Here is a 72,089-nt window from a genome sequence, read left to right as displayed (position 1 = left end):
AAACAATAAGTGAATAACAAATAGATTAATTAATCAATTGTCAGATTAGTAGTTGAGAGGCAAGATTTGCAGGTCCATATATGTGAAGGGTATGCCAGCGTGCACGGACGTACGCTCACTCTCACGAGCGGTGACATAAGCTGAGTTTTCCATTGAAAACAATAGGGACCCGTCCGTGCAAACTGGCGTACGCTCAGATCTCCGCAAGAAGGCGGTGGTGAGACGGAGGAAAGACGGCCGTAGACGGCGCCGTACGCTCAGTTGTACGCCTGTTGTAGGAGTGCAAGGGCTGGGCCGTCCGCGTACGTTGCCGTACGCTCATTTGTACGGCACTCCCCTTCTACGGTATTTCTGGCCGTACGTAAGCGGCTGATTTGTGGGTGGACTTAACCCTAACGGCCGCGTACGGCTAGCGTGCGGTAATGGCGAACGTACGCACGTTTGGCCGCTCCGATCAGAATAAGGCCCATAATGTGTGCCTGGTGCCCAGCAGCAGGCTTCATCTCACATCAGCACTGCAGGAGGGGTCCTGTCCCAGTTCAGTGCTGCTCATACAGTTTAAAACATGTCAAGTGCCCTTGTTCTGAATGATGGCAAAGCACGGAGAGTTAACCCCTTCAGTGCTGTGGCCGCCATTAACCCTGTGTGCCGGGCTCTCCAGCCACAAGGGTCAAAAGGGATAGAATCAGGCTGATTGGGGCGGAGCTAATGTCACATGACTTCCCACACACACACCTGGCCACGCATGCATTATCCCTGACACTCCCATATAACAGCCGCTCACCATGTAATGATTCCCCAGTGTGTGCAGTCTGTGCGTAGCCCAGGACATACTCAGCGGCTACCAAAGAATCAAGCTGGTCGGGGGCAGAGCTGACGTCACATGACTTCCACTATAACACCTGGGCACTCTGTACATTCCCTGACACTCCCAGATAACAGTTTCTCATCATAGAATGATCCACACTTGCCTACTTTGGAACACAAGTTTCAGGGAGATTATAGTTGGTAACAGAATTTTGGGTACTTGTGTATTTTGGCAGCGCCCCCGATGGCAGCCGATGGCATACGATGCGATGAGACGCGATTTTGACCCCCTATACGATCAAAAATCGTATAAGCACCCTAAAAGGTGCTTTTAAACACCCTAATGGGTGCTTACAATGTTAAATGCACCCCCACGCCTACCCCCCCACTATAAACGTGAACTATAAACGTGAATAAGCGTGGCGAGCGCACGCGGATACCTTCACAGCTATACGCGTCCCCTTGCGGGCTTCACAGGTATCCGCGTCCCCTCGTGGGGCTTGCTGCGCTCGCCACGCTTCGGGCTCGGTGGCTCGCTGCGCTCGCCACACTATTCTATTCTCAACTCCACGCCGAGGTGAATAGTGGGGGTATGAAAAGGTCGTAGGACGCGTACCGCCGCCCCTCGCGGGCTCGCTGCGCTCGCCTCGCTGCGCTCGCCTCGCTTCGGGTTCACGTTTATAGTGGGGGGGTGGCGTGGGGGTGCATTTAACATTGTAAGCACCCATTAGGGTGCTTATACAATGTTTAATCGCATCGCATCGTATGGCATCGTATGCCATGTACAATGGCATACAATTTTAAAATTGAATGCCATCCTGCACCGTCGTACGATATCGCGTCGCATCGCATACCATCGTATGCGTTATGGTATGCGATGTGATGGGCGCCGCCAAAATACACAAGTACCAAATTTTGCACAGTGCCCCATTGAAGGGGCGTGTCATGCTCCATTTAAAGGGCGTGGCTAGTTCCATATATGGAGATATTGGGAAAAGAGATTGTGAACGTTGCACCTAGAAGCGTGGGTGTGTACTGCTACATCTGAGAGGAATCTTGTAAAATGACTTAGATCCAAATGTAGATCAGACCAAAGCAGTTAGTAAGAGCTACTATACTTGGTAATGTGCTGGGAAATGGTGCTGATGATTCAATGTAACTGTATCTGTCTCTCATTCCTTTTTCCCCAAAAAATGTAACAGTGTAATGTGGGCTAGGTGACATGAGGGAGATTGCTAGACTAATGAGGGAGAGAGGGAGCTTGCTGATATGTCAGGGAGTCCCCTGCAGAAAGCAGGAGGGGAGGTTACTATAATGTAACAGTGTAATGTGGGCTAGGTGACATGAGGGAGATTGCTAGACTAATGAGGGAGAGAGGGAGATTGCTGCTATGTCAGGGAGTCTCCTGCAGAATGCAGGAGGGGAGGTAACTATGATGTAACAGTGTAATGTGGGCTAGGTGACATGAGGGAGATTGCTAGACTAATGAGGGAGAGAGGGAGATTGCTGCTATGTCAGGGAGTCTCCTGCAGAATGCAGGAGGGGAGGTAACTATGATGTAACAGTGTAATGTGGGCTAGGTGACATGACGGAGATTGCTAGACTAATGAGGGAGAGAGGGAGATTGCTGCTATGTCAGGGAGTCTCCTGCAGAATGCAGGAGGGGAGGCAACTATGATGTAACAGTGTGATGTGGGCTAGGTGACATGAGGGAGATTGCTAGACTAATGAGGGAGAGAGGGAGATTGCTGCTATGTCAGGGAGTCTCCTGCAGAATGCAGGAGGGGAGGTAACTATGATGTAACAGTGTAATGTGGGCTAGGTGACATGAGGGAGATTGCTAGACTAATGAGGGAGAGAGGGAGTTTGCTGCTATGTCAGGGAGTCTCCTGCATAATGCAGGAGGGGAGGTAACTATGATGTAACAGTGTAATGAGGGCTAGGTGACATGAGGGAGATTGCTAGACTAATGAAGGAGAAAAGGGAGATTGCTGCTATGTCAGGAAGTCTCCTGCAGAACGCAGGAGGGAAGGTAACTATGACGTAACAGTGTAATGTGGGCTAGGTAACATGAGGGAGATTGCTAGACTAATGAGGGAGCGAGGGAGATTGCTGCTATGTCAGGTAGTCTCCTGCAGAATGCAGGAGGGTAGGTAACTATGGTGTAACAGTGTAATGTGGGCTAGGTGACATGAGGGAGATTGCTAGACTAATGAGGGAGAGAGGGAGATTGCTGCTATATCACGGAGTCTCCTGCAAAATGCAGGAGGGTAGGTAACTATGGTGTAAGAGTGTAATGTGGGCTAGGTGACATGAGGGAGATTGCTAGACTAATGAAGGAGAGAGGGAGATTGCTGCTATGTCAGGGAGTCTCCTGCAGAATGCAGAAGGGTAGGTAACTATGGTGTAACAGTGTAATGTGGGCTAAGTGACATGAGGGAGATTGCTAGACTAATGAGGGAGGGAGGGAGATTGCTGCTATTTCAGGGAGTCTCCTGCAGAATGCAGGAGGGGAGGTAACTATGATGTAACAGTGTAATATGGGCTAGGTGACATGAGGGAGATTGCTAGACTAATGAAGGAGAAAAGGGAGATTGCTGCTATGTCAGGGAGTCTCCTGCAGAATGCAGGAGGGGAGGTAACTATGATGTAACAGTGTAATATGGGCTAGGTGACATGAGGGAGATTGCTAGACTAATGAAGGGAAGGAGAAAAGGGAGATTGCTGCTATGTCAGGTAGTCTCCAGCAGAATGCAGGAGGGTAGGTAACTATGGTGTAACAGTGTAATGTGGGCTAGGTGGCATGAGGGAGATTGATAGACTAATGAGAGAGAGAGGGAGATTGCTGCTATATCACGGAGTCTCCTGCAGAATGCAGGAGGGTAGGTAACTATGGTGTAACAGTGTAATGTGGGCTAGGTGACATGAGGGAGATTGCTAGACTAATGAGGGAGGGAGGGAGATTGCTGCTATTTCAGGGAGTCTCCTGCAGGAGGGGAGGTAACTATGATGTAACAGTGTAATATGGGCTAGGTGACATGAGGGAGATTGCTAGACTAATGAAGGAGAGAGGGAGATTGCTGCTATGTCAGGGAGTCTCCTGCAGAATGCAGAAGGGTAGGTAACTATGGTGTAACAGTGTAATGTGGGCTAGGTGACATGAGGGAGATTGCTAGACTAATGAGGGAGGGAGGGAGATTGCTGCTATTTCAGGGAGTCTCCTGCAGGAGGGGAGGTAACTATGATGTAACAGTGTAATATGGGCTAGGTGACATGAGGGAGATTGCTAGACTAATGAAGGAGAGAGGGAGATTGCTGCTATGTCAGGGAGTCTCCTGCAGAATGCAGAAGGGTAGGTAACTATGATGTAACAGTGTAATATGGGCTAGGTGACATGAGGGAGATTGCTAGACTAATGAAGGAGAGAGGGAGATTGCTGCTATGTCAGGGAGTCTCCTGCAGAATGCAGAAGGGTAGGTAACTATGGTGTAACAGTGTAATGTGGGCTAGGTGACATGAGGGAGATTGCTAGACTAATGAGGGAGAGAGGGAGATTGCTGCTATGTCAGGGAGTCTCCTGCAGAATGCAGGAGGGGAGGTAACTATGATGTAACAGTGTAATATGGGCTAGGTGACATGAGGGAGATTGCTAAACTAATGAAGGAGAAAAGGGAGATTGCTGCTATGTCAGGGAGTCTCCTGCAGAACGCAGGAGGGAAGGTAACTATGACGTAACAGTGTAATGTGGGCTAGGTAACATGAGGGAGATTGCTAGACTAATGAGGGAGAGAGGGAGATTGCTGCTATGTCAGGTAGTCTCCTGCAGAATGCAGGAGGGTAGGTAACTATGGTGTAACAGTGTAATGTGGGCTAGGTGACATGAGGGAGATTGCTAGACTAATGAGAGAGAGAGGGAGATTGCTGCTATGTCAGGGAGTCTCCTGCAGAATGCAGGAGGGTAGGTAACTATGGTGTAACAGTGTAACGTGGGCTAGGTGACATGAGGGAGATTGCTAGACTAATGAAGGAGAGAGGGAGATTGCTGCTATGTCAGGGAGTCTCCTGCAGAATGCAGAAGGGTAGGTAACTATAGTGTAACAGTGTAATGTGGGCTAGGTGACATGAGGGAGATTGCTAGACTAATGAGGGAGAGAGGGAGATTGCTGCTATGTCAGGGAGTCTCCTGCAGAATGCAGGAGGGGAGGTAACTATGATGTAACAGTGTAATATGGGCTAGGTGACATGAGGGAGATTGCTAGACTAATGAGGGAGGGAGATTGCTGCTATTTCAGGGAGTCTCCTGCAGAATGCAGGAGGGGAGGTAACTATGATGTAACAGTGTAATATGGGCTAGGTGACATAAGGGAGATTGCTAGACTAATGAGGGAGGGAGGGAGATTGCTGCTATTTCAGGGAGTCTCCTGCAGAATGCAGGAGGGAAGGTAACTATGATGTAACAGTGTAATGTGGGCTAGGTGACATGATGGAGATTGCTAGACTAATGAAGGAGAAAAGGGAGATTGCTGCTATGTCAGGGAGTCTCCTGCAGAACGCAGGAGGGAAGGTAACTATGATGTAACAGTGTAATGTGGGCTAGGTGACATGAGGGAGATTGCTAGACTAATGAGGGAGGGAGGGAGATTGCTGCTATTTCAGGGAGTCTCCTGCAGAATGCAGGAGGGGAGGTAACTATGATGTAACAGTGTAATATGGGCTAGGTGACATGAGGGAGATTGCTAGACTAATGAGGGAGGGAGGGAGATTGCTGCTATTTCAGGGAGTCTCCTGCAGAATGCAGGAGGGAAGGTAACTATGATGTAACAGTGTAATGTGGGCTAGGTGACATGAGGGAGATTGCTAGACTAATGAAGGAGAGAGGGAGATTTCTGCTATGTCAGGGAGTCTCCTGCAGAATGCAGAAGGGTAGGTAACTATGGTGTAACAGTATAATGTGGGCTAGGTGACATGAGGGAGATTGCTAGACTAATGAGGGAGGGAGGGAGATTGCTGCTATTTCAGGGAGTCTCCTGCAGGAGGGGAGGTAACTATGATGTAACAGTGTAATATGGGCTAGGTGACATGAGGGAGATTGCTAGACTAATGAAGGAGAAAAGGGAGATTGCTGCTATGTCAGGGAGTCTCCCGCAGAACGCAGGAGGGAAGGTAACTATGACGTAACAGTGTAATGTGGGCTAGGTAACATGAGGGAGATTGCTAGACTAATGAGGGAGAGAGGGAGATTGCTGCTATGTCAGGTAGTCTCCTGCAGAATGCAGGAGGGAAGGTAACTATGATGTAACAGTGTAATGTGGGCTAGGTGACATGAGGGAGATTGCTAGACTAATGAAGGAGAGAGGGAGATTGCTGCTATGTCAGGGAGTCTCCTGCAGAATGCAGAAGGGTAGGTAACTATGGTGTAACAGTATAATGTGGGCTAGGTGACATAAGGGAGATTGCTAGACTAATGAGGGAGGGAGGGAGGGAGATTGCTGCTATTTCAGGGAGTCTCCTGCAGGAGGGGAGGTAACTATGATGTAACAGTGTAATATGGGCTAGGTGACATGAGGGAGATTGCTAGACTAATGAAGGAGAAAAGGGAGATTGCTGCTATGTCAGGGAGTCTCCTGCAGAACGCAGGAGGGAAGGTAACTATGACGTAACAGTGTAATGTGGGCTAGGTAACATGAGGGAGATTGCTAGACTAATGAGGGAGAGAGGGAGATTGCTGCTATGTCAGGTAGTCTCCTGCAGAATGCAGGAGGGTAGGTAACTATGGTGTAACAGTGTAATGTGGGCTAGGTGACATGAGGGAGATTGCTAGACTAATGAGAGAGAGAGGGAGATTGCTGCTATGTCAGGGAGTCTCCTGCAGAATGCAGGAGGGTAGGTAACTATGGTGTAACAGTGTAATGTGGGCTAGGTGACATGAGGGAGATTGCTAGACTAATGAGGGAGGGAGATTGCTGCTATTTCAGGGAGTCTCCTGCAGAATGCAGGAGGGGAGGTAACTATGATGTAACAGTGTAATATGGGCTAGGTGACATGAGGGAGATTGCTAGACTAATGAGAGAGGGAGGTAGATTGCTGCTATTTCAGGGTGTCTCCTGCAGAATGCAGGAGGGGAGGTAACTATGATGTAAAAGTGTAATATGGGCTAGGTGACATGAGGGAGATTGCTAGACTAATGAGGGAGGGAGATTGCTGCTATTTAAGGGAGTCTCCTGCAGAATGCAGGAGGGAAGGTAACTATGATGTAACAGTGTAATGTGGGCTAGGTGACATGATGGAGATTGCTAGACTAATGAAGTAGAAAAGGGAGATTGCTGCTATGTCAGGGAGTCTCCTGCAGAACGCAGGAGGGAAGGTAACTATGATGTACAGTAACAGTGTAATGTGGGCTAGGTGACATGAGGGAGATTGCTAGACTAATGAGGGAGGGAGGGAGATTGCTGCTATTTCAGGGAGTCTCCTGCAGAATGCAGGAGGGGAGGTAACTATGAAGTAACAGTGTAATGTGGGCTAGGTGACATGAGGGAGATTCATAGCCTAATGAGGGAGAGAGGGAGATTGCTGCTATGTCAGGGAGTCTCCTGCAGAATGCAGGAGGGGAGGTCACTATGATGTAACAGTGTAATGTGGGCTAGGTGACATGAGGGAGATTGCTAGAGTAATGAGGGAGAGAGGGAGATTGCTGCTATGTCAGGGAGTCTCCTGCAGAATGCAGGAGGGGAGGTAACTATGATGTAACAGTGTAATGTGGGCTAGGTGACATGAGGGAGATTGCTAGAGTAATGAGGGAGAGAGGGAGATTGCTGTTATTTCAGGGAGTATCCTGCAGAATGCAGGAGGGGAGGTGACTGTGATGTAACAGTGTAATGTGGGCTAGGTGACATGAGGGAGATTGCTAGACTAATGAGGGAGAAAGGGAGTTTGCTGCTATGTCAGGGAGTCTCCTGCAGAATGCAGGAGGGGAGGTAACTATGATGTAACAGTGTAATGTGGGGTAGGTGACATGAGGGAGATTCGAAGACTAATGAGGGAGAGAGGGAGATTGCTGCTATGTCAGGGAGTCTCCTGCAGAATGCAGGAGGGGAGGTACCTATTATGTAACAGTGTACGGTGGGCTAGGTGACATGAGGGAGATTGCTAGACTAATGAGGGAGATAGGGAGATTGCTGCTATGTCAGGGAGTCTCCTGCAGAGTGCAGGAGGGGAGGTAACTATGATGTAACAGTGTAATGTGGGCTAAGTGACATGAGGGAGATTGCTGGACTAATGTAGGAGAGAGGGAGATTGCTGCTATGTCAGGGAGTCTCCTGCAGAACGCAGGAGGGAAGGTAGGCAACTATGGAATGATCCCCTAGTGTGTGCAGTCTGTGCGTAGCCCAGGACTTACTCAGCGGCTGTGATAGAATCAGGCTGATCGGGGGCAGAGCTGACGTCACATGACTTGTCCTCAAACGCTTGGGAACACCTGACTTTTCCCTGTCACTCCCAGAACAAAATGGCCGGTTGCCACCACAAAACGCCTTCCTGTCGATAACATTGCAGACAGCCAGCAGTAAAAAAAAAATTAGCCAGATTTTATCGCAGGATGGCTGTAGACATGCGCATTCTATCGATAATCACTCGGCCTGTGATTTCACAGCTGTGCGATCAGGACTGAATATCTCCCGATGTTCTGAGTTGTGCATGCTTTTTGTCCGGAACGTTGGGATAGTCGACATGGACAACATCTAAGTGTACCGCTGCACTCGGCACACACCGTAGTGGATGGTAGAGTATGAAATACCGTCTGTCAGCATATGTCGACCTAAAAAAAACGTGAAAAACTCATGTCGACCTTTTGACTGTTGACCTTCCCATTGTCAACCTAATGCTTGTGTCAACCTTCCAAACCTGACGACCTTAGCCATGTCGATCTTCATAGGGTCAACCCAATGACCTTCAACCATTCCAAACTTGTACAAACGCTCGTTGCTGTTGATCACTTATAGCAAATCTTTGCTGCAAACACTGAACCCTGCAGCATTTGGCTGCCACCTAGTGGCCATGGTGTGTATTGCGTAGATTGTCATCATTTTATAATAATTGCTATCAACTTTTATTTAGACAAAATCAAAAGTGGTCTCTAGCGCCAGACATAGAGGATAATAATAATAATAATAATAATAATAATAATAATAATAATAATAATAATAATAATAATAGCAATAAGGCTCATGCATGGCTGTACATAGATGGACATATTGTTTGTATAATATGCAAAAGAGAATATCCCACATTTGTGGGTGTGGCCTGGCAACTAGGTGGTGTGGCCATTATCACAGCACTTCCTACAAGGCTACGCATCCATTTTTGCTGCTGAGGGACAGACACCATTTACCATTGGTGGGGACCCTCCTGCCTGCTGTCACTTTAAGTGCGCTATTGGGGTATCCAGGCCACACATGTGCACGGTACGCTGTGCGCATGCTCCAGCCGCCTATAAGAAGACAGCCAGCGACCATGTGGGAGCGGTAAGCCAGCATTTTCTGGGAGTGCCCCAGAAAATACAGGCATTCCGTGGCCGTTTGGGGGAGAGGGCGGCTGACGTCATTATTATTATTTTTTTTTAGTGTTTTTTTAATGCATTTTTGAAAAAATATTTAAAAATACAGATCCAAAAATAAAATCAAAACCACAGGGTTGTCTTACACCTCTAGCTTCAGGCAGCTGCAGGGTTTGCCAAGGGACACTTCTGGTCGCACCTTTCCAGGTACCCTACGAACAGTATGCAGTTCAGTTGACATTGGGCCTCAACAGTGCTGCTCCCAAGGGCCCAGCACCCTGTGTGATGTCACTTCCCTCTGCTGTGGGCTCCTGCTGTGATTCAGCACCTGACTGACCAGCACAGGGCTAAATAAAATGGTCCCCAGGTAAAGGTAAAAATTTGCCCCGCGCTGCAAGCTAAGAGCACCCATCCTTTCATTACCTGGCGCTAATGTGGTCATGTATGCAAACCTGCTGATAGATTTGGCCATGCGCATGATCTGTGCTGTGCGTATATACCTACGTCGCTCGCAGCACCCTCTAAGCCAGGCATGTCCAAACTGTGGCCCTACAGCTGTGGTCAAACTACACATCACAGCATGCCTTGCCTAAGGTTTAGCATTGCCTGGTAGCAAAACTGTGGCAAGGCATGATGGGACTTGAAGTTTTACAACAGCTGGAGGGCCATAGTTTGGACATGCCTGCGCTAAGCCATTTGTGGGTGGGGAAGTGGTGGTGATTACACGATACAGAAAATGGGGGTTTATTTGATGTGCTGAAGCAGTAGCATCACAATGGGGGTGCAAGCTGCATCCGGGCATCTCCCTTCCAGAGATAGTGACAAAAAAGAGGATTTGGCCATAAGGCCGCACCCCCATTGTGACGCCACTGATCATCCAATGTGACCTATAGAGGACATAGTTACCTCCCCTCCTGCATTCTGCAGGGGACTCCCTGACATAGCAGCAATCTCCCTCTCTCCCTCATTAGTCTAGCAATCTCCCTCATGTCACCTAGCCCACATTACACTGTTACATCATAGTTACTCTCCCTCCTGCATTCTGCAGGAGACTCCTTGACAGCAGCAATCTCCCTCTCTCCCTCATTAGTCTAGCAATCTCCCTCATGTCACCTAGCCCACATTACACTGTTACATCATAGTTACCTCCCCTCCTGCATTCTGCAGGAGACTCCTTGACAGCAGCAATCTCCCTCTCTCCCTCATTAGTCTAGCAATCTCCCTCATGTCACCTAGCCCACATTACACTGTTACATCATAGTTACCTCCCCTCCTGCATTCTGCAGGAGACTCCCTGACAGAGCAGCAATCTCCCTTTCTCCTTCGTTAGTCTAGCAATCTCCTCATGTCACCTAGCCCACATTACACTGTTACATCATAGTTCCCTCCCCTCCTGTATTCTGCAGGAGACTTCCTGACATAGCAGCAATCTCCCTCTCTCCCTCATTAGTCTAGCAATCTCCCTCATGTCACCTAGCCCACATTACACTGTTACATCATATTTACCTCCCCTCCTGCATTCTGCAGGAGACTCCCTGACATATCAGCAATCTCCCTCTCTCCCTCATTAGTCTAGCAATCTCCCTCATGTCACCTAGCCCACATTACACTGCTACATCATATTTACCTCCCCTCCTGCATTCTGTAGGAGGCTCCCTGACATATCAGCAAGCTCCCTCTCTCCCTCATTAGTCTAGCAATCTCCCTCATGTCACCTAGCCCACATTACACTGTTACATCATAGTTACCGCCCCTCCTGCATTCTGCAGGAGACTCCCTGACATAGCAGCAATCTCCCTCTCTCCCTCATTAGTCTAGCAATCTCCCTCATGTCACCTAGCTCACATTACACTGTTACATCATAGTTACCTCCCCTCCTGCATTCTGCAGGAGACTCCTTGACAGCAACAATCTCCCTCTCTCCCTCATTAGTCTAGCAATCTCCCTCATGTCACCTAGCCCACATTACACTGTTACATCATAGTTACCTCCCTTCCTGCATTCTGCAGGAGACTCCCTGACATAGCAGCAATCTCCCTCTCTCCCTCATTAGTCTAGCAATCTCCCTCATGTCACCTAGCCCACATTACACTGTTACATCATAGTTACCTCCCCTCCTGCATTCTGCAGGAGACTTCCTGACATAGCAGAAATCTCCCTCTCTCCCTCATTAGTCTAGCAATCTCCCTCATATCACCTAGCCCACATTACACTGTTACATCATAGTTACCTCCCCTCCTGCATTCTGCAGGAGACTCCCTGACATAGCAGCAATCTCCCTCTCTCCCTCATTAGTCTAGCAATCTCCCTCATGTCACCTAGTCCACATTACACTGTTACACGATAGTTACCTCCCCTCCTGCATTCTGCAGGAGACTTCCTGACATAGCAGCAATCTCCCTCTCTCCCTCATTAGTCTAGCAATCTCCCTTATATCACCTAGCCCACATTACACTGTTACATCATAGTTACCTCCTCTCCTGCATTCTGCAGGAGACTCCTTGACAGCAACAATCTCCCTCTCTCCCTCATTAGTCTAGCAATCTCCCTCATGTCACCTAGCCCACATTACACTGTTACATTTTTTTGGGGAAAAGGAATGAGAGACAGATACATTTACATTGAACCATTTCCCAGCACTTTACCAAGTATAGTGGCTCTTACTAACTGCTTTGGGGCTCATCTACATTTGGTTATTTTAAAGGATTCCTCTCAGATGTAGCAGTGCACACCCACGCTTCTAGGTGCCACGTTCATGATCTCTTTACACAATCAATCCATATGTGGAACTAGACACGCCCTTTGGGTGGAGCATGACACAGACACACCCCCTGTGCAAAATTGTACTACCAACTATAATCTCCCTGAAACTAGTTTTCAAAAGTAGGCAAGTATGATCTGCACAGACACTTGTTAACTTCAATTGGCGCGTCTGTACTTGTTTTATACAAAGCACTGGGGGGAGGGGGTAATTCAGACCTGATTGCTGCTCTGCTAAATTGCAGAGCCCTGGGATCAGGTATACGCAGTCCCGCCAGAGTGTTATCCCGCCCCTTGCAAGCTGCTCACCATCGAATGCTGTCCCCCGTGTAGGCAGCCTGCGCATAGCCCGGGACTTACTCGGTGGCTGTGATAGAAACAGTCTGATCTGGGCCAGAACTTCCCCTCACACACCTGGCCACGCCTGCGTTTCCCCTGACACTCCCAGAAATCTGCTGGTTCCCACCCTCAGATGCCGGCTTCATGTCAATCCACTTGCCTATGGCCAGCGGTAAAATATTTTTTAGCAGGATTTAGTCGCAGGACGTCCTCGCACATGTGAACTACGGGCTGTCCACATACACAGTCTATCGATAATCACCCGGCCTGCGGATTCAGGTCTGAATAACTCCCATTGTTTGCGGGATTAAAATCCCTGTGTGCATACCTCCCTACTGTCCCGATTACTGAGGGACAGTCCTGCTATTTGGAGACTGTCCCGCAGTCCCTCGGAGGAGGGGGGGGGGGCAGTTGGGGGGAGACGTAGATCACCTTCTGGTCGGGTCGGTGAAACGTACGTACGGTCCTTCACACCGTATGTTTTGCGTACGCTCAAGGTGAGCGTAAGTCCGCCCACAGAACAGCCGCACACGGACGGTCGCAGACACCGACAATGGGGAGTGGCGTACACTTGAGCGTACGCCACCGTGCACGGACAGATCCCCCTCTTAGCCACCGATACCTGGCGTACATCTGAGCGTACGCCAAAGTGCACGGACGGATCTCGTCCGTTTTCCCACCGATGCCTTCCGTATATCTGAGCGTACGCCACAGTGCACATAGCAGATATGAAAGTGCATAATCTATGTTCTTGGGAAAAAATATACAGATTGTGTGCAAAATAGTGGCCATGGCCTTAGCACATTGCTCCACCATTGCAAGTAGAAATTGAGTCCAAAAACATCCTTGTTGCTCTTAGACGTGGTTTATGTGTCTTTTTAATAATAAAAAACTAGTATGTTTGTGTTATAGTGAAAAAGTTGACACATGTCGACTCCTGTGAATTGAGTGTCCTGCTTTTTAAAGTAGAAAAAAACTCTTTCTGAATGGGTGTAGATGGTTATAAAATAACTACCTGGACATATATAACCAGGTATTAGAATGAATATTAGCTAAAATTAAACCAACGTTTACATGTAGAGAAGTGTAGAAAGATATGGTTCCAATGTGTTTGAGGGCTGTGTGTGGCTTGTAGGTAGTGAAATAATGGTTTTCACTTAATAGGCTGCAGCATTGCTTATTACATTCAGGTGTATGTGTGTGACTAGTAATCTGCATTAATTATCAGACCCAGGCGTCCGCTCTCATGCGGTATCTCTAGGGATGGTCTGGAGCTATCTTTGGCGTCCGCCTGTTTTTGGGATAAAATGTACGGTGCCTTCGTTGATCGAGGCGGTTGTGGCACCGTGCATTTTGTGTGTACACCCCGTGTACGCCCGTGTTTACGCCCAGTTTTCCTCATTATTCCGGCCGCTCCCATAAAAACGCCCCCATGCCGCCCACAATGACCGTGCTCTTGCGGACAGGTTTTTTCGCACGGAGAGACCCGTCCGTGAGCGGTGTGAGGTCGCCGCACATGCGTATTGCGAAAGATACGCATGCGCAGATGAAAAAAAATCCCGATCCGCTCGTATACGGTCCCACCGTACCAAGCAGAATAACCCCCTTTTTGTGTGTGTGTGTGTGTGTGTCTTCTGGTCCTTATTCATTAATAATGTGTTGCTGCCATCTTGTGGACATCTGCAATATTACAATCAGCCGCTTTATATCAGAGTTTTTAAAGTATTTTCCATTTTTACACTTGTTACACATACTTAACAATATTTATTTGCAGCATTGTGTCGACCATTGCCCTGTCAACCTATTGCTTCTGTCGACCTTTTGTCAATGTCACCCAGTGCATGTCGACCTTTTGCCCGCGTAGACCAATAGCAGACAATCTATTGTCTGTTTACCTGGAGCCAAATAGATAACACTAGGGAGGCAATATAACCTCTATTGACACAAAACAAAGCCTGGTAATGCTCAGCCTGCGCTGTAGCCAGCTGCGGCTGGTCTGTGAGATATGGCCATCGGTGACTAGAGATGGGCAAAACGGGTCACAAAGACGAGCCAGGACCCATCGGATCATTCAGTGAAAAGATCCGTATCTTTTACACGGATCATCGACTCATTTAAAAAAGGTGTAATTTGATAATAGCGATGCATAATTTGTTTTACAATCATTTATTGCCATTTTTTTTTAAAACAGTGAGCTGAACAAATAGGAACATACATGACCGAGTAAAAACACTGATCGATGGCTGGGTGCAGAATCGCCATCGATGGCAACCATCGATGGTGTCTGCACCAATGGCCATCCCTAGCAGCAGCAGCCTTATTATTCCTTCTTTCACTTGCAGTAACAGCACTGTACTCAGTCTCTGGAGTCAGTACATCTCAGCTGCCACAGGTGGCAGTGCTGAGATCAGGAAAATGCATTGTAATTGAAAACGAAACTGAAAGTAAAAGAACGACGGATCACTTTTGTGCGATCGGTGGCTCACTCGGTCTTTCATGGGATCCGTTCAAAAGATTCGCTTTGTTCGTAAACGACCCATCTCTATCGGTGACCCCTGATTCTGTATGCTGCGGACGGCTGAATCCCACCATAGCTGAAGCCCATCCAAATTATACCGGGCTTTGGTCCATGCAGACTGGCTGAGAGTGCTATATGAAGTGATGGAAGTCTTGTGTAATGTCATTTTTGGGTTTGTCTGAGAACGGTGGAAGGATCTCGCATGGAGTAGACATGGAGCCGCGCTTTTCCATCTTGAAAGTGTCCCTTCTCAGCGCGCCGTTTGCTGAGGCTCGCTGAGAATTTCACGGCAATGGGATGCGCGAGCGTGTGAGATGCTCGCTTGTCTCCGTCTGCGTACGGTGTGCCGAGGCGGTCGTTTGGCTAGATCAGCGGCTCCCAACCCTTGGTACGCGTACCACCGGGGGTACGCGCTGGTCTTTCAGGGGGTATGCAAACCAGTCACCATTAATGGCGGTTGCGTGACCCGGCACATGTGCAGGGCGCCGGGTCACGCCGCCGCGGCTGGAAGGCAGTAAGACGGGTTGCTGGGGGTATGCGGTGCCGGCTTCTGAGCCTGAGGGGAGGAGAGTGCATTGCGCATCTCTCCTACCCCTCACTGTGCTTCCCTGTGACTGGGCCGCCCGTCAGGCAATCAGAGCTTGCAGGCTGGCTGCCAATCAGGAGCCGGCCCGCGAATTTTGATTGGCGGGCAGCCCAGTCACAGTGAAGGGAAGGAGAGATGCGCAGTGTGCTGTACTCTCCTTCCCGGAGAGAAGAAGGCAGTGGCGGCAGCTACAGTGACTGCAGGGGCACTGGACTGTCCTCTCCCCGGCAGCAGCATCAATGGTGAGTGTGCTGCTGCTGGGAAACACTGTGGGGGGCATTGGCACTGTGGGGGCATATTTATTGCTGGCACTGTGGGGGGCATTGCTGGCACTGTGGGGGCATACCATATTGCTGGCACTATGGGGGCATACCATATTGCTGGCACTGCGGGGGCATACTTGTTGCTGGCACTGTGGGGCATTACTGGCACTGTGGGGGCATATTTATTGCTGGCACTGTGGGGGGCATTGCTGGCACTGTGAGGGCATACCATATTGCTGGCACTGTGGGGGCATACCATATTGCTGGCACTGTGGGGGGCATTGCTGGCACTGTGGGGGCATACCATATTGCTGGCACTGTGGGGGCATACCATATTGCTGGCACTGTGGGGGGCATTGCTGGCACTGTGGGGGCATACCATATTGCTGGCACTGTGGGGGGCATTGCTGGCACTGTGGGGGAATACTTGTTGCTGGCACTGTGGGGCATTGCTGGCACTGTGGGGCATACTTGTTGCTGGCACTATGGGGGCATACTTGTTGCTGGCACTGTAGGGGCATTGTTGGCACTGTGGGCGCATACCCAGTACCATGGGGTCATACCTGGCACCGTGGTGGCATTCCTGTTTCTGGCACTGTGGGGGCATACGTGGCACCATTGGAGCATATGTGTATCCGGCACTTTTGGGGGCATATGTGTATCTGGCACTATTGGAAGGCTAACGTGATCCCTTGGAATGTCTGTTGCTTCAGTAATAGAGATTTGACAGTGTTCTGTTATTTTATATGCTGTCCGCAGAATGGGCTGAGCTTATATTGTGGTCAAGTGGTTGCACTTTTTTTTTTTTCTCGTCATTGCCAGTATGAATGCTATGTTTTATATTTGGTACCAGAATGATTTTTGTAGTATAAACTGGGCACTAGAATCTTTTTGGATATCATACATCAGCATGTTCTTAAATTCATCTGAAGACATGGCACATACCACCACAGTGAAAATGGGGGAGTGACTTGCCCCTGTTAAGCCACACCCTTCAAATGAGAACACACCCCTTTTTAGGCCACGCCCCCCTAAAAATTTTCACGAGGTGGTACTCATAAATGAAAAGCCTAATCAAGGGGTACGGGAGAAAAAAAAGGTTGGGAACCACTGGGCTAGATAATCGCAGCTACATCTATATTACCCCTTTTCCTTCTTTACTTCTCTATTGATTCTGGCACGTCTACCACAACATAATAGCACTTGGAGAACCATAAGTGCCTGCATGCCGTTACATTGGGACTTGCTGGCACCTGTAGTTCATCTCTAAAAAAGAGGGGTACACACCTAATTGTTAATCTAATTTAAATAAAGCTTCCTGACACCCCAGGGGCAGGTCCTCATATTCCATGTAGACTATCCACATGTCGCATTTTGGCACAGCAATCAGCTCCCAACTGTCATGGATCCAGCTCCTAAGTGTCACTTGTTTGAAAGTGTTAGTTTGGAGCTGATGGATTAGAGCACCATTTATCATATGCAGCGAGTTTTATCATTCACAAGTTTTATCACTTGTCCATAAATAGGCCCCTTAGTGTGATCAGGAACCCTTTGGAGTACTCCAATACAAGCATGGGGATAAGAAGGACATTACACCTGCTCAAGATTTATATACTGTACTGTAAGAACAAGTAAAAGTGCAGTGACATTACCTGAATACTCTTCCTAAGACCCCCATGCACTATGCGAATTGGGCACAATTTCACATGATTCGGATGAATCAGGCCTTGAAAGGGGGCAGACTAGATAGGCCAAGTGTTTCTTATCTGCCGTCAAATTGTATGTTTCTAAATCAGCCCAAATCGCATAAGTTGGGAGGTCGGACTAAATCTTATGTGCATGGGAGCCGAGAGAGGGGGGGAGCAGGTACTAATTACCCGGGCCCAGGCTTGCTGAAGGGGCCCCGCAGGGGCCCTGGTTCGACCCCTCCCTCCCTCCCGGGTATCAACAGTAGCACACACTTCTACAGCATGTGCTGTGCTGACAGCAGGCTCAGCATGAGTGTCTCACTGACAGCGTGAGAGGTCATGCTGAGCCTGCTGTCAGCACAGCACATGCTGTAGGTGTGTGCTGCGTCTGAGATCACAGTTTTTAGTGTTTTCTTTTACCCACCTCTAAACATTTTGGGGGTGTGGCCTAAGTGTGGGAGGTGCCCACACCACACACACTTAGGCCACACCCCCAAAATTTTACCGGGGCCCGGCATTCCTCTCGGCTGCCCTGCTTATGTGCAGCTTGGAGCCGGGTGGGGGGGCGGCACCAGGCGGGGGATAGCGGCTACCAGAGAACTGGACGGAGGGAGCAGGAGGGGCGGCGCAGGGAACCAGGGCGGGAGCATAGCACTTTAAAAAAAAAAAAAGCCCATACAAATACATAGAAAGCAATTGATTGGCTGAGACCTCTCTCAGCCAATCAGCGATTGGCTGAGAGAGGTCTCAGCCAATCAGTGCCTGCCCATTCATTTGTATGGGTTTTTTTCTAACTGCTCCCGCTGTGCTGGCATCCCCTGCCTGGCTCCCTACGCCTATCCCTTTGCTCCCTGTGCCTGGCTCTCTGGTCGCAGGCATCCCCCCGCTGCCGTCCCCTGCTCCCTGGACCCCTCGCCGGCATCCGCCGCCCCCCTGCTCTCTTGTCCTGCAGCTCCCTGCACAGCTCACATTCAAAACTTGGTACATTAACTGACTAATCGCATGTGATCCCTCCCGGGGAGCTGCCGGAACAATCAGGTGCGACTTAGGACAAGTAGGACTTAAGGTGCCCATACACTAGTAAGATTTATCTTCAGATCTGGATGGTTGGAACAAAAACATGGCTATGGATGGGTAACAGTTTGTCAATTTTCCAGCATTTCCAAGCAAATGGTCAACTGTCATTTGTTCTCATCCATAAACATGTTTTTGTTCCAACCAGCCAGATCTTAAGATAAATCTGCGTGTGTATTGTCACCTTAATGTAAGGGGGTCTTTACGATACCACTTTAGATACCAGATGCACATAAATGTTATGTAACAGTCCAGCTAATAAGCCCTTTCTGTTAAGATGTACCCATTCTGCCCAGCCCCAGAGTAACTTGTGTGACAGAACGTATGCATGTTTTCACAATTGTTCCTTTTTTTATCCAATAACGTGCGTTTGTGGACCATGGTGGCTCAAACCTTTGCTGCGGCAGGAGAAAGTTCGGGCAAGGGGCTTCCATGCTCAATGAAAGTGGACTTCCTTTTTTTCCCCCTTTTTATTGAAATGTAAATGGTTGATTAATAGCTTGGGCGGGGTTAGGATCATCTGTGTTGGAGATCCCATCTCTAAATAAGCCCATTTGCACCTTCTAACTGCACCTCTGTAGAAAATCCAAGCACACACCATGGAATCTCTTATAAATTTGGCTACATATGTCACTCAAAGTGTAAAAGGGATACGAATATCCACAAAAAGGCGCTAATGTATGAGTGGGTTGGCTAATAGAGCAGCAGTCTGAAAAAAGGGGGAGTCAACCCCAATACAATGGAAAACAGAAAAGGGGTGGTTGACTGTGCTAGATGATATAAGCAAAATGAATAATGCAATGAGTATATCAGAAAAATGTATAGACATATAAATGGTCAGGTGTGTGGTAAAAAAGGTATGACAATTTATTATAACTTTTTAGGCATGAATAAAAAAGAAGCAAGGTAAAACAACAATAAAATTAGTAAAAAATGACACTGATCATGATAGTCACCCTCAGATGAGTATGAACAGTCCAGTCCAAATGGATGGTCTTGGATTTTCGAATCTTATTGTTAGGATTGGATGAATGGGTCCACACCTGGAGATATTGGTTTTTCCTATAGGATTGTAGCAAAGTGAGGGGCCAGTTCACTTTGTGATGAAGAATTTGTAACCGAGGTGGATGGTACCAATAGATGGTGATGTGGTACTTGGGGGAACACTGGACCTCTATGGACCCAGATGGGCTTGTTAAGGGGGTGGCGTGCCTCCAGATGAACCGAAGCCTCGGGTGGGGATATGGGTATCCCAAGTGTTCCACTCGCTGAGATGTAAATGTAGTGGATGAGTTCTCTGGGAGTAAATTCTCCTGGTGGAAAAGTGTGGAATCCAAAGATGAATAAAGGACCATTGGTGTCAAGTCTGAGGGGTGATCAGGTCATCCAAGGGCGCACCTACGCGTTTCGCCGCTCTCAGCAGCTTTTTCAAGGAAAGGAAAAAGCTGCTGAGAGCGGCGAAACGCGTAGGTGCGCCCTTGGATGACCTGATCACCCCTCAGACTTGACACCAACGGTCCTTTATTCATCTTTGGATTCCACACTTTTCCACCAGGAGAATTTACTCCCAGAGAACTCATCCACTACATTTACATCTCAGCGAGTGGAACACTTGGGATACCCATATCCCCACCCGAGGCTTCGGTTCATCTGGAGGCACGCCACCCCCTTAACAAGCCCGGCTGGGTCCATAGAGGTCCAGTGTTCCCCCAAGTACCACATCACCATCTATTGGTACCATCCACCTCGGTTACAAATTCTTCATCACAAAGTGAACTGGCCCCTCACTTTGCTACAATCCTACAGGAAAAACCGATATCTCCAGGTGTGGACCCATTCATCCAATCCTAACAATAAGATTCGAAAATCCAAGACCATCCATTTGGACTGGACTGTTCATACTCATCTGAGGGTGACTATCATGATCAGTGTCATTTTTTACTAATTTTATTGTTGTTTTACCTTGCTTCTTTTTTATTCATGCCTAAAAAGTTATAATAAATTGTCATACCTTTTTTACCACACACCTGACCATTTATATGTCTATACATTTTTCTGATATACTCATTGCATTATTCATTTTGCTTATATCATCTAGCGCAGTCAACCACCCCTTTTCTGTCACTCAAAGTGTGTCTGGAACTGTAACGCTGACTCACATGACTGACTCACATGACAGAGAACCAGCCCAGTGAGCCCACAGACAGTGCCAAACACCCTCTGCCTCTCCATGTTACACAGCAAAGACACAGCTACTCACCAGACACACCAGGTGAGCGCCCCACACCTCCATACCTCCCAACATGACCCTCTCCAGGAGGGACAGAATGCTCTGTTTGTGGACTTCCATCTTAATTTATGATTGTCATCACCTGTTTTAAACAGGGTAATTGATAAGAAAGGTGTTTAAGCACAGGTGATGGTAATCCATAAATTAAGAAGAAAGTCCAGAAACAGAGCAATGTGTCCCTCCTGGAGAGGGTCATGTTGGGTATGCACCTCCCTTCCCCCCCTCCCCCCCATTCATGGCATCCCCACGATTAAATGGCACATGCAAAACACTGACATGGCTATGGTCGACAATGAAAAAGGTTGACAAGATTAATTTTTCACTTTTTCAATGTTTTCATATTCATTCTCATGTGTCGACATGGACACCAATGAAGTGCCACACTTATGTCAACATTTACATGTGTTGACCTTTCTGTGTTGATTTTTTCTTGTGGCGATTTGCGGCACCCCCCGTGACCCCCCCTCCCGCAATTCACGGCATCCACCCACGACCCCTCCTCCCGTGATTCGCGGACACCCCTCACCTCCTCCCCCCCCCCCACCCCCGCGTGCGATTCACGGCAACACCAGGATTAAATGGCACATGCAAAACACTGGCATGGCTATGGTCGACAATGAAAAAGGTTAACATGAGTTTTTGAAGATTTATTTTTCTTTTTTTGAATCTCTTATATATTTGGCTACATCTGTCACTCAAAGTGTGTCTGACCCTCTAACGCTGGGTGGAGCCTCTGACTCACATGACAGAGAACCAGCCCAGTGAGCCCACAGTCATAGGAGGGACACCTTGCTCTGCTCCTGCACTTTCCTTTTAATGTATGATTGCCATCACCTGTGTTGAAGCGCCTTTCCTATCAATTAACCTGTTCAACACAGATGGAGGTAATCATACATTAGGAAGAAAGTCCAGCGGCAGAGCATTGTGTCCCTCCTGGCATAGGTCATGTTGGGAGGTATGCACAGTGCCAGACACCCTCTGCCTCCCCATGTTACCCAGCAAAGACACAGCTACTCATCAGACACACCAGGTGAGCACCCCCCGCCGCCCCCCCTCCCGTGATTCGCGGGGCCTCTCCCACGATTCGCGTGCTCCCCCACCCCCGCAAACCCCTCCTACCGCAATTCGCGGCAACCCCAGCCCCCACGACCCCCCCTCCGGCGATTCGGGGCACCCCACCCCCCGCGTCCCACCCCTCCCGCAATTCGCAGCACCCACCCCTGCGACCCCCCCTCCCCCAATTCATGGCACACACCCCCCCCTGCCACCCCCCCTCCCGTAGACACCCCCCCCCGCCAGTCGCTGTGATTCACAGCAACCCCAGGATCAAATGGCACATGCAAAACACTGACACGGCTATGGTCGACGATGAAAAAGGTTGACATGAGTTTTTGAAGATTTATGTTTCATTTTAAGAATGTTTCTCATGTGTCGACATGGTCACCAATGAAGTACCACACTTATGTCAACATTTACATGTGTTGACCTTTCTGTGTTGATTCTTTCTTGTGGCAATTTGCAGCACCCCAGCGACCCCCTCCCGTGATTCGCGGTACCCCACCACACGACCCCCCTCCCGCAATTCGCGTCACCCACCCTCCACGACCCCCCCTCCCGCAATTCGCGGCACCCCCCGCGACCCCCCCACCCCGCGCAATTCGCAGGCACCCCCCACCTCCCTCCCCCCCCCCCCATTCACGGCAACCCCACGATTAAATGGCACATGCAAAACACTGACATGGCTATGGTCGACAATGAAAAAGGTTGACATGAGTTTTTGAAGATTTATTTTTCACTTTTTGAATGTTTTCATATTCATTCTCATGTGTCGACATGGACACCAATGAAGTGCCACACTTATGTCAACATTTACATGTGTTGACCTTTCTGTGTTGATTTTTTCTTGTGGCAATTTTTTTCCAGTGACAACTATGTGCACGTCAACCTAGACATCATCAACCAATTCTTTGTATAATATATAACACCTGTTCTGTTTTACTGTAGGTGTTTTGTCAGATCTTTTACTGCTACTATTACTGTTTATGTAAATGCATTCTGAATGACAGCAACATCCTTCCATCCTTCTACAAGAATATATAACCAACTAGGTTGATTCATCGCGCCCCGTGCCCCTCCTCCCGCAAATCGCGGACCCCCCGCGCACCTCCCTCCCGCGATTCACGCCCCCCTCCCACGATTCATGTCACCCCCGCGCACCCCCCCTCCCGCAATTCGCAACCCCCCCTCGCGCGATTCACGCCCCCCCCGCGCTTTGCGGACCCCCGCCCTCTACCGCGATTTGCTGACACCTGCGCCCCCTCCCTCCCTTGATTCACGGCACCCCCGTGCTCCTCCCGCAATTCACGGCACCCCTACGCCCCTCTTTAGTCCCCCGTATACTCACACACCCCTATCACTACCCAGCTTCCTGCTCTCCTGAACCGTAACTTCCATCACTGGGGAGTCGCTGACGCTGTTTTTCCCACATGCCCCTATCATGCCTCATAGCCTAGCCTCCTGCTCTCATGCACCCTAACTCCCACCCAGTAGGAGGAGACACTGACTCAGGGCCACCATCCTGTACTGCCACGCTGGACCCTCACCCACTGGCAGAAGCTGCACAGTATCTCCCACCCTCCTCTTTAGTCCCCCTTATTCCCACACACCCCTATCACTACCCAGCCTCCTGTTTTCCTGTGTCGTGACCTCCGCCAGTGGGGAGCCGCTGACTCAAAAACACCCTACTATACTATTGCACACACACACACCTAAACAACATGCACACACAGCCCCCCCACACACCCACAAATGTCACTGTACCATCCACACTATCAATGTACATCTTACTCTGTAACCGCTTTTTAATTAAACAAAACAATGCACACCCCTTCCAAATCATATGCTCTCTATTTAACACATTTCACCTATAACTCAAGTTGCAATACAGGCCATCTGTCATACAAATCTAACCATATTTCTCACAATACAAACGTTCACAAATTAAGGGGGCGCAGCCCCTTACGACGGTGTGAAGAGCACCCGTAGGGCGCGATGAATCACCTAGTGTAATAATAAACATATATAAGCCCATTTATCCGTACAATATCTTCCATAACCGTTTAAACCAATGAAATAAATGGAATCTATCTATGATACAATTGTTGTTTCCACCAACGTATTTCATGGAGATGTTCTTAAAGATGGTGAAATGCGTGTCAAGACCCAAGAAGAAAACCTGCTGATTTAAAGGAGCATTACCGGCCTGAAGTTCATGAACTGCCCTTTAGGGCTTTATACCAGTCGGCAACCACAATGCACCATAAAACGTAGAACACCGCCAATGTTTTAATGTATCTTTATTTCATTTATAGATAAAATAATCATAAAACAGTAAAAGTTCCAATTATTCAAACAGTTCCTGGTGCGATTAAACCTTATCTCTCCCAGTACTTGTGCATAGCTGGACATGACATCATTATGTATCATTTCTCTAGCATTCGGTGTGTGATCAGGGACAGTACCTAAGCATTGGATACCAGCATAATGCATACATTATGGGGGTCATTCTAGTCCGTTTGCACACGGGACCGATCTTTTACGTCTGCGCATGTGCAGACGCATGATGCAAGCATGCACTATGCAAATTGGGCACAATTTCACCCGATTCGGATGAATCAGGCCTTGAAAGGGAGCAGACTAGATAGGCCAAGTGTTTCTTATCTGCCGTCAAATTGTATGTTTCTATGTTTCTAAATCAGGCCAAATCGCATAAGTTGGGAGGTCGGACTAAATCTTATGTGCAGCTTGGAGCCGGGTGGGGGGCGGCACCAGGCGGGGGATAGCGGCTACCAGAGAACTGGACGGAGGGAGCAGGAGGGGCGGCGCAGGGAACCAGGGCGGGAGCAGAGCACTTTAAAAAAAAAAAAAGCCCATACAAATACATAGAAAGCAATTGATTGGCTGAGACCTCTCTCAGCCAATCAGCGATTGGCTAAGAGAGGTCTCAGCCAATCAGTGCCTGCCCATTCATTTGTATGTTTTTTTTTTCTAACTGCTCCCGCTGTGCTGGCATCCCCTGCCTGGCTCCCTACGCCTACCCCTTTGCTCCCTGTGCCTGGCTCTCTGATCGCAGGCATCCCCCCGCTGCCGTCCCCTGCTCCCTGGACCCCTCGCCGGCATCCGCCGCCCCCCTGCTCTCTTGTCCTGCAGCTCCCTGCACAGCTCACATTCAAAACTTGGTACATTAACTGACTAATCGCATGTGATCCCTCCCGGGGAGCTGCCGGAACAATCAGGTGCGACTTAGGACAAGTAGGACTTTGTAAGGGGGTCTTTACAATACCACTTTAGATACCAGATGCACATAAATGTTATGTAACAGTCCAGCTAATAAGCCCTTTCTGTTAAGAAAAGGCCCATTCTGCCCTGCCCCAGAGTAACTTGTGTGACAGAACGTATGCATGTTTTCACAATTGTTCCTTTTTTTATCCAATAACGTGCGTTTGTGGACCATGGTGGCACAAACCTTTGCTGCGGCAGGAGAAAGGTCGGGCAAGGGGCTTCCATGCTCAATGAAAGTGGACTTCCTTTCTTTTTTTCCCTTTTTACTGAAATGTAAATGGTTGATTAATAGCTTGGGCGGGATTAGGATCATCTGTGTTGGAGATCCCATCTCTAAATAAACCCATTTGCACCTTCTAACTTCACCTCTGTAGAAAATCCAAGCACACACCATGGAATGTAATAATAAACAGATATAAGCCCATTTATCCGTACAATATCTTCCATAACCGTTTAAACCAACGAAATAAATGGAATCTATCTATGATACAATTGTTGTTTCCACCAACGCATTTCATGGAGATGTTCTTAAAGATGGTGAAATGCGTTTCAAGACCCAAGAAGAAAACCTGCTGATTTAAAGGAGCGTTACCGGCCTGCAGTTCATGAACTGCCCTCTAGGGCTTTATACCAGTCGGCAACCACAATGCACCATAAAATGTAGAACACCGCCAATGTTTTAATGTATCTTTATTTCATTTATAGATAAAATAATCATAAAACAGTAAAAGTTCCAATTCTTCAAAAAGTTCCTGGTGCGATAAAACCTTATCTCTCCCAGTACTTGTGCATAGCTGATCAGGAACGGTACCTAAGCATTGGATACCAGCATCATGCATACATTATGGGGGTCATTCTAGTCCGTTTGCACACGGGACCGATGTTTTACGTCTGCGCATGTGCAGACGCATGGTGCAAGCATGCATGGAAAACGACATGTTCACCGTCCCGCTTGCACCTTGCAGTGCAGTTTTGTGGCGGCTGCGGGGGGTGGGGGGGAGCCAATAGGATTGCCCAGCAATTCATGGGTGTTCCTATGGTAACCAAACGGCGACATGGGGGCAGGTAGCTGACATCAGCGGTTGGCAGCTGTCCGCCTGCTTCCCACACAGGGCGCTCGCAGATCAGAGACACCATAGGGGTGACTGCCACTGTGGGTGGCGTCTGGCGAAATTCGCAGCCTTGTCAACATGAGTTTTGTCCTTTTTGGTGTTGATGTTTACCCCTGTCAATCTACTGTACCATCCCGATCCTGAAGTGGTGGAGAAAATACCGACTCGCACCTAATTGGACTGACCCCCTTAGTGACATTCCCACAAATCCCACAAACATCAGGAATGCAAGCCAATCAGAATGGCCCCCAGGATGCACAATCTGATGCAGCCACATCAGTACCCTACAGTATCTGCTTTAGATTTGAATTGTAATATTTATTATTATTATTATTATTATTATTATTATTATTACAATAGAAGAATATATGACAGAAGCACAACAGCAAAAACACTGACAATAAAGTACAAAATAAAAATCTGGGCACATGCGGGTTCTCCTGGCACATCTGGGGCATCAATAAACGCATTTATTTTTTATTCATTGCCGGTTATTTACAAAGCGCACAGGATCAGAAGAGATGTGCGGTTCGGCTCTCCAGAAAACGGAATCCTCCCCAAGAAATTTGTGGATCAGAACCAAATCCAAACCGGTAACAGATCTCTTGAGTAGATCCGATCTGAACCAGTTCCATGGCTAGGGCTTCGTATTTTAAATCTAAACTTTGGACAGGGGCACTCAATGCAAATGCAATGCAGTTGAGAAAGCACAGGACGGTACCAACGTTTCAGTATTGCTAGAGCAGTTTCATCAGGGTGAACCAGGTTTATAGATGGTAAAGGACTTAGAATCCATCAAAACAGCAACCATGAGGGCTAGCAGATACATATTTAAATTACAAATGTTATTTTATACCCTACTGTTTGCATATGTGAATATAGGACATTACATTTTCAGGCTGAGTCTGAGTGTGTCATGACACGCGTGTCCTTTACTGTTGAGTGAAGAGGTTTGTCTCTTGTTTGTCCCTGAGGACAGTTAATTAAAACTGTAGGATTTGGGGGGGGGGGGGATATAGATCTTTTTGAGTGTCACCTACTGTATAACCATTGGTCTTGTGTGTGTGTAAATAGGGTGCCCGATGACGTTCCGACAGTGGGGATCCCGACAGTCAGTATCCCGAGGTCGGGATCTCGACTGCCAGTGTTCCGACAGCGGGTGGGGGGCTATTCTCCCTTGTGGGGGTCCACGACTGCCATAGAGGGAGAATATAACCTGTGGCGAGCGTAGCGATCCACTGGACCCGCAAGGGGCTTCTTTGCGCTCGCCCCCGTGCCGTAGCCCTATACCACCCCCGTATAAATATATACCCTTGGTCTTTGTGCTCCCGAAATAAAACCTCAGCCTCGAGCAGTGATGGCTAACCTTGACACTCCAGCTGTTGTTGAACTACACATCCCAGCATGCCCTGCTACAGTTTTATTTGCTACAGTTTTATTTGGCTACAGTTACTATTTGGCCATGCTAAAACTGATGCAGGGCATGCTGGGATGTATAGTTCAACAGCTGGAGTGTCAAGGTCAGCCATCACTGGCCTAGGGTACGCGGGACTGTGAACAGATGAAGACAATGATGTCACCTGTTGTGTTACTAACGTGCAGTAGTAAGGCTACATAACAGCATATTGCAGAGATAATGCAGAGTTTGTCTGCACACAAGATATAAGATAAAGTCTTCATTCTTCTTGGTTAGATCCACCGGCACAGACGTTATATAATCTCATTGTTCTTACAATTGCACGAACCGGAACATCCATCCATTACCTGAGCATATGAAGTGCAATAACTTGTTAAGTCGGGACAGTTGATTAAGTTATTTGCCCATGGGCATGGATTTGCTGAAATGATACCAACGTAAATAATTATTCTCAAGTCTATTGATAGCAAGTTAATAAACTAACATACTGTATGATGTCACTCACATGGATGTACAAACAGAAGACATTAATGAAACTCTGTGTTATCATGCAATGAGGTATACGGTATATGTCAGAGGACCAACCAGTCATCTCCTTACTGCCATGTTACAGGTGGTGTTTGAAAAAAACACTTTTTGGGAAGAGACCTCCCCTTGTGATAGGCGCTAATTAAAAATATTTTATTTGAATTCACTTTCCAATATCCTCATGTAATTTTACAACCAAATACAATCTACTTAGCAGCAGGCTATTCAGGTGTTGGGTACACTTACGTGTAACCCCCACCTGTACTCCCAAAGATTTGTACAGAAAGACTGCGCTTATAACAACCAGGTGCTTGTATGTCTGAATTAACGCTCACCACTTAATTGTACATTTCTGTTTCTAATTGTGTCTTTCTGTACAAATCTTTCGGTGTTTGAAAAAAGACAATAGCTGATTGGTTAATACTTAAACTCTCCCCGCTTTGACACATATGCCCCAATATCCTTATGAAACCAATAAATGGGTATATAAAGTCATTGTTTCATATCACAAGTTCAGTACTACAGGAAACGCATGCTACATTGTCTCAGTTCAAATACCTATGGGCAGATTTATTAAACTTGGAGAAGAGATAAACTGGAGATAAAGCGGAGAAAATGTAAAAGGAGATAAAGCACCAGCCAATCAGCTGTGTTTGAAAAAGACAGTTGGGAGTTGATTGGCTGGTGCTTTATCTCCTTTTACATTTTCTCCGCTTTATCTCCAGTTTATCTCTTCTCCAAGTTTAATAAATCTGCCCCATAGTGTTTTTCGGTAAAGCTATATTTTGCTGGGACAAATGCTATAGACTTTATGGGGGGAAATCTATTAAGAATGCCGATCACGGTGGATCCGCGGTACGAACGTGTATGACCAGGATCGGCTGTGATCAGTCCGAAAATACAAAGTGAGAATACGGCTAATTTACTAAGCGGCCGTGTTCTCAAGATTTGTGTTCTCCGATGGCGAAGTGATTGGTATTTGGCTGCCGAGTTTCCCGGCAGCCAAATACAGATGAGGCTGAATCGCCGTACGGATCAGTCAGATCCGTACGATGCTTCTCTGTGTTGTGTATTTGAGAAACCAGGACTGGCTCAATGAGCCCTAAGCTGGTCATGCTCATGAAAGGGGGAAGGATGGGACGGGACCTTATCTCTCCCAAATTGAAGCGTACAGATAGGGGGCAGTGCAGCCACAAAGATGCACGAGGCTCTTACAGGTGTAAGTAGGCCTAAAGCTCATGATTCAGGTTGGTTTGATTTACTCTGTGCAGGGTAAATACTGGCTGCTTTAGTTTAACACTGCAATTTAGATTTCAGTTTGAACACACCCCACCCAAATCCAACTCCACTCTCAATTTTGTAGCTGTTGGCCAGGGCTTTCCAAGGAGCCAAGCCCCGCATCGCTAGCCCCCCAGGAACCAGAGATACCGCAGAGCAAACCTGAAAGGTTTTACCAATAGGATAACATAGGACACGCTAATTCCGACCTCCACCCGGTTCCAACGGGTGCCAGTTCCCCCTCCGGCATCAGAGAAGCTCGAGGTTGATCTCAATCAAACCCAAAATTACTGGGCCTTCAGTCTGATACGAGGCTCGTCCGTATGGATTAATTGGTTCCAGAGATTTTGTGGGTAAACCGATTTCTTTCATTTCTGAAATTTAATTTCATGGCTGTTCCTGTTGTTTCAGGGCAGATTTCTCTGGAACCAAGCAGCCCAGTTTCGCGGGACCAAAATCATTCGAAGCCCACTCAAAAGTTCAATATGATACGAGTCTCATGTAAATGGGTCAGTTGGTTCTGAAGATATAGCCGGTTGTTTAAAGGAGGGGGGTGGTTTGGTTAATAGGCATTATGGTGTTTGTCATAATAGGTAATGGACATTATGGTGTGTGGCTTACCATGTAATGGACATTATGGTGTACATTTTTAATACGCGCCTTTGGTGAGCAATGCCCCTGTTTATGGAGCATATTGTGAATTTTTGCTCAATCCGTTTGGTATAGTGTGTATTTTGGCTCAATCCTTGTGGCAAAATGTGAATTTTGCCTTAATCTGTGTGGCATAACGTGAATTTTGACTCAATCCGTGTGCCATAGTGTGAGTTTTGGCTCAGTCGGTGTGAATTTTGGCTCATTCCATGTGGCATAATATGTAAGAGGCAAGTACAGTATAAGGGGGTTACTATTGTGTTGCATGATTTGTATAAGGGGTATATGGGGTGGTAAACTTAGGTGACCACATAAAAGGTGCTGAAATGTTGTCTACCAAGTTTCGGCTTTCAGTATATTTTTTATGACTGGAGATCCGCCTCACCCCGCAAGTATCTTAGGACATCGGCGTCCTGCGGGTGCACGCACGCTCGTCCCAGTTTCAGGATGGCGGCGCTGCGGGTCCCTGCTTCAGGGAGATGAGCAGGGATGGGGGGGGGCGGTTTTTGGGCGGTGAGAGGCACCGTCATTGTCATCGGGGGAGGCGGCGGGGACCCGTGGGGAGCTCCGTAGCCACGGGGCACGCATCTGTACCATATAGAGGACTCTACCAAATTTCGGCTTTCAGTATATTTTTTATGACTGGAGATCCGCCTCACCCCGCAAGTATCTTAGGACATCGGCGTCCTGCGGGTGCACGCACGCTCGTCCCAGTTTCAGGACGGCGGCGCTGCGGGTCCCTGCTTCAGTGAGATGGGCAGGGATGGGGGGGGGGGGGGGCGGTTTTTGGGCGGTGAGAGGCACCGTCGTTGTCATTGGGGGAGGCGGCGGGGACCCGTGGGGAGCTCCGTAGCCACGGGGCACGCATCTGTACCATATAGAGGACTCTTTCATGTATCAATGCCAAATACGTACTGCATAAGCCGTTGTCACAATTATTTGGACACATTCCGCATGGAGTCCCGACCGTGTAGGGATTTGGAGACCCGTTGATATTTCCCCTGAAAAAGTCACAAAGAAAACAGAGTTACAGAAATACAATGGTTCGTGGCATTAATAGAAGAACAGACATGTATAACACTGAGCTAAGTAAAGCAGATATTATTGATACAGGTGAAGTTCAGACTCCACCAGAAGAATGTGTGTAATTGCCGACCTCAGGGAGAGCTCAGCCAGCTTGGAGGTGTATTCAATGCGGGCGGTGAGTGGCAGGGGGGTTTGTACAGTGAGGATGATTTATTTTTGACGAGGAAAAGCCATCCTCGCCGTCCAACCCCCTCGAGTCCCCCGCATTTTGTGGCATTTTTAAGGGGCACATTCGCTGTTTCCACCTCGCCGAAAAGAACTAGCCAGGTGGAAAGGGCATGATGTGGCTTGATTAAACATATATACGGCAGCATTGGGGGCATGTCAGTCCCATTCACATCATTTTTGCCACACCCCCTCTATACAATGCTGAGATTAAAGGCATTGTACAATGGGGGCGTGGCTGAATTGATACAAGTCAGTTTGAAATGCATCAACAGCCGCCCGGATGTTGTGGATGAATCTTGGGAGACTTGCGACTAGGTATGTGCTGTCTAATTTTCTAAAGGACTTGACCTGACTAAGGGTTCCATACATAAGTTGTTGCTTCAGGGACAGCAGCAATCCCAGCAGGCACTGCTGCTCCCACAGTGCCCTGGTGAGATCTCATGAGAAGTCAGCACCAACTCCAGCAGCATCAGAAAGTGCTCCCATCCCAGCACAATCTATTGTGCCGACACTGAAGCATCCCCCATTAAAAGTTACTGTACTGGGCCTGCTTTTGTGATTGGCAAGAGGGGATTGCAGCCGATATCTCAGATGCAGTTGTTCCCAGTAGAACATCAAGCAGTGATATATATGCAAATGTGAACCCTGCTTTAGAAGCATTTGCTTTGAGCGGGCTTACACTGCCATCTGTTGGCAGCAAGTGAAACTACATCTACTAGCTTTCGAAGGATTTGCTTCGAGTGGGTGAACTAATAGTAAATATTTAATATGTGTCCACAGTACTGTATGTAATTACTGACACAAATGAGCACATTAGTTTTCCCTGCACAGTGTAAGGAACAAGCAACTACTGATAAATTAAATGACTTTAATAATAAAAGATCTTACGCTGGACATTGGTGGCACACGTAGAAATACTTAAATGCCCCATCGGGACACTCCGCGACAGCGCATCCAGTGTCAAACGAGTTATACCAGACTTGCTGGAAACAGAAATAACAATGTGTTACAATCTTACAACCTGGGCACTGTATACTTTTCATATAAAATCTGCGCATCAAGCTTGAACACAAATAATGAGATAGATGCAGGGCTATTTTTCTGCAGGCTCCAGCAGGAACTGAGGGCCTTATTCTAGTTCACTCTTTCTGACAAAATCCTTCTTAGATGGACAAAACCATGTGCACTGCAAGGGGGCAGATGTAAAATGTGCAGAGAGAATTAGATTTGGGTGAGTTATTTTGTTTCTGTGCAGGGTAAATACTGGCTGCTTTATTTTTACACTGCAATATAGATCTCACTTTGAAGTAAAACCCCACCCAAATCTAACTCTCTCTGCACAAGTAACACCTGCCTCACCTGCAGTGCACATGGTTTTGTCCATCTAAAGATGCGTACACACGGGGGCGATTTTGTACACTATCGCGGGAAATATGGTCGCTAAGCGACCATATTGCCCACGATGGGAGTGTGCACCGGCGATATATCGCCGGGTGTGCGCTCCCGTTTTTACCCCTGAAGTGATCGCTGGTCGCAGGAACATGCTCCTGCGACCAGCTGATTTCCACTGCCGGGCTCCACCCGGCAGTTTCTTTTTCATCAACAACCATCTCTGGTCGCTGATGAAAAGGAGAAACTGAGCAATATATCTCCCCCGTGTGTACGGGGCTTAAGAAGGATTTTGTCAGAAAGAGTGAACTAGAATAAGGGCCTCAGTTCCTGCTGGAGCCTGCTGAAAAATAGCACTGGATAGATGTAACCGTGAAGCGCAATGGGCATATGTTTTTTTTTCCATTAGAGAGTGATTGTGCCTTTCCGAGTGAATCAGAATAACCTCCAGTGTGTACACCCCTTCATTGTTAAAAAGTGATAGTGAGAAACAGCTATGTGTTGGGAATGTTACATGGGTGAGAGCTAATAATGACAGTGTTAAAAAGACTTACATTGATAAAATACAATTAAGATACTATAAAAAGTCTACATTAGAATGTGCACCTGCATTTTCTCTTTCTCTTCCAGGTACTTGTTTCATTGCATCGCATGCATCGCATGTCATATTTAGCGGCATGCGATGCGATGCAAAGCGATTTCACTACGTTTGCGTATGTAGAAAATCTGGGCGCCGTGCTAGGAAACAAGTACCCTCTTCCAGTGTAGAAAGTGTGGAACTACAATTCTCAGCATGGTCGCACCTCTCATTATGTTTACAATTAGGTTGTGCAGTCCCAGCCTCCCCTCTCCATACATGTTTACACAATCTCCCATTAGTTCAAAGGATTCTTCACATCAGCATAAGGAAGTACCCGGTCTCTGTACTAATGCTGCCCATACACTAGGGCGATATTGCATACAATCCTTCGATTTCGACTGCATCGGTGCAATAAATCGAAGGATTGTATGCACATCGAATGTGTCAACCGACGCAATGCACGTGCCCGTCATGTCGATAGATATTATGCTCTGTGCATAATAATAACCGAATTGCATGTGCGATCGCAGGTGGTTTTTAACCACATGTGATTGCTCGTAATACCATATGTGGGTGGCGGTGTAGCGGAACAAGCGACAGGAGGGCTGGTGGTGGGGGCGGCAGTGTAGCGGAGCAGGCGACATTGAGCCCTGGCGACGGGCAATGGTGTAGCGGGGTGGGTGGCAGGAGGGCTGGTGGGCAGTTGGTAGTCAACAGTGGGTGGCAGAATTTGGAAAAAAAATGACATTTCAAAACACTGGGTGACTGAATGGGAGGCCTCTGATTGGCTGTGAGCTTTCTCAGCCAATCAGAGGGCTTCCCAGTGTTTTTAAATGTTTTTTTTAAACTCTGAAATCCGTTGCAGATTACCGTCGTATGCCTGCCCTCATGCCGCACACGCCGCTACAGCGATGCATGCCAGCCCTCTTCCACCACCCGATGGTATGTGACAGGTGGCACGCATTATCGGGTGTTGGAACAAAAGCACTTCCGTGTAGTGGAACGAGCGGCAGGAGGACTGGTGGTGGGCAGCAGTCTAGCAGAGCAGGCGGCAGGAGCCCTGGTGGCAGGCAGTGGTAGTCACTGGTGGGTGTCAGAATTTAAAAAAAAATATACATTTTAAAACACTGGGTGCCTGAATGTGAGGCCTCTGATTGGCTAGGAGCTTCCTCAGCCAATCAGAGAGCCGTCCAGTGTTTTCAAATGTTTTTCAAACTCTGCCTTCCGTTGCTGACTACCGCTGCACACCAGCCCTCCTGCCGCACACGCCGCTACAGCGATGCATGCCAGCCCTATTCCAGCACCCAAAGGCATGCGACAGGTGGCATGCAACATCAGGTGCTGGAAAAAAGCCCTTCAGATGTGATTGGATGCAATGAGAATCGGTACCCGGCGTGTGACCAATGTTTTAAGTTCTGCGCATGTGCATATTCTCATGTGCGCAAGTGCGGGCTTCTGTGTAGGCTTACATAGTCAGCGTGGCGCTTGTATGAGCAGGGCAGGATGGAGGCGGTCTGAGGGGCATACGCATGCAAATGCCCTACGTTTCCAAATACTCTGGGAGCGCCCGGGAAAATGCTGGGCAACCCCATGGTAACGCAGGCGGGCACCTGCCTGCAGGGGGTCAGGCGGCTGACATCACAGGACATCAGCTGCCCACTCAGTTCTCGGACCGGACGCCGCAAGTCCAAGTCAGCCCAGACTGACTTAGATTTTCGAGCTGGGTAAAAAAAAAATCATTCGATGGTCAACCAGAACGACCCCCTTAGTTCATAGGGCCTGTTTCTGACCTGATTCGCTGGGCTGTGAATCTCTGGAGCCTAGCGACCAGTCCCACCTGAGTGGCTGGCCGCCCCTGTACGGGGCTGCGAATAAGTTTGCAGCCATGCACACAAGAGGAAAACCATTTGCAATCACCCACCATCTAATGACTTCCCCAGTCTAGACTTGCTCTGCGCTGCGATGGCTGCTGGGAGATGGAGGCTGCTCCACACAGCCGGGCACAAAAAACGCCTGGGGTGAACCCTACAAACGCCCTCGGCTGTCAATTAACTTGCAAACAGCCATCAATGTCTGTGATCGCACGGTAGGCTCACGCACGCGCACTGCGGACCATGCACATGATAATTGCTCGGACTGAAAATTTGCAGCACAGCAAACCGGGCTGAATTAGCCCCATAGACTCTTAGATCTGTCTCCAGTAGATGAGCATGGCTACTTTGCGTTCCACAAACCCAGCCCCGTTGTGTGACTGGCGAGATGTCTCAGAGGAAGACCATGAATTTACTGTCTATTACTAAGAATTGCAGGTACCTGGGTGTAGTGTCCAGTTTTTTTGCTGGGATCATTAGGTCCTACTCCAAAGGTAAAATCCTTCGATTCATCACAGAATGCATTAATCGCCTCCTTCCACGTGGCTGCGTACGTGGCCATGTATAAGTTTTCCCCACATTGAAATCCTGAAACGCACAATGATATAGGACAGTGTTTATATTTTACACACCGCAATACTCCTCTGCTATAGGAGGGATGGGCTGTTCTACAGGGTAATGTAGGGTACACACCAGGGCGACCCGCTCACGATGCACATTGTGAACGGGTCGTCAGTGTCTCGTCCGACCCGCGGGTCCGATCCGATGGCGACCCGCACCCGGCTGTATGGTCGTCATTCAGATCCTACCTGCAGCAGGTAGGATCTCAATAACGACCGACCGACCCACGGGACCGCGCATCGGATCGGTATCGGTCCACACCAGGACAGAAAAGGGCCCAATCAGCACACAATCTACATCCAATTGGTCGGAATTGGATCTAGATTGAGGGGATCGGGCCCTAGTCGTCCTGGTGTGTACCCAGCATTAGGGCTACATCTACTAAGATGGGAGTTCGGTACTTGTGTATTATCACGGCGCCCAGATTCCTTACGTACGGCACTGTAGGGAAATCGCATTGCATGGGCCATTTTAGTGGCATGCAATGCGATTTTTTTTAGTTAATTTATTCACTGCTTTTATGTCCCCAGGCCATCTCATCGCATGACATCACACCTCCCGCAAAATCGCATGCGATTTTGTGGGGTGCGATGTTATACCATTAGCTAGACACTTGTATGGCATGCAATTAGGTTTGATTGACCCCTCCACTATCCACACCACCCCGAAATGTGGCGAGCGCAGCGAGCCCCGCGAGGGGATGCGGATTACTTTACATGGATTCGCCACACTATATAAAGAGAACTCCACGCCGACGTGGATAGTGGCGGAATGAAAAGGTCAAGCGGATACGTTCCAAGGCTGCTCGCCGCGCTTCGGGGTGGCGTGGATAGGGGGGGGGGGTCATTCAAACCTAATTGCATGCCATATAAGTGTCTAGCTAATGGCATGGCATCGCACCCCACAAAATCGCATGCGATTTTGAGGGAGGCTCGATGCCATGCGATGAGATGGCCTGGGGACATAAAAGCAGTGAATAACTTAACCCAAAAAAATCGCATCACATCGCATGCCACTAAAATGGCCCATGCAATGCGATTTTTTTACGCAGAATAGCCCTCTAAGCATTTTGCGTAGTGGGCGCCGTGATAATACACAAGTACCGGGAGTTCTATTGAAGTAAATAAATAAGAAGTAGATTCTCATTGGTTGCTATAGGCAACTCCCATCTTAGTAACCAAACCCTAAGTCAGTGTTTTTCAACCATTGCGCCGTGGCAAACTAGTGTGCCTTGGGGTGTTCTGAAGTGTGCCCCCAGATCTAGAGATGCCCAAACCAGTTTACAGCCACCACCAGTTCAACAGTTATTTACTGGTCTCTTCTTTTCATGTAAATAACCAATGTATATTATTTTTGTTACCTATGGGGACCAGTGTGATTGTTTTTTTTTTATATGGGGGCCAATAGGTTTTTTTTTTTTTTGTGTGGCGACCAATGTGTTTTGCCCTGTGGGTATCTCATGGTGTGCCTTGGCAATTTTAAAACCGTTTTTAAGGTTAAAAGATTGAAAATCACTGGTAAAAGTGTTATTATGTTTTTTTTTTTTTTTGGGGGGGGGGTAACTTAGGGAACAATTCAATGAAATGCGATATGCCGCTGAACATCAATACTGGCTTGTCCATGCCCCTTGTATTTGTGGTAACTGGTCCTCAAACATAACTAAAACACACCCCTACTTACATACTTACTTAGACTTGGGTGGGACTAAAGTGGGCGGAGATAAAGTACCAGCCAATCAGCTCCTAACTGCCATGTTAGATGTTAGAAAATTGGCATTCTCCGAGGCTGAGTAAATAGACCCCTTAGTTACATTACGATATGAATAATTATAAATTCGTAATTAAAATCATTATTGGAGCCACCAATCGTACAGGGTGTCCAGATGCCACCAACAGTGTTTGATTCCACTTGGGGAAGCAACCAATCAGAACCTGCTTATTTTCTAGGATGCAATTGAGAAATGAATGCTGGAAACTCATTTGTTGCAATGAGCAAAAATCAACGTTTTTTTTTTTGTTTTACTTTTTAGGAGTTACTACCACAGCGGAAGGATTCATTATATCAGATGGGATTATCTCCCAATTTATTATTTAGTAACTCATTAAAAGCCTGTCAATATGATGGCTTCTGCAATGTACTTTCACTTTAAGCTGTGACAGTTTTTAGCCCACAAACATTGCAACCCACCCCCCCAGTCCCTATCAGCCCCTACCTCCAATCTCTGTCTTCACAGCTCCACATCCAGCATTTCCGAAACAGATCAGTGTCCGCACAAAAATGCTTTCACTTTCTGTTATGACATATTAGTCTGTCAAGTGGCCTCTAGTGGTCACTGGTAGTACATCACCTCATAGGGAGAAGTTAGCCTTTTACACACTGGCTATTCAAATGTACACAGTGCCGTCTTTCCCATTGGGCTTAATGGGCAGTTGCCCAGGGGCCCAAGGGTTCTAGGAGCCCACCCCAATAAGGTAGACAGCACTACCCCGGGGAGCTGCTGAGGCTGCGGTGGCGGGTGGGTAGTGGGCAGCGGGGGCTGTAACGCTATTTGCCGGGCGGTGAGGCGGGAAAGAAGTTCTGCTGATTTTGAAAAGACTGGCCAGATGCTGATTGGCTGAGATAATTCAGACAATCAGCGTCCAGCCAGTCTTTTCAATATGTTTTCAAATCCAGCAGCGCTTCTCGCCCCGCCGCCCAGCAAATAGCGATACAAGCTCCCTGCTGTCTGTACGACGCTGCCCGGACCCCGCTGTGGCCAATCAGCATCCAACCAGTCTTTTCAAAATGATCATTGCTTCCTTCCCACAAAGCTCCCAGCCCCTGCTGCCCAGACGCCGCTGCCTGGACACTGCTGAAGGTAGGTTTGTGTGTGTGTGTGTGTGGGGGGGGGGGGTCCAGTGAATTGTTTTGCCCAGGGGCCCGGGCTTACAGTATGTTAAGATGGCCCTGTATGTACAGTACTGTAGGTGTATCAGTCACTACTAGCAATGGGATTAGTATAAATGACTTACTTGATGTCTTTCTGGCAGGCTGAAGACTGTGCTGAAATGTACATCTATTAGCATGCGCTTGAGCATTCATCCGCGCCTCTTCGCTCCATCTCTAGAGGGTAAATATATATCACCGTTATCTGCTATGGCAAATCTTTAAAAGCGCCAATCATTTACAAGGCAAAACCGAGTTGGACATGGCGTTACGGGAGCATCAACTCAGGCAGGCATGTTAGGACCTTTTGCGGGGCCGGCCGTGTCTGCTGTGTGATGTCACACGCAGCAGCTGCGACCCAAAATATGGGCGCCCGACAACTGGCTTTGCAACTTTGTTGTGCAGCCGGGGTGTTACCCTTAATATACAAGCACTTTTGCAAAATAGCGATGCGACCATAAATTCTTGCAGTCGCATCATGGGGAGGGACCTGCAGTGTGGGGCCGCCTTATCCTGTGCAACGCGGAACCCTGCATGCTGCCGCCGGCAGGGTTGTGAATTATCCCAATACTACAACTGAAGCTGAATTAGTCACCACAGTCATGATTTTTGGGGACTGTCCCGTGTCTCACCCAGGACCAGCAGTGTCCGTGGTGGTGTTGGGGGGGGGGGGCAGTTGGGTGTCCCCTCTGCTACCAGCTGCTCTGCTGAGCAAATTTGGGCGTGGCCTCATGAGATCATCGCAATCATAGACCACTTCCCCTGACCATGAGGCTATGCCCTAATTTTCGGGGGTGCATCCGCCTCGCAAGACAACATTTGACCGTTGGGAGGTATGACTGACTAATCTGCAACACCCCCTCCTCCCTCTGCTGTTACTGGATCCACAGAGTGTGCAAGTGACATTGTGAGTTCCCTTCACATGCTGGGCTTCTGAGGTCCCCGTAGTTATCACATTTGTTTTTTGTTAAATTGGCCGCCATCTACTCATGAATACCCCATAAGCTACCAGTAGACCTACCTTTTGGCCAGGTCAGCTTTACAACCAATTAGATTGCAGTATTGCCCAAAAAATTAAACAAGCCAATTATTGCTACAGTAAGTAATACACGGAGTTAATTTTGAAAGGTACGTATTCCTAAGAGTATATTTTTGCCATGGTTCTACATCTACCTCCACATTTCTCAGGTTTTGAAGGTTGTGTTGATAAAAACTTTTAGCCAATCAGATGACTGCAATATACATAGCAGCAGTGTGCTGATTTGGAAGAGGCAGACAACTGTCCACTCATGTGGCTGCGTCAGTTAGTAAAGGGTTGCTTGTGGGAGGGGCTACCGGCATTATGACTGGGGGAGTTATAAGGGAAGAAGGTAGCCACAGACTGAACTGTAGATAGTAGAAAGAGCGGGGTCTCCATTAGCACAGGAGTTCTGTCCGACTCCTGGAACAGTGAGTGGTAAGATTGCGGTGTCAAACATACAGCTTACATTACGCAAATCTCATATATCCAACAAGCTTCTGCTATAGTACTGTCTTACCGCTTTCACCATGTTGCAGGCCGTTGGTTGGACCTTTCTTCTGCACTCATTGATTAGGTCAATAATTTCCCTCTGCACATCCGGATTATCAGTTGACAACGAATCAATGGCCTGAATGAGTAACAAATAACAGGTATTCTGTATAATCACGAGGCTGATATACGTTTGCTCTGTTTTTGAGCCACAGAATCTTATGCTAACGTTTTGCTTTATAGGTTACTGTATTTTACATTGGTTACGTTTTCGCTCACCTTGGTTACATAAGTTCATTGTATTTCAGTCGGCTGTTGTGTGTGCGTGTGAACATGTACTGACTCAGACTTTTGGTACTGTACAGTATGTGTAAAATGAAGTTCCGGGTCAATGGTCCTGCTCTTAACCAGGGTCTGGCTGAGAGTTGGGAATTTGCCGGCTTGATAGACTCTGGCTTCGCTACCTGGATACAGTTCTACCCCTTTAACATTGAGACAATAACCCAGGTGTGAAAGCACCAAACCTAATAACCCGGGTCGGCCAACCTGGCAATTCGACATGGGTTATGAGAAGGGTTAAACACGGATTGCCTGTGTATAATGGGCTACTCAGGTTTAGTGTGAAAGGGTCAGACCCGGGTCGAACCCAGGATCAAAATTCCATGTCCGACACGGCTTTGCGATTTGTAAGCAGTATTAGGGTGTCAACATTGTTGAAATGTCGACATTTAACGTTCTGGCATAAACAGAATGTTGACATGTGAATATTATGCAGGGTAGTGGATTAAACTATGATAAGGGAGGGTTATGGTTAGGCTGCAGGAGGTGAGGGTTAGGCAGTAGGGGAAGGGATAGGGCTATGTTATGGGGGAGGTGGGTGATGGTTAGGCTGCAGGAGGTGAGGGTTAGGCACTAGGGGAAGGGATAGGATTATGTTATGAGGGAGGGTTATGGTTAGGCTGCAGGAGTGAGTGTTAGGATTAGGCACTAGGGGAAGGGATAGGATTATGTTATGGGGAGGGTTATGGTTAGGCTGCAGGTGGTGAGGGTTAGGCACTAGGGGAAGGGATAGGATTATGTTATGGGGGAGGGTTATGGTTAGGCTGCAGGAGGTGAGGGTTAGGATTAGGCACTAGTGGGAGGGATAGGACTATGTTATGGGGGAGGGTTATGGTTAGGCTGCAGGAGGTCAGGGTTAGGATTAGGCACTAGTGGGAGGGATAGGACTATGTTATGGGGGAGGGTTATGGTTAGGCTGCAGGAGGTGAGGGTTAGGCACTAGGGGAAGGGATAGGATTATGTTATGGGGAGGGTTATGGTTAGGCTGCAGGAGGTGAGGGTTAGGCACTAGGGGAAGGGATAGGATTATGTTATGGGGAGGGTTATGGTTAGGCTGCAGGAGGTGAGGGTTAGGGTTAGGCACTATGGGAAGGGATAGGATTATGTTATGGGGAGGGTTATGGTTAGGCTGCAGGAGGTGAGAGTTAGGGTTAGGCACTATGGGAAGGGATAGGATTATGTTATGGGGGAGGGTTATGGTTAGGCTGCAGGAGGTGAGGGTTAGGGTTAGGCACTAGGGGAAGGGATAGGATTATGTTATGGGGGAGGGTTATGGATAGGCTGCAGGAGGTGAGGGTTAGGGTTAGGCACTAGGGGAAGGGATAGGATTATGTTATGGGGGAGGTGGGTGATGGTTAGGCTGCAGGAGGTGAGGGTTAGGGTTAGGCACTAGGGGAAGGGATAGGATTATGTTATGGGGAGGGTTATGGTTAGGCTGCCAGAGGTGTGGGTTAGCGTTAGGCACTAGGGGAAGGGATAGGATTATGTTATGGGGGAGGGTTATGGTTAGGCTGCAGGAGGTGAGGGTTAGCGTTAGGCACTAGGGGAAGGGATAGGATTATGTTATGGGGAGGGTTATGGTTAGGCTGCAGGAGGTGAAGGTTAGGATTAGGCACTAGTGGGAGGGATAGGACTATGTTATGGGGGAGGGTTATGGTTAGGCTGCAGGAGGTGAGGGTTAGGATTAGGCACTAGGGGAAGGGATAGGATTATGTTATGGGGGAGGGTTATGGTTAGGCTGCAGGAGGTGAGGGTTAGGGTTAGGCACTATGGGAAGGGATAGGACTATGTTATGGGGAGGGTTATGGTTAGGCTGCCGGAGGTCAGGGTTAGGGTTAGGTACTATGGGAAGGGATAGGGCTATGTTATGGGGGAGGGTTATGGTTAGGCTGCAGGAGGTGAGGGTTAGAGTTAGGCACTAGTGGGAGGGATAGGATTATGTTATGGGGGAGGGTTATGGTTAGGCTGCAGGAGGTGAGGGTTAGAGTTAGGCACTAGGGGAAGGGATAGGACTATGTTATGGGAGAGGGTTATGGTTAGGCTGCAGGAGGTGATGGTTAGGCACTAGGGGAAGGGACAGGATTATGTTATGGGGGAGGGTTATGGTTAGGCTGCAGGAGGTGATGGTTAGGGTTAGGCACTAGGATTATGTTATCGGGGAGGGTTATGGTTAGGCTGCAGGAGGTGATGGTTAGGGTTAGGCACTAGGGGAAGGGATAGGACTATGTTATGGGGGAGGGTTATGGTTAGGCTGCAAGAGGTGATGGTTAGGGTTAGGCACTAGGGGAAGGGATAGGACTATGTTATGGGGGAGGGTTATGGTTAGGCTGCAGGAGGTGAGGGTTAGGGTTAGGCACTAGGGGAGGGATATGATTATGTTATGGGGAGGGTTATGGTTAGGCTGCAGGTGGTGAGGGTTAGGGTTAGGCACTAGGGGAGGGATAGGACTATGTTATGGGGAGGGATATGGTTAGGCTGCAGGTGGTGAGGGTTAGGCACTATGGGAAGGGATAGGATTATGTTATGGGGGAGGGTTATGGTTAGGTTGCAGCACGTGAGGGTTAGGGTTAGGCACTAGGGGAAGGGATAGGATTACGTTATGGGGGGGCGTTAAGGTTAGGCTGCAGGAGGTCAGGGTTAGGGTTAGGCACTATGGGAAGGGATAGGATTATGTTATGGGGGAGGGTTATGGTTAGGATGCCGGAGGTGATGGTTAGGATTAGGCACTAGGGGAAGGGATAGGACTATGTTATGGGGGAGGGTTATGGTTAGGCTGCAGGAGGTGATGGTTAGGGTTAGGCACTAGGGGAAGGGATAGGACTATGTTATGGGGGAGGGTTATGGTTAGGCTGCAGGAGGTGAGGGTTAGGGTTAGGCACTAGTGGGAGGGATAGGATTATGTTATGGGGGAGGGTTATGGATAGGCTGCAGGAGGTGAGAGTTAGGGTTAGGCACTAGTGGGAGGGATAGGACTATGTTATGGGGGAGGGTTATGGTTAGGATGCAGGAGGTGAGGGTTAGGGTTAGGCACTAGTGGGAGGGATAGGATTATGTTATGGGAGAGGGTTATGGTTAGGATGCAGGAGGTGAGGGTTAGGGTTAGGCACTAGGGGAAGGGATAGGACTATGTTATGGGGGAGGGTGATGGTTAGGCTGCAGGAGGTGAGAGTTAGGGTTAGGCACTAGTGGGAGGGATAGGACTATGTTATGGGGGAGGGTTATGGTTAGGCTGCAGGAGGTGAGGGTTAGGGTTAGGCACTAGGGGAAGGGATAGGATTATGTTATGGGGGAGGGTTATGGTTAGGCTGCAGGAGGTGATGGTTAGGGTTAGGCACTAGGATTATGTTATGGGGGAGGGTTATGGTTAGGCTGCAGGAGGTGATGGTTAGGGTTAGGCACTAGGATTATGTTATGGGGGAGGGTAATGGTTATGCTGCAGGAGAGGGGATTGTGCCTTGGGGAAGAGCTAAGGATTAGATCCAGAAATGATCCAATTGTCACCGCTACTGCCTAAAGTCTCCTCTGGAGCCACCTGACCCTTCCTAGTCAAGTAAATCACCAGTAGAACACCAACAATGTTATGTCTGCATTCTGTTCTAATCACGTCAGCATTTTACCAGTGTCAACATGATGAAAGATGATGAAGTCATTGCCGGCATCCCAAGCATGTAGAGACTTTTATTGTCAACAGGATAATTGTTATACACCCTTTCTGATCTGTTGGGAATAGGGGCACTAGAGTAATAAGATGAGGGCAAGGTATAGGGGCGGTAGCATGGTAAGAAGAGGGCGAGAAGAGAATGTAACCTTCAAGCTCCTATTGATCTCTCACTTGCTTGCAGAACTGACACTTCAGAACATTTATCGTCACGAGATACATTTCTGAATTAACATATGGTCACCGGCGTCAATACATACCTGCACGGAGGCGAGCGCCAGCGCGGCCGATAAACACACCAGGGCAAACATGGTCTTTGTATTCTTCCCTGTAACAATAATATGTGTTTGTCATCAATATTAATCTACAACAAATTCTCAATCTATAAATACAAGATCTTTTGCATGGATCTGATTCAGTAATGGAACCGGGGTGGGAATATGTTTCATCAAAAAGGATTTTTGTGGACATCACCTAATCTTATCACATTAATAGATATTTAATGCGGTTAAGAGTGCCACCCCATGTAATATATATATAATACCCCTTTTACACCAAAAATCCCGGATCCGACCCGGCATTTGGAAGAAGGATCCAAGCCGGGTTGGATCTGGGATTTACTCCATTTACACTGCGGTGCCCACCCGCAGTGTAGACGGAGGCGGTGCTTTGAGATGACATCATCTCCAAGCGCCGGGACCGCGGTGATCCCCGCCGGATACACCGATCGCCGTGCTGGGGGCAGCGCCGGGACCGCGGTGATCCCCGCCGGATACACCGATCGCCGTGCTGGGGGCTACCCCCAGCCCCCGTGCACCCCCCCCCCCCAGCCGTCGTCCGGGAGGTGAGTGGATGCTGCACACAGGCATCCATTCACCTCCTCCGCCGCCGATGCTGTCTGCAGAGTATAGCAGACAGCAGCGCAGGCTGTGTGTGCCCTCCCCGTCCTGCAGATGCTGCGGTCCGCAAGTTGTACGTCCCCCATTGATGTAAATGGGAGCTGGGTCATCCGACTCGGCGTACCCATTTACACCGCCCTCTACCCAGGTCCTAGCTGTGTTCTACCCAGGTCAGGACCTGGGTAGAGGTCCCGTGTAAAGGGACATGGTGTGACACATTTACACTGCCAATGACCCAGGTCTGACCCGCCAAAGGCCCGGGGTTTTGAGGCGGTGTAAAAGGGCTATTAATGAGACCTAAATCTTTCTTGTTGGCTACAATGTCAGTTAAAATAAAGGTAAATAAAATAAATAAATAAACACAACAAATATAATAAATCCTAAAGTCAGATGCAGTATGTTGCATTGTCCTTTTTACTTTCAATAATGCCCTTTCCATGTGACGCTCCAGGTACTTCCAATAGTAACATTCTACGGCTTTATAGTTTATGCTCTTAAGCACTTAAGTCGATCACATATGGAAGACATGCAGTTGGCTGTCTGTGTCAAAAAAAAGTCCACAGGGTCAATGGGTCGACATGAAAAAAGGTAGACGCTACAAAAAGACAACAGGTACAAAAGGTCTACTTGAAAAATGCCGACATACGAAAAGGTCACACAATTTTCACAGTTTTGGTGTCAATGTCGACATGGGCCCCCATTAGTGTATGGTGTACCCTCGCATTGCTCGCTTTGTTTATCTTATATAGGAAATATAATCTTTTTTTTTAATATATACAACGTTTTTTATTTGAATTTACATAACAAATGTCAGCGACGCTGGCATTTTTAGCATATATATATATATATATATATATATTGAACATTTATCACAGAGCACTCAAAGGGTTAATGCTGTTACAGTTTGTTTGATCATTCTAATTTTATTAGCCAATAGGAGCAAAAATCTAAAACTCAATATAAACATGACTGGCGAATCTAAAACCCGAATTAAAAGATAAAAATGTAAATGATAAAGTACGTATTAAAACTTTAAAACTGCATATTTATATATCCACAATGCTTTGAAAATCATGTCTAAATACTAAATATATATAAATATATATATATATATATATATATATATATATATATATATATATATATATATATATATATATATATATATATACAGTATATTATAGATATGAGAAATTCCTTACTCAAAGAGTGCATCCAATATGTTTATATGTACTGTATATAGTGTATAATAGATTCCTTTTTTTGTATATATAGTATAGTATACAGTACATATAGATATATAAGGTAAAACTCAATTGCAACTTAGTTCTTTTCCATATGTGTAACAGCAGCATTAGTGATAAGCAGGAGGCTATATAATCAGATAGAATTCTTACCTGGTGACAGCCAGTCACTGTTCCTTGCAGATCTTGTGAATCTGAGACAGGTGTATGCAATGTGATCCTGCTGGACCTGCGCCTCTTATATAATGCCCAGGTAACAGGATAATACTTCCTGTATTTTTTTTTCTTTTACAATTGAAACTTAGTTTTTAAAACAAATGGACCAATTTGAATTTTCGAAGACAATGATGACCGCAGTGACGGTAAGTGTTGTGTAATGTGGGAATCCCTCATTATAATTGCACTATTGTTGATTGTCAGCCTGTTAAGCTATTAAAATTTCAAACAATGTATTGTTGTCTCATGGCAACAGTTACATAAACAGAGAAAGAGGTTGGTGTTCCCAAAAAGTCTATCCGCGCTTGGGCACCGATCCATGCTAAGTCCTATCCTAAGAGAGTTTGGTAATATAAATGAGGGCAGCGGAAAAATAAATAACCAGGGCATCAGGAATAAGATCAAGGTGATCAAGCGGTTTAGTTGGCGAGCCTTATGTTTATGTTATCTGTGTCTTCTGTCTATCTTACACAGTATCTGCTTCTGAAACCTTGCCCATCGCTAGCCAGAGACATAACTCATATACAGTATAGACAACTATTCTGATGCCTTCCCACATGCTGCTATGTACTAAGCCAACGTTCACATCTGAGTTATTGAATCGCCCACTGACCTTTTCTTCTAAGCCTCTACAGCGCCTTGTCCACAAACCACTTGCAAACTCCGCTCAAGAAAGGCCTTTGGTTTGGAGAACTGTTCTAATCAATCTGTTGGGTATTAATATTATTGCAGTGTATTTCTAAGGTGCCACAAGTGGTACGCAGCGCCGTACATATAGCACACATTAGAACAATACAGGGTTCACAGGACTAAATATAACAGTGACAGAAGAACTAAAAGAGAGCACAAGTGACAATTAGCAACACAATTCTTAGTACACGATACAGCTGGGATGTGGGGAAGCGGGTGAGAAGAGTTGCGGGTATAGATGGTAGGTAAGGGAGATGTAATTGGAATGTAAGAAGTGTGCTGTGATAACAGGAGGGAAAATAATTATCTCCACCTGTGGATCTTTTAAAATGTAACAGTGAGTAATGAGTGCACCTGCCTGGTGACCTAGAAAACGGAAACTGGGGGGGGGGGGGGGGGGGCGGTTCTTGAGGACTGAGGTTGGGAACCACTGGTCTAGAGGGAGTGCAATACAGACCGGTGACTTGAGGTGCAGGTAAGAAGGTCTAAAGGAGAAAAGTGAGCATGGCAGGGATGGCAGGACATGAGGCAGCATTGCTGAGGGTCACATGCTTATTGCTAGGGGTTACATGCTCATTGCCAGGGGTTACATGCTCATTGATGGGGGTTACATGCTCATTACCAGGGGTTACATGCTCATTGATGGGGGTACATACTTGTTGCGTCCTCCCAGAGCCGGTTCCACTCTTGGTCTCCATTGTCATTACACCTCTGGGCCTCCGTTGTGAGGGAACATCTGAGTTCATGACTCGTTTTGCTACACAACCGTAACAGTCTAATGCGGCGCCCATCAGGTAGCCCATGTATGTGTGTCAGATAAGCCACCTCTCAGCAATGCCCAATACATTTCTGAGATTGTGCTACTGAGCCCCTGTGAACACACACACATACAGTAGGGGCACATGCGCACACCCCGGGAGCGAATGGCTTTGGTGATTTTCACACTCGCCCCGCTGTTCGCTCGAGAAGAGGAGGGCAAGGGACGGCAGCCGGCGAACGCTTCGCGACTTCTGGGCGTCCCCATAAATATTCTGGGCGTTCCCCTTGGAACGCAGGCACTTCCATGCCTGCTCGGGGCGGGCCACTGGCGTCACATGACGTCAGCGTCCGCCATGAATTCAGAGATCAGCAGCCATCTAAAAAAAGGGAGTATTGCCTTACGTTTCAGACCGAAGACCGCAGAAATAATTTGATGGTTGAACACATCCCCTCGCATGCAAATGTAGGGATTCCCGTGGGGTGGGGGTGAGGGAATCAGGCGGCGTTTACCTGATCGCTAGGCTTCCAACATACGCAGCATAGCATTTGTGTAGGGTAAATACTGGCTGCTTTTGTATGTAGCCCCTAAATCTTACACAGCTTCATTCTTACGCTGCAATTTAGATTTCAGTTTGAACACACCCCTCCCAAATCTAACTCTCTCTCTCTGCACATGTTACATCTGCCCAACCTGCAGTGCAGCATGATTTTGCACAGTTAATAGCTTTTTTTGATTTACCTACAACCATAAACCAGGCCCCACGTACAATGATAACTTACAAGGACATACATAGTTATCGAACACAGAAAACCTCTGTATGATTGCTGTTTTTAATTGGAATTAACAATTAGACCCGTGTCACTTAACCGCTGCGTTCATTGGCGTTCAAGGAAGGAAGAATCATTATTTACTAATCTTTTATAATTATTAAAGTACATAACCTGTAGGATGCTAAAACAATGACAAAGTCAACATGCGGCAGTAAAGGTCAGCATTAAATTTGTTCTAGGGATGAGGATGAAATATCTTTGCACGCACTTTTACTTTAGTTTCAACGGTTAAAGGTGCAGAATGTAATGAGACGGCAGGAGAGTGTTTTTATTTAGTAATCTTAAAAAAAAAATGAAATCAATCTTTATTTAAACTCTTCTAAATAATGCAGTTAATATATTGCAATGTCAGTATAAGTACCGGGCTATCCTTATAGGCATATCTTTAGCGCCTGCTCTCTAGCAGTACCATTGGTACTGGCCCATAGTACATGAACAGCTGCCTACCTCTATGATGATGGTTCCTGATGTATTATGTGGATGGCTGTATACCAGCTATAATGGAAAGTCGAATTCCAGCCCAACCCCTGGCTGGACATGCTGCACCTTGCAGTTCCACAACTGTGAAGAGCCAGGAGCACCAGTAGAAGTAATGTGTAGTGGGTTGAGCGCCATCTACAGTATCTTGCAGCTTGTATCCTGTTGGGTTCCTTCGCTTCGGAGCAGGGCGGGTGAGAAGAGTTAATAACCAGTGTAAACTTTGCTAACTCTCGGGAAACGGGAATATGAGCTACTGTATACAAGAACTTGAAGCTTATCTTTTAACCAAATAAATATTCAGACATCAAGAAATTAAATTGAGATAGATCACAGCATTTGTTGATCTATTAATTACGTATGGGTGGCTCTAGAAACCATAGCCTTTCAGATCCAGGCAAGGCGTGCTTAACAGATATGGTGGCTGCATGCCCCTTGAGGCAAGCTGAGATTGATAGAGCCCATCCTCCTTCATGGCCTTAGCAATACGGTGCCACACCTCTATGGAGAATCCCAGGGCCACCTCTAATGCAGAACCAACTACCCTACTGAGGGTAATTGTCCTGCCACTTCCCAGGTTCAATGAACTATGGCTTGCCACCAAATAAGACCCAACACTCCAACCCCAGAGACAAAAGCAAAGGCCCCAAAAAGGGACATACCCACGTCACTAAGTTACACCCCATCAGGATTATAAAGTTTGAACTTCTCAAAATGAGGCCTACAGTATCTATAGCCCTGCCAACGCCAATCTAACTTCACAACTCAGGTTTTTACATTTCTTTTAACCCAATCCCAGCAATCACCATGATGACACCTCCAAACTACTTTGCACAAGATCAGATCAAATGATCCAACGTTTGCCTCATTGAGCAAGACAATTACCCAGGTCAGCCTTTATTTACTGTATAAAATAAAGTCTATGCCAGAACCTTGCCTACAGTAACTCTTCCCCATCCAATATGCAGAACCACAAAACCTCTACAATGGGAAAACACTGTTCCGTTATAAACTCCGGATACCCAACCACTTGGCCCAATGACCCTTACAGGAAACAGGTTTCCCTGTCTACAAGTTTAGATTGAGACGCCCACTTATTCAGTGGAATCTGGAACTAGAATAAGCTGAGATCAAGTGAAAATGAAAGAAAATATGAGACGTATCAAACCAAGATGCACTCTACAGGGGAAAAATAGTGCAGGAGGGTTGCCAACCCAATGCCACCAATCATTCAGGTTCCACTTAAAGTATAAAACTGAGGCGAACCATTAAGCAGAAGCCAGGGGTGTAGCTGGAACCCGGACAGTCCTGGATTTGCGATCCGAAAAGGATAAAAGTTTGTCCCAGATGCAGGGGTTCCCCAATATAAAGGAGCTCAACAGGGAAGAACCCAAAAAACTTGGATGTTGTCACAGTGAGAGGAGGGAGTAATAGGAAATAAGGGTTTGGCTGGCTGGCCCTAGAGCAATAGAACCAGGGGTTCCAAGGGACTATTAGGCAAGGCATGAATGGAAAAGGGGAAGCCAACTATAAGGGGCCCAATAGTCCATAGCAGAGTCTACGATGAGACAAGCTGGGGTCTCATTGGACCTTATACTTTAAATGAATACAAATAGACACACACTAGGGTTCATTTGGACTTCAACCAAGTAACCTACAGTACCAACTGTGTTTTGTGTTTGTGTATAGGTTCTCTCTGGGTGCTGTTTTGGCCCACGTGTGTGTTGAGCTACACCATTTTAACATTAGTAAAACCAGGAGTGAAACGCGTTGGTTGGTATGATCACCAGCTGTAAGATCTCCCCCGACAATGTTTTACCAACAATGTGCACTTAGCGCACAAATCAGGCGCTTCAGTAATGTTCTAACAGCTGTAACAAAGGTTTCAAATTCATAATATGTTTCCATTTCCATTCTATATGCACAGTTCTGAATATATACACATAAGGCCAAACAATGATTGTATTTCAATGATAAAAATGAATTCAGGCCAGTAATTGCAATCTAAAAATCAGTGAACATATAAGTGATTATTATCGCACATCGTGAAGTGCCTCACTGAAAGGTTTGGTTCTGAAATGAATCATCGTCTTGTATGTTGACAAGCGTGATGAAGATTTACTGTCTCTTTTCCTTGGCTGGGTCTTCAAAGCCTCTGTGACGCAGGGAGACGTGTTCCAAAAACAACAGTTAATCCAAAGAAACTACTGGCATGTTCTCTTTTGAAACTCACGGGACATCTTAGACAGTACAGATGGTGTAGGTCACCTTTGATAATTGTTCTAGGAACTGCCGGATCTTTAGCAGGAAATTTCTAATTAAAGTTCCTGTATGGAGAAATTCACATCTACACGTCTTAAACTGGTGTCACACCAGCACTTTTGAAAAAAATAAATCTGTTCCGCCTGCTTACGCACAGATAATCGGCATATTCGGACAGATGCCACCATTGGATTGAACTAACAAAGCAGCCACCAGGAATCGTGGGGCCCAGGAAAGTGAATCTCTAAGGCAGTACATGCTCCTGGTGCAGTGCCCCCCCCCCCCCCACCATGCCTCTCCTTAGTACTTTGTCTCCTGTGCTGATGATCCTGACCCGGACAGGAAGGGGAGGTGTATGAAGAAGTAGGTGAGAAGAGTGGAGAAGAGTACCATTGGAGGCGTTTGCCATGGCAACCAATCAGCTGCCACTTAAAATGTTACCTGAAAGCTGATTGGTCGCCATGGGCAATTTCTTCACTGGCTCACTTCTGCACTCTTTTCACTGTTTCATACATCTCCCCTGAAGTCAGTTTAATAGATAAATATGGATGTCCCAGAGTCTGCTGTGCACATGTAAGGGGCCAGGATAGCAAGCCCACCCCCATTCTATCCAGGCCCTCTTTCGTGGGTATTGGCATACCCCCTGTGACCTGGATAGACAAGGCATATATGTGAGCTTTTCTAGTTACCTATTACCCACCCTGACTTTATTCTTCCCAATTCCAAGGATTTATATTATCAAATATGTCACCAAAAGACGATTTATCCGTCTGTATTTATGATGATGTTCTAAGCCTTGGAGAGAGATAAAGTGAGGAAAAGTAAAGTACCAGCCAATCAGCTCCTAACTGCCATATTACAGACTGTGGTGCAGATGTATTAAGCTTAGTGAAATGATTATGGGTGGTATTCAATGCCGCGGCAATAGGGATTTCTACGGTGAGGATGTCTTTTTTCTGGAGAGAAAAAGCCATCCTCGCCATCAAACCTCACTATTCAATGTTAGGGATAAATCCTCGCTGTACTCTGATGACGAGGTTAATCGCAAATGCAGGGAGTCCGCTGCGGCTCTGGCTTCTTACATTTACTAACATTTATTGATATTTTAGTTTTCTCACTGGTGTGCTGCTCGGAGCTTTCTGGCTGAAGCTGATTTTTGGGGTGCCGCAACCGGCACCTAGATCTAACAATAGGGACCCCGGCCACCTAATACTCAGTCTTGATTGACAGCTTGGGGGCTTTCCACATATTTGCAAATACTGCATAGGCGTGCACATTTTATTAGGGGGTGCACCACCTATTGTGCATGTCTAACAACACCCATTGGGTGTGTCTAACACCACCAATCAGGCGTGTCTACCATCATCTATTGGCACTCACTACAATATAAAAGTATCTCAGCCACAACATAATCTCCTGCCTATTTCAGTCAGTTTTTAATATTCTTATTACTCTCTGTAACATTTCATGCAAATAAAGCCAAAAACTTATATGGATGACACAGGTATGTAGTGATATGACAATGGTCTAGTACAATTAACAATGCAAAACACACATCATTGAAGGATGGGCGCTTCTTTTAATATAATACAGTTCTAAAAAGCAAAAGTCTTTGGTAAAAGGTATTGCTGGTTGCTAGCGACAGGGAGGTGTTTATAAGGGCGGGCACAGCATTAGGGGGTGCCTGTGCACACCTAACACTATGGGCAGTATTCAATGAGGCTGATTCGCCATGTTTTATGGCGATTTTGTGCTATTTTCGCGCTGTACGGCGATTTTTTGACTAAAACGGTGAATCACCCTATTCAATGACCAGATGGCGAATACATTTCAAGGTTTTTATCGCCATGATTCACCGAGTAGCAATCGCTATCTTTTTATGGTGAAGTGGAATGTGAACTTTTAAAATAAAGTGTTTTGTTTTTTACATTTGGTGTCAAAAAATCAGGAATTTTATTCTGAGGAGGGTAAGCACATGTGCTGTAAGCACATAAATATATATTTCATTTAAAAAATATATATATATATATTTTTTTTACACAGAGCAGCCAGCAGGGGGCCGGAGCTGAGACGCTCATTAGATATTCAGGTACTCTTTACTTAGAAGGGCGCCCACGATTTTGATCGTGGGCATCGTTAGTAAAAAATCTCGGGCATCTCGGGCCATGAATGCACTAAAAAATCGGGTGCGATCAACCGACGAGATGCCCGAGATTTCCCATAGGGAACAATGTTAAATGTCTCAATTGACCCAATTTTCCTGTTCAATGCCTCAATTGACCCGATTTTTCCATAGGAAACAATGTTAAATGGGCCACAGAGGCCAAATAGGCACCCTGAAGTGTATAATGGCCACCCGAATTGTTAACGCCACCCCACGATCAACGTGAACCCGATGCGTGGCGAGCGCTGCGAGCCCACGAGGGGCGGCGGTACGCGTCCTACGACCTTTTCATACCCCCACTATCCACGTCGGCGTGGAGTTGAGAATAGAAAGTGTGGCGAGCGCAGCGAGCCACCGAGCCCGAAGCGTGGCGAGCGCAGCGAGCCCCGCGAGGGTACGCGGACAGCTGTGAAGCCCGCGAGGGGACGCGGATACCTGTGAAGGTATCCGCGTCCCCTCGCGGGGCGCGCTGCGCTCGCCACGCTTCGGGCTCGGTGGCTCGCTGCGCTCGCCACACTTTCTATTCTCAACTCCACGCCGACGTGGATAGTGGGGGTATGAAAAGGTCGTAGGACGCGTACCGCCGCCCCTCGTGGGCTCGCTGCGCTCGCCACGCTTCGGGTTGACGTTGATCGTGGGGTGGCGTTAACAATTCGGGTGGCCATTATTCACTTCAGGGTGCCTATTTGGCCTCTGTGGCCCATTTAACATTGTTTCCTATGGAAAAATTGGGTCAATTGAGGCATTGAACAGGAAAATCGGGTCAAATGAGACATTTAACATTGTTCCCTATGGGAAATCTCGGGCATCTCGTCTGTCGCATCGCACCTGATTTTTTAGTGCATTCAATGCCCGAGATGGCCGAGATGGGCGCCCTTCTAAGTAAAGAGTACCGATATTCATATATTCACTGCACCCGATCATTACATATGCACGATCGGGTGTAGTGAATACCCGGTCCCCTGTTGGCTATCCCGGGGGGCAGCCTGTGCTGCCTGGCTCCCGGGGAGCCCACCTCCCCCCCACAAACGTTCTGGGGCAGACAGGGAGACTTCCATCTCCCTTCCTGCCGCCGTCCTCCGGCTCCCTGCGGCATCGCCGCAGGAGTTAAAATTCGCCGGTCAGGGGCAGTGAGCCCCTGACTCGTTGAATACTGGAGCTGGCGAGGCTCCGGAACGTGGCGAGCAGTGGCGAATGTGCAGGGAATCCTAAACAGGATTTGCTGCACATCGTCAAAATTCTCATTGAATACTGCCCTCTATGTGCGCACGCCTATGTATGCAACCAAGATCTCTGAGTTCTATTATCATGTACATTACAAACCTGGATCCAGAGATCATTCGTTGTGCTGGGGAAACAATGGACCTTCTCATGGTCCACACCCAATGCTGCGCTTTTCATAGCGTTGCATGTGGACGCAGGTCGGCTGCCCCACTCACACGCTGTCATTCCCCGCACGGCTGTGAATGGATGATTTGCATAATCATGCATTTGCAGCCTTGGATACGGGGGAGAAATCAATTGATGGTCGGTCGACCGATTAAATTAGAATAACCCGCAGAGTGCACTTTTTCCTTGCTATGCGGTTTAAGATGGGAGTTCTATTTCAGAAGGCCTGTTGCTATGGGGAACCAACGAGATTATCTTCTAGAAGGTGCTAAATAAATAAGTAAGAAGCTGATTCTCCATCCAATCTTATAATAGAGCTCCCATCTAATTAAATAAACCCCTGATACCCCTCTCAGATCGCAAATGCTGGGTCACACCTGGAATTTGGACACCTGTCTGTCCCAGGAGCGACCTGGCATTTGCAAGGTGAAGGTTCCCCACAGCTACCTGGCACTTAGCTGGGTCACTGACGTCAAGCAGCACCTGGAGCTTATGCTTCCTCCTCCCTATAGTGTGTACGGGACCCAGGTCGCTCGACCAGGGTTACCTGTTCACATTGCCCAGCAAACCGGGTCCAAACCCAGAAAACCCTTTTATTATCCCTTTCACAGCTCACAGTGACCTGCCGGCAACAACCCAGATCGGACCAGGGTTATTTGTGCGTTGGGAAAGGGGTATTAGTGTTCGGGATGGCCAACGACCATCGATGATTCGAAATCATCAATGGTTCATGGCCGATGTCGAATACTTTTGCCAACCAGATGGTTTCCCTCCATCGATGGAACAGCAAAACGATGGTTTTTTTTTAAGTGCCGTAACATGGAGCATAGCCCCGCCCCCGACACCTGCGAAGCCCCGCCCCCATGTTTTGATTGGCGCACAGGCCAACCATCGATGGAAATTGCAACGATGGCCACCCCTAATTAGTGTTATTCTTCAGAGTACATAAATAAATGAATGTGTGGGGTAGACTGTGGGGGGGCAATTGCACTTACATCCACTGCCCCACATCGCCGGCTACCATATTCTTAATAATCGCATATGCACTAACATTATGTGATTATTAAGGCAAAGGACAGTTCTTATAGTAAGATCTGTGATGCCGCCGGCGTGATTGACTTATACGGCCGCTGGGCATGCTGGGAGGGATCCACTACCAATCCCTCAAACACAGCGGCAATGAGAAGCCACATAGGCTTCTATAGAGTATCGGAAGCTTTTTCTGGCAATCGGGTTTTAGTACATGGGGAAATGTGGTAGAAATCCCGATAACGGGGTTTTTACCACATTTCCCATTTAGAACATCTCTCCCTGGGCCTTATTTTGGTTCATTCTTTCTGACAAAATCCTTCTTAGATGGACAAAACCATGTGCACTGCAGGGGGGGGCAGATGTAACATGTGCAGAGAGAATTAGATTTGGGTGAGTAATTTTGTTTCTGTGCAGGGAAAATACTGACTGCTTTATTTTTACACTGCAATATATATCTCACTTTGAAGTAAAACCCCACCCAAATCTAATTCTCTCTGCACATGTTACATCTGCCCCACCTGCAGTGCACATGGTTTTGCCCATCTAAGAAGGATTTTGTCAGAAAGAATGAACCAAAATAAGGCCCCCTGTGTCACAGTCTGTTCTGAAATCTTTACACCATGTTTTTAAGGAGAATGTTAATAACAGTTATGTTGTAAGATAATTATCAGATCATATCTTCTATGTAACAGAAGACGGCCGCACAAAGGAACCTTCTTTCCATAATTGGCCTGTGTTGATTATACCTGTGATGCTTTGCCTGTGTGACGGCGGGCCTGTAATTTAGCAAGAATGTCGCTGCAATAGCCCGTTTGCGCTAATTGTAACCATAGCAATACCTTCGTCAATTTCTATTAGGACAATGTTTAGGTGCTACAATATTTATAAAAGCAATATAGGCGCTACAGTATAAATGAGATATAAAAAAACAATGGCAAGGAGTAGAAGTACGTCTATGTATCTCACTTATTATATGGCCTGGTTGCTGTCATGCAAATTCGTACAAGGGTCGAAAATCGATACACTATGAATTCAGCCAATCAGCGTCCGTCCAGAATTTTCAATATGTTTTCAAATTCAGCAGTGCTTCTTGCAATAGCAAATAGCGATACAAGCTCCCAGCTGCAGCACCGCTACCCTGGGGTAGTGCCGTCTTCCCCATTGGGGTGGGCTCCTAGAATCCTTGGCCCCTAGGCAACTGCCCATTAAACCCAATGGAAAAGACGGCACTGCCGCTGAGTAAGTCCCTGGCTACTCACAGCCTGCGAACAGTGCTGACCAGTCGGAAAGATCAGTTGATGGCGAGCAGCTTATGAATTGGTTTGGAAATATTCACATGGCAAATTAGCAGGTGCTCAATCAGGCCCATAAGCTATGAAAAACTGACAACACAGCTATAGTCCATGCAAGATTTATTTTACGCAAATATGCTTTTATTTTATTTTGTTATACCGTTCCCTTCATGATCGCCAGGAACACTTATGTCGCCTTAGAAATAAACAATGATACTGTACCTTAGAGAGCTGGAGGGAAAGTGCTAATTCTACTCTAATGACGGGGAATGGAAAATGCCTTTGGGTTAACTAGCTGAGAAGATTATTCTTATTGTTTGAGAACGTTATTTACTTAACTTCTTTACCTGAATCTCTGTAGGATTTTTATAGTACAGGTCGAGTATCCCGTATCCGAATATCCGTTATCCGAATTATTCCGAAATACGGACATTCCAGAAAGTGAAAATTTTTTTTTTTTTTGCTAAAAACTCACTGGGGACATTTGTAACAGCATCACTGGGGACATGGTATGTAACTGGCACTATATATGTGCAAGACAATGATTGCTTGGCATTCAAATTCAGTGCTGTGATAGTACACACATTTTGTTTCACGTTTTGAAACCTTGTTTTTTGAACAATTAAAATATATTTGTGTGTATTTTATGTGGTAATAAAATATATTTGTGTGTATATTATGTGTTTATACAGCATAAATGCAAGATACTTCAAAATACATCATTGAAATATTAAAATATTCCGAAATACGGAATAATCCGTTATCCAAAATTCTCCTGGTCCCGAGCATTTTGGATAAGGGATACTCAACCTGTATTGCATGCATAATTATCTCTGTGGTAATACAGTATTATTATCAAAGAAATACACATCATATTTTATATAAACCAAAGTATTACTGATACAGGGAAGGATGCACTAAACGAAAAATGCGGTAAAAACCCTGTTATCTGGGTTTCTATCCCATTTTGATATGCAGGAAAACCCGCATGCCAGGTTTTCGCTGCGGATGGTATCGGCGTATCGCCAGCAAAAGGCGATATCCCATAGAAGCCTATGGGCTTCTTAACGCAACCCAACACTGCCCTACCCCACAGCAGCCGCAGCCGGGTAAGGGAGGGAGAGGAAACCGGTGGAGACCCGCTGCACATCGCCGGCACAACGCAAAGGACAGCTCTTAACGCAAGAGCTGTCCTTTGCAATAATTGTCGCATATGTTCGTGCATGCGGTAGCCGGCGATGTGCAGCGGACCGGGGCTGCGGATCTAAGTGCATCACGGCCATAGTCAAAATAGTAACACGTGTGAGTTTCTACAACTATGGAGTAAATGTAATACAGGTAATCGGCAGATTCTGATTGATCGCTATGCGCAACATCACCTTTTCATTTTCTGATTGGTTGCTATGGATAGCATGAACATTATGTAAGTACAGTGGGCGAGATGCACTAAGCGATGAAAACTGATAAAATGGACAGTGATAAACCGCCAACCAATCAGCTGCTACCTGTTATTTTTCAAACACAGCCTGTGACATGGCAGGTAGGAGCTGATTGGCTGGCTGTTTATCACTCTCCATGTTATCACTTTTCAAGCTTAGTGCACCTGGCCCAGTGTCCTGGATCCACCTCCCATATTCTGGATCCATCTCCCCAATCAGTTGAAGACCACAAGGCTTCTAGCTAGCTCTTCTGCTCCATTACTATAGCAGGTGCAATGGGACCCAGTGGATTTAGGGTGCCCGGACACAATTTTACCGATTATCGGTCAGCTTAATTACTGCTGTGTAGTGGAGGCTTTCAGGAAGCTGTGGGACAGGGGCCCCTACAGTATGTTGCTATAGGGCCCACAAAGTCCTGGTTGCAAACCTGGTTCCATCTATCACACCTCTCTTGGGAAATCAATCAGCTCCCATGGATTTCAGTATCATCTCTATATTGGTGATACTCTCATTTACTTATCCTCTCCAGATCGCTCACCTTAAGCTGCCCACCTGATATGTCCAACCTGCGGCCCTCCAGCTGTTGTGAAACTACACATCCCAGCATGCCTTGCCATAGTTTTAGCATCCCCTAATAGCAAAAGTATGGCAATGCATGCTGGGATGTCTAGTTTCAAAACAGCTGGAGGCCCACACTTTGTACATGCCTGTGATAAAGGATCGCCACAGTCTCATGCGCAGGGGTGGGAAATAAGCATTCCTCCAGCTGTTGTATAACTACAAACCCCAGCATGCCCTGTATTAGCATGAGCAAATAGCAAAATGATAGCAAGGCATGCTGGGATGTGTAGTTCTACAAGTCCTGTTGCCCACCCCATCTCCTGCTGGTAATCGGTGCAGTGCATTCTGAATATCTCCAGCTGTATAAACCTGCTCATGAAGTGTAGACCTACCCATAATGCAGTTTCTCCCTGGAAATCCTCTGAATGTGGCTAAGTCCAGGCTGCCCAGTTGGCGATGCTGTGACCGTAGAGCCTGCTCCTGCGGTGTCCCCGTACGTAGTGTTCCTAGGGCCCGGGTGCTCTGATGTTTTATGAGCTGAAGTATATGTGTCACACGTGCTCCAGGCTAAATCAGGGATCTGCTGCTTTAATTTGTGTAATTATCCAATTACCACGCTCATTAATCCATTCGATTCACAGGCTTAAAGCGTATAGCGGAGTAAGGTAATGACATGTTATATAAAGTTTCTCACGTGGCATAAAATAGTATATATATATATATATATATATATATATATATATAGATGGAGGCAGAACTCTGGGAGTCAATGGAGTCATCTGCATCCGGGCTCCTGCTCCCAAGGGGGCACCTCTCCTCCCCTTCAAGTTTAAATCCATCAAATGTAAGCAGTTGATATTGCTAATGAGGCTGACTCCCCCTCCTAACATCATTTTTGCAAGTGTCCCTACTGGAGACAGACACCTTACTCAGGCATAGATTTATTAAGCTCGGTGAAGTGATAAACTGTCCGGTTTTTATGACCGGCCAATCAGCTCCTACCTGTCATGTTTCAAACCAAGCCTGTAACTTCACTGGTAGGAGCCGATTGGCCGGTGATAAAAACCAGACAGTTTATCACTTCACTGAGCTTAATAAATCTGCCCCTGAATGAGCTATTGGGGGGGGGGGGGGCACCAATACTTATCTTGCCTTCGGGCAACTGGGATGAACTTACGTCACTGTATATAGATATATAGATATACATATAAAGGTAACCCTAAGAGACTTTTAGACAACTTTTGTCTTAGTTGGGAGGATTAAAAAAAAAAAAAAAAACTTACGGGGTGTACACACAGGCCGACCCGGCAGCCATCAATACAGATTCAATATCAAAGGCCACCAGGACCCCGTGGTTTGCCGGTATCTGCCATAAGGGAAGGAGGGACGGCGGGAGGATGGTGCGGGTTGGAGGGAGGGGGGCGGGGGGGTTGGTGCATTGAGCAGCACGGAACTGCTTTTGAAATAGACTTTCCTGCAGGGCTTCCATCAGAAATTGTAGGGCCTGGGACAGTGGGACTGACAAAATAGGCAGGGCCCCCATTCCCCTTCTGGAACTTCTTCTGCTTTATTGTATTGCAAGTTTGTACACATTGTATACAGTATTGTGTAAATATTATTGTGGTATATGTCGGTATTACGTACGGCAAACGATCGTTACTTGCTTGCTTATAGAATTCATGTAAGTGACTTTTTTATTCTTGATTAAAAATATACTCTATTCAAATGGACAATAAAAACACCCCTAAGGGTCCTGCTTACTGTGTGTAACCCAATTTTTTAAAACACTGCAAAGAAAGAGGCACAGAAATGTGGTTGTGCCGTATCCGATTGTAATTACCGCCTGTGATCTTACGCTTTGAAGGTAAAATTATAATACTTCAATTGGTTTCATTATCCTGTAACCACCCCATTTAACCATGACTGTAGTTACACTGTTGCTGAGTATATAGTAGTGTATATTAATGACTCCTTTGGGATAAACTGGAATACATGGAATAATAAACTACTATACATAAATGGATACAGTTGAATCGTAGGGTCTTGAAATTATTATACCGATCTCTCCTTCTCTTTCTCTCCCTCTCTCTCTCTCTCTCTCTCTCTACGAGACACACGTGAAGGTGAATCACTGGATGTTCCTTTTAAATTAATTCATTCCAATCTGTAACTCTCCCAGGAGAACACCCACGCATCACTCTGTGGCCTTCTTTACAAGCTATCCCGGATTTATCTTTGACATTTTTCTGACCTATCACCCCCGGACAATTCTCAGGCATTATGCTGCTGTATGCAGTTTATTGCTAGTTATCTTGATTGTCTCCATAAAGTGGACATCTAGAACTTTGGGGTAGATGTATGAAGCAGTGATAAGGGAGAAGTGATAAAATGCCTGGTACTTTATCACCGGCCAATCAGCTCCTACCTGTCTATTTTTTAAACCCAGCCTGTAACGTAACAGTCAGGAGCTGATTGGCCGATGATAAAGTACCAGGCACTTTATCACTTCTCCTCCCTTATCACTGCTTCGTACCCCTTTGGGGAAACCCGATGTCAAAGTGGTACCCCAATTCAATATCTTTATTTGAACACACCCCTGATGAAGTCCTAAGGACAAAATGTGTAGGGATGAAGTCCACTCTCTGCTTTCCTTCTGAAAGGCATACGGTCGTTATGTCAACAATATTAAGGTTGACATGCCTTGGGTCGACCACTAAAGGATCGACAGGGCTTAGGTCGACATGTGAAAAGGTCAACATGGCCAAAGTCGACAGGGTCCAAAGGCCGACCCAAGCATGAGATCGGCAATGGGAAAATGTCGACAGTCAAAATGTCGACATGAGTTTTTCACTTTTTTTTGAGCCGGCACGTGCCGACAGGCGATATTAAATGCCCTACCATCCAAGGCATGGAGGGAGAATATAATAGTGTGCCAAGCGTATCGAGGCATCGAGCCCAAAGCATGGCGAGCGCAGAAAGCCATGCGAGGGGACGCGGCGCACTTTATCGGTGTCTATGTCGACGGTGTCGACATTCTGAAAAAAAAAGTGAAAAGCTCTTGTTGACCTTTTTGACTGTCGACCTTCCCATTGTCGACCCAATTCTTGTGTTGGCCTTTTTGACCCTATTGACCTTAACCATGTCGACCTTTTTCATGTGTCAACCTAGGGCCTATCAACCTTCATTGATCAACATAATGCATGCCCAATGTTCCATATCGGTCTGGAAAAAGAGATTATTCCTGAAAAGTTATTTTACTGTGTTTTATCTTTAGATCCTGATTGTAATGGCGGATTCATGTTTTACTATTGTTTACGCTGGGCATAAAATTGTTATTTTTTTTTAAATATTTCCATTGTACTGATTGTATTCTAGGACCCCAGAGCAAATGAAAGGCCTTATTCCCTTTTCTTTTCTAGGATTATTTCACTTTTCCTTTTTACTTCTGTCTCTGAAGCGTCAGGCGACAGCCTCGAGTCATCAGAGAAACAACACAATTATTTAGCTGTTTACATCGGCAATAAACAAGACAATACAATTCACCTGGGTGTACCAATTAATTCCATGTGAGGACATTGATTTAAAATCTGTCATTACGATATATCACTAGATAAAACCAGTATGGTAATTGGATAATTATACTAATTAAAGCGACAGGTAAAAGACAAGTTAATTAGAAATGAGTTCATCCCTGATGGAGCATGCGGCAACCTTCAGCTTCTAATGCAGGAGAGCATCGGGACAATGCAATGCTAGGAAGAAGGAACCCGCCAATGCAATGCTAGGAAGAAGGAACCCGCCAATGCAATGCTAGGAAGAAGGAACCCGGACAATGCAATGCTAGGAAGGAGGAACCCGGACAATGCAATGCTAGGAAGGAGGAACCCGGACAATGCAATGCTAGGAAGGAGGAACCCGGACAATGCAATGCTAGGAAGGAGGAATCTGCCAATGCAATGCTAGGAAGGAGGAACCCGGACAATGCAATGCTAGGAAGGAGGAATCTGCCAATGCAATGCTAGGAAGGAGGAACCCGGACAATGCAATGCTAGGAAGGAGGAACCCGGACAATGCAATGCTAGGAAGGAGGAACCCGCCAATGCAATGCTAGGAAGGAGGAACCCGGACAATGCAATGCTAGGAAGGAGGAACCCGGACAATGCAATGCTAGGAAGGAGGAACCCGGACAATGCAATGCTAGGAAGGAGGAACCCGGACAATGCAATGCTAGGAAGGAGGAACCCGGACAATGCAATGCTAGGAAGGAGGAACCCGCCAATGCAATGCTAGGAAGGAGGAACCCGGACAATGCAATGCTAGGAAGGAGGAACCCGCCAATGCAATGCTAGGAAGGAGGAACCCGGACAATGCAATGCTAGGAAGGAGGAACCCGGACAATGCAATGCTAGGAAGGAGGAACCCGCCAATGCAATGCTAGGAAGGAGGAACCCGCCAATGCAATGCTAGGAAGGAGGAACCCGCCAATGCAATGCTAGGAAGGAGGAACCCGGACAATGCAATGCTAGGAAGGAGGAACCCACCAATGCAATGCTAGGAAGGAGGAACCCGGACAATGCAATGCTAGGAAGGAGGAACCGGGACAATGCAATGCTAGGAAGGAGGAACCCACCAATGCAATGCTAGGAAGGAGGAACCCGCCAATGCAATGCTAGGAAGGAGGAACCCGCCAATGCAATGCTAGGAAGGAGGAACCCGCCAATGCAATGCTAGGAAGGAGGAACCCGGACAATGCAATGCTAGGAAGGAGGAACCCGCCAATGCAATGCTAGGAAGGAGGAACCCGCCAATGCAATGCTAGGAAGGAGGAACCCGCCAATGCAATGCTAGGAAGGAGGAACCCGGACAATGCAATGCTAGGAAGGAGGAACCCGCCAATGCAATGCTAGGAAGGAGGAACCCGGACAATGCAATGCTAGGAAGGAGGAACCCGGACAATGCAATGCTAGGAAGGAGGAACCCGCCAATGCAATGCTAGGAAGGAGGAACCCGCCAATGCAATGCTAGGAAGGAGGAACCCGCTAATGCAATGCTAGGAAGGAGGAATCCGCCAATGCAATGCTAGGAAGGAGGAACCCGGACAATGCAATGCTAGGAAGGAGGAATCCGCCAATGCAATGCTAGGAAGGAGGAACCCAGACAATGCAATGCTAGGAAGGATGAACCCGGACAATGCAATGCTAGGAAGGAGGAACCCAGACAATGCAATGCTAGGAAGGATGAACCCGGACAATGCAATGCTAGGAAGGAGGAACCCGGACAATGCAATGCTAGGAAGGAGGAATCCGCCAATGCAATGCTAGGAAAGAGGAATCTGCCAATGCAATGCTAGGAAGGAGGAATCCGCCAATGCAATGCTAGGAAGGAGGAACCCGGACAATGCAATGCTAGGAAGGAAGAACCCGGACAATGCAATGATAGGAAGTAGGAACCCGGACAATGCAATGCTAGGAAGGAGGGACCCGGACAATGCAATGCTAGGAAGGAGGAACCCGGACAATGCAATGCTAGGAAGGAGGAACCCGGACAATGCAATGCTAGGAAGGAGGAACCCGGACAATGCAATGCTAGGAAGGAGGAACCCGCCAATGCAATGCTAGGAAGGAGGAACCCGCCAATGCAATGCTAGGAAGGAGGAACCCGCCAATGCAATGCTAGGAAGGAGGAACCCGGACAATGCAATGCTAGGAAGGAGGAACCCGCCAATGCAATGCTAGGAAGGAGGAACCCGCCAATGCAATGCTAGGAAGGAGGAACCCGGACAATGCAATGCTAGGAAGGAGGAACCCGGACAATGCAATGCTAGGAAGGAGGAACCCGCCAATGCAATGCTAGGAAGGAGGAACCCGCCAATGCAATGCTAGGAAGGAGGAACCCGCCAATGCAATGCTAGGAAGGAGGAACCCGGACAATGCAATGCTAGGAAGGAGGAACCCGCCAATGCAATGCTAGGAAGGAGGAACCCGCCAATGCAATGCTAGGAAGGAGGAACCTGGACAATGCAATGCTAGGAAGGAGGAACCCGGACAATGCAATGCTAGGAAGGAGGAACCCACCAATGCATTGCTAGGAAGGAGGAACCCGGACAATGCAATGCTAGGAAGGAGGAACCCGGACAATGCAATGCTAGGAAGGAGGGACCCGGACAATGCAATGCTAGGAAGGAAGAACCCGGACAATGCAATGCTAGGAAGGAGGAATCCGGACAATGCAATGCTAGAAAGGAGGAACCTGGACAATGCAATGCTAGGAAGGAGGAATCCGGACAATGCAATGCTAGGAAGGAGGAACCCGCCAATGCAATGCTAGGAAGGAGGAATCCGGACAATGCAATGCTAGGAAGGAGGAACCCAGACAATGCAATGCTAGGAAGGAGGAACCCGGACAATGCAATGCTAGGAAGGAGGAACCCGGACAATGCAATGCTAGGAAGGAGGAACCCGCCAATGCAATGCTAGGAAGGAGGAACCCAGACAATGCAATGCTAGGAAGGAGGAACCCGGACAATGCAATGCTAGGAAGGAGGAACCCACCAATGCAATGCTAGGAAGGAGGAATCCGGACAATGCAATGCTAGGAAGGAGGAACCCGGACAATGCAATGCTAGGAAGGAGGAACCCGGACAATGCAATGCTAGGAAGGAGGAACCCGGGCAATGCAATGCTAGGAAGGAGGAATCCGCCAATGCAATGCTAGGAAGGAGGAACCCGGACAATGCAATGCTAGGAAGGAGGAACCCGTACAATACAATGCTAGGAAGGAGGAACCCGGACAATGCAATGCTAGGAAGGAGGAATCCGCCACTGCAATGCTAGGAAGGAGGAACCCGGACAATGCAATGCTAGGAAGGAGGAATCCGCCAATGCAATGCTAGGAAGGAGGAACCCGGAAAATGCAATGCTAGGAAGGAAGAACCCGGACAATGCAATGCTAGGAAGGAGGAACCCGGACAATGCAATGCTAGGAAGGAGGAATCCGCCAATTCAATGCTAGGAAAGAGGAATCCGCCAATGTAATGCTAGGAAGGAGGAACCCGGACAATGCAATGCTAGGAAGAAGGAACCCGCCAATACAATGCTAGGAAGGAGGAACCCGGACAATGCAATGCTAGGAAGGAGGAACCCGGACAATGCAATGCTAGGAAGGAGGAATCCGCCAATGCAATGCTAGGAAGGAGGAACCTGGCCAATGCAATGCTAGGAAGGAGGAACCCGGACAATGCAATGCTAGGAAGAAGGAACCCGCCAATGCAATGCTAGGAAGGAAGAATCCGCCAATGCAATGCTAGGAAGGAGGAACCCGGACAATGCAATGCTAGGAAGGAGGAATCCGCCAATGCAATGCTAGGAAGGAGGAACCTGGCCAATGCAATGCTAGGAAGGAGGAACCCGGACAATGCAATGCTAGGAAGGAGGAACCCGCCAATGCAATGCTAGGAAGGAAGAATCCGCCAATGCAATGCTAGGAAGGAGGAATCCGGACAATGCAATGCTAGGAAGGAGGAACCCGTACAATACAATGCTAGGAAGGAGGAATCCGCCTCTGCAATGCTAGGAAGGAGGAATCCGCCAATGCAATGCTAGGAAGGAGGAACCCGGACAATGCAATGCTAGGAAGGAGGAACCCGGACAATGCAATGCTAGGAAGGAGGAACCCGGACAATGCAATGCTAGGAAGGAGAAACCCACCAATGCAATGCTAGGAAGGAGGAACCCGGACAATGCAATGCTAGGAAGGAGGAACCCGGACAATGCAATGCTAGGAAGGAGGAACCCGGACAATGCAATGCTAGGAAGGAGGAATCCGCCAATGCAATGCTAGGAAGGAGGAACCCAGACAATGCAATGCTAGGAAGGAAGAACCCGGACAATGCAATGCTAGGAAGGAGGAACCCAGACAATGCAATGCTAGGAAGGAGGAATCCGCCAATTCAATGCTAGGAAAGAGGAATCCGCCAATGTAATGCTAGGAAGGAGGAACCCGGACAATGCAATGCTAGGAAGAAGGAACCCGCCAATACAATGCTAGGAAGGAGGAACCCAGACAATGCAATGCTAGGAAGGAGGAACCCGGACAATGCAATGCTAGGAAGGAGGAATCCGCCAATGCAATGCTAGGAAGGAGGAACCTGGCCAATGCAATGCTAGGAAGGAGGAACCCGGACAATGCAATGCTAGGAAGGAGGAACCCGCCAATGCAATGCTAGGAAGGAAGAATCCGCCAATGCAATGCTAGGAAGGAGGAATCCGGACAATGCAATGCTAGGAAGGAGGAACCCGGACAATGCAATGCTAGGAAGGAGGAACCCGCCAATGCAATGCTAGGAAGGAGGAACCTGGACAATGCAATGCTAGGAAGGAGGAACCCGGACAATGCAATGCTAGGAAGGAGGAACCCACCAATGCATTGCTAGGAAGGAGGAACCCGGACAATGCAATGCTAGGAAGGAGGAACCCGGACAATGCAATGCTAGGAAGGAGGGACCCGGACAATGCAATGCTAGGAAGGAAGAACCCGGACAATGCAATGCTAGGAAGGAGGAATCCGGACAATGCAATGCTAGAAAGGAGGAACCTGGACAATGCAATGCTAGGAAGGAGGAATCCGGACAATGCAATGCTAGGAAGGAGGAACCCGCCAATGCAATGCTAGGAAGGAGGAATCCGGACAATGCAATGCTAGGAAGGAGGAACCCAGACAATGCAATGCTAGGAAGGAGGAACCCGGACAATGCAATGCTAGGAAGGAGGAACCCGGACAATGCAATGCTAGGAAGGAGGAACCCGCCAATGCAATGCTAGGAAGGAGGAACCCAGACAATGCAATGCTAGGAAGGAGGAACCCGGACAATGCAATGCTAGGAAGGAGGAACCCACCAATGCAATGCTAGGAAGGAGGAATCCGGACAATGCAATGCTAGGAAGGAGGAACCCGGACAATGCAATGCTAGGAAGGAGGAACCCGGACAATGCAATGCTAGGAAGGAGGAACCCGGGCAATGCAATGCTAGGAAGGAGGAATCCGCCAATGCAATGCTAGGAAGGAGGAACCCGGACAATGCAATGCTAGGAAGGAGGAACCCGTACAATACAATGCTAGGAAGGAGGAACCCGGACAATGCAATGCTAGGAAGGAGGAATCCGCCACTGCAATGCTAGGAAGGAGGAACCCGGACAATGCAATGCTAGGAAGGAGGAATCCGCCAATGCAATGCTAGGAAGGAGGAACCCGGAAAATGCAATGCTAGGAAGGAAGAACCCGGACAATGCAATGCTAGGAAGGAGGAACCCGGACAATGCAATGCTAGGAAGGAGGAATCCGCCAATTCAATGCTAGGAAAGAGGAATCCGCCAATGTAATGCTAGGAAGGAGGAACCCGGACAATGCAATGCTAGGAAGAAGGAACCCGCCAATACAATGCTAGGAAGGAGGAACCCGGACAATGCAATGCTAGGAAGGAGGAACCCGGACAATGCAATGCTAGGAAGGAGGAATCCGCCAATGCAATGCTAGGAAGGAGGAACCTGGCCAATGCAATGCTAGGAAGGAGGAACCCGGACAATGCAATGCTAGGAAGAAGGAACCCGCCAATGCAATGCTAGGAAGGAAGAATCCGCCAATGCAATGCTAGGAAGGAGGAACCCGGACAATGCAATGCTAGGAAGGAGGAATCCGCCAATGCAATGCTAGGAAGGAGGAACCTGGCCAATGCAATGCTAGGAAGGAGGAACCCGGACAATGCAATGCTAGGAAGGAGGAACCCGCCAATGCAATGCTAGGAAGGAAGAATCCGCCAATGCAATGCTAGGAAGGAGGAATCCGGACAATGCAATGCTAGGAAGGAGGAACCCGTACAATACAATGCTAGGAAGGAGGAATCCGCCTCTGCAATGCTAGGAAGGAGGAATCCGCCAATGCAATGCTAGGAAGGAGGAACCCGGACAATGCAATGCTAGGAAGGAGGAACCCGGACAATGCAATGCTAGGAAGGAGGAACCCGGACAATGCAATGCTAGGAAGGAGAAACCCACCAATGCAATGCTAGGAAGGAGGAACCCGGACAATGCAATGCTAGGAAGGAGGAACCCGGACAATGCAATGCTAGGAAGGAGGAACCCGGACAATGCAATGCTAGGAAGGAGGAATCCGCCAATGCAATGCTAGGAAGGAGGAACCCAGACAATGCAATGCTAGGAAGGAAGAACCCGGACAATGCAATGCTAGGAAGGAGGAACCCAGACAATGCAATGCTAGGAAGGAGGAATCCGGACAATGCAATGCTAGGAAGGAGGAACCCGGACAATGCAATGCTAGGAAGGAGGAACCCGTACAATACAATGCTAGGAAGGAGGAACCCGGACAATGCAATGCTAGGAAGGAGGAATCCGCCACTGCAATGCTAGGAAGGAGGAATCCGCCAATGCAATGCTAGGAAGGAGGAACCCGGACAATGCAATGCTAGGAAGGAGGAACCCGGACAATGCAATGCTAGGAAGGAGGAACCCGGACAATGCAATGCTAGGAAGGAGAAACCCACCAATGCAATGCTAGGAAGGAGGAACCCGGACAATGCAATGCTAGGAAGGAGGAACCCGGACAATGCAATGCTAGGAAGGAGGAATCCGCCAATGCAATGCTAGGAAGGAGGAACCCAGACAATGCAATGCTAGGAAGGAAGAACCCGGACAATGCAATGCTAGGAAGGAGGAACCCAGACAATGCAATGCTAGGAAGGAGGAATCCGGACAATGCAATGCTAGGAAGGAGGAACCCGGACAATGCAATGCTAGGAAGGAGGAACCCGTACAATACAATGCTAGGAAGGAGGAACCCGGACAATGCAATGCTAGGAAGGAGGAATCCGCCACTGCAATGCTAGGAAGGAGGAATCCGCCAATGCAATGCTAGGAAGGAGGAACCCGGACAATGCAATGCTAGGAAGGAGGAACCCGGACAATGCAATGCTAGGAAGGAGGAACCCGGACAATGCAATGCTAGGAAGGAGAAACCCACCAATGCAATGCTAGGAAGGAGGAACCCGGACAATGCAATGCTAGGAAGGAGGAACCCGGACAATGCAATGCTAGGAAGGAGGAACCCGGACAATGCAATGCTAGGAAGGAGGAATCCGCCAATGCAATGCTAGGAAGGAGGAACCCGGACAATGCAATGCTAGGAAGGAAGAACCCGGACAATGCAATGCTAGGAAGGAGGAACCCGGACAATGCAATGCTAGGAAGGAGGAATCCGCCAATTCAATGCTAGGAAAGAGGAATCCGCCAATGTAATGCTAGGAAGGAGGAACCCGGACAATGCAATGCTAGGAAGAAGGAACCCGCCAATACAATGCTAGGAAGGAGGAACCCGGACAATGCAATGCTAGGAAGGAGGAACCCGGACAATGCAATGCTAGGAAGGAGGAATCCGCCAATGCAATGCTAGGAAGGAGGAACCTGGCCAATGCAATGCTAGGAAGGAGGAACCCGGACAATGCAATGCTAGGAAGGAGGAACCCGCCAATGCAATGCTAGGAAGGAAGAATCCGCCAATGCAATGCTAGGAAGGAGGAACCCGGCCAATGCAATGCTAGGAAGGAGGAACCCGGACAATGCAATGCTAGGAAGGAGGAACCCGTACAATACAATGCTAGGAAGGAGGAACCCGGACATTGCAATGCTAGGAAGGAGGAATCCGCCACTGCAATGCTAGGAAGGAGGAATCCGCCAATGCAATGCTAGGAAGGAGGAACCCGGACAATGCAATGCTAGGAAGGAGGAACCCGGACAATGCAATGCTAGGAAGGAGGAATCCGCCACTGCAATGCTAGGAAGGAGGAACCCGGCCAATGCAATGCTAGGAAGGAGGAACCCGCCAATGCAATGCTAGGAAGGAGGAACCCGGACAATGCAATGCTAGGAAGGAGGAACCCAGACAATGCAATGCTAGGAAGGAGGAACCCGTCAATGCAATGCTAGGAAGGAGGAACCCGGACAATGCAATGCTAGGAAGGAGGAATCCGCCAATGCAATGCTAGGAAGGAGGAATCCGCCAATGCAATGCTAGGAAGGAGGAATCTGCCAATGCAATGCTAGGAAGGAGGAACCCGCCAATGCAATGCTAGGAAGGAGGAACCCGCCAATGCAATGCTAGGAAGGAGGAATCCGCCAACGCAATGCTAGGAAGGAGGAATCCGGACAATGCAATGGTAGGAAGGAGGAATCCGCCAATGCAATGCTAGGAAGGAGGAACCCGGACAATGGGATGCTAGGAAGGTGGAACCCGCCTATGCAATGCTAGGAAGGAGGAACCCGCCAATGCAATGCTAGGAAGGAGGAACCCGGATAATGGGATGCTAGGAAGGTAGAACCCGCCAATGCAATGCTAGAAAGGAGGAATCCAGACAATGCAATGCTAGGAAGGAGGAATCCGCCAATGCAATGCTAGGAAGGAGGAATCCGGACAATGC

General features: G+C 47.6%; 1 protein-coding gene across 1 annotated transcript; it reads right to left on the bottom strand.

The window, feature by feature from the left end:
- Positions 1-25,911: 25,911 nt before the first annotated feature.
- LOC146062799 (cysteine-rich venom protein-like) lies at positions 25,912-60,105 on the bottom strand. Its single transcript, XM_083174813.1, has 8 exons — positions 59,998-60,105; positions 44,611-44,678; positions 40,382-40,492; positions 38,930-39,020; positions 35,740-35,885; positions 32,346-32,440; positions 31,119-31,204; positions 25,912-28,167 (listed from the first exon to the last, which is right to left on the bottom strand). The coding sequence occupies exons 1-8, from the start codon at positions 59,999-60,001 to the stop codon at positions 28,040-28,042; spliced, it is 729 nt and encodes a 242-aa protein (XP_083030939.1). The 5' UTR covers positions 60,002-60,105; the 3' UTR covers positions 25,912-28,039.
- Between the last annotated feature and the right edge of the window lie 11,984 nt (positions 60,106-72,089).

The sequence above is a fragment of the Crinia signifera genome, chromosome 3 (assembly GCF_055691185.1).
Source record: "Crinia signifera chromosome 3, ASM5569118v1, whole genome shotgun sequence".
Taxonomy (NCBI): domain Eukaryota; kingdom Metazoa; phylum Chordata; class Amphibia; order Anura; family Myobatrachidae; genus Crinia; species Crinia signifera.
Note: the sequence above shows the minus strand (reverse complement) of the source record. Positions and strands in the feature narration are given on the sequence as shown.

What these genes read in the sequence shown, in the direction of transcription:
- LOC146062799 (XM_083174813.1), bottom strand. An exon ending in AAACTGGACACTACACCCAG is followed by an intron (nt 32,441 to 35,739) that starts GTACCTGCAATT and finishes TTCTGTTTCCAG; the next exon opens with CAAGTCTGGTATAACTCGTT. An exon ending in GTGTGCCACCAATGTCCAGC is followed by an intron (nt 31,205 to 32,345) that starts GTAAGATCTTTT and finishes TGACTTTTTCAG; the next exon opens with GGGAAATATCAACGGGTCTC.